Genomic DNA, 72,089 nt, shown 5'->3' with positions numbered 1-72,089 from the left:
TTTTCAGTGTTCAGTTTTTAAGTTCAGTTTTTTAAGTTTATATATTTTGGATAGTGTCCCTTTATCAGATACACCATTTGCAAACATCTTCTCCCATTCCAAAGGTTTCTTTTTAATCTTATTGATTATTCCTTCACTGAGCAGAAGCTGAATATAAGAAACAAAAGAGATGGACGTAGGTGAAAAAAAGAAAAAAAGAGGCAAATCATGAAACAGACTCTTAGCCATACAGAACAAACTGAGGGTTACTGGCAGGAAGGTGGGGAGGATGGGTTAAACAGATGGTGGGTATTAAGGAGGGCACTTGTTGTGAGACCACGGGGCGCTGTACATGAGTTATGAATCACTATACCCTACATCTGAAACTAATATTACACTGTATGCTAGATAACTGGAATTTAATAAAAACTTGAAAAAGAAAAAATAAAGATTACTTTTTAGTGCTGGCTATCAATAGTGATTATCTCTTTATAAGCAATGCTGACTAAAATTGGACTTTCAATTTATATAGGTTGTATTAATAATCAAAGGAAATAACCTGCTCAAATGGAGCTTGAGTTGACCAATGAAGTTCCATTCCCTATCACTATCTTCTGGAGACTTCTGCATTTCTTTGACCAATTAGGGAAAAGTTATCCTCAAAATAAATGTCACTTATCCTCTGCCCAACCTCACCTTTTTCCCCTGAGAATATGTACAGCTGTTTTTCTAGACCACACCCACCACACCCTACACACACACACACACACACACACACACACACAGCAATCAACAACAATGTCAAAACAATCACATACTCTTTTCTGAAATTTAAGAGTATTTTGGAAACAAGCTGCTCTTTGTCTTGTTTTTATTTCTTTGATGTGATTTTACATTTTGGAATATATAGGTGAAAATTATGCAATCAAAATGAAATACTAATACTAATGAACCAACACCAGAAATTGACTTCTATTTTTAAGGCCCTACTATATGTCAAGTGTTATGGTAGATGTTCTCACATACATTTTCCCTCTCAATTCCTTATTAATCCTGAAAAACACAATTAGACTAGAGCTTAAGAAAATACATTTTATATGAACATACACTTACACACATTCACAATAGGTGTATAAAATTCTAGAAAGCTCCTATTCATGGATCATAATACTATGACCTTAGCAGCTAAACCTGTGGCTCCCAATAATCTCTTTCTTTGTACTTTCCTATCACCTCCTTTTTGCCCAGTGCTAGGATATTTAATGTGGTTTTAAATTTCAAATAGGCTCAAAAATTAAAATTGTTTTTATTATTGCATCTTTATATTTTAGAATGTGTTTTACCTATAATTGTTCTATGCTTGTTCTGAATCTGATTTCATGCTTCTCCCCTCAGATTTAACTTCTATGTTCTGCTATTTCTTCAAGCTTGAGATATCCTTCCTTCCTTCTTATCAATCATGTCTCCTTCATGACATGAGGCGAGTGCAAGAAATTTGGTGCATGACATATGGTGAATGCAAGAACATAAAACAATAGGAGTGATTAACTGGTAAAAAAAAGTCAGATTTTGGGGATCCCTCAGTGGCTCAGCGATTTAGCGCCTGCCTTTGGCCCAGGGCGCGATCCTGGAATCCGGGGTTGAGTCCCATGTCAAGCTCCTGGCATAGAGCCTGCTTCTCCCTCCTCCTGTGTCTCTGCTTCTCTCTCTCTCTCTCTATCATAAATAAATAAATAAATAAATAAATAAATAAATAAATTTTTTAAAAAGTCACATTTTATATTATACAGTTTACACTCTATCTCTTGACATTCCTTTCCACCTACTAAGAAGAAAACAATCTATGCTCTTTAGGATATATTATTTTTAGCATGAAGACTAGAATAAATTGTATCCAGCAATGCTATTCTCTTATTTTGTATTAGTTATTATGTGCGGTAGAATACACATTTTTGTATTAGGCATGCTGTGCTTTCAAAGCCCTGGATACTCTGTGTATAGTCCATAAGCTATGGCTTATAGTGAGGGTCAATTTTCCTTTTTGGAAAAAGACACAAGGTTACATCTTAGACCTGGGAGCTTTACTCCCTGTGCTCTGACTTCTTGCTGACTGGCAGTCTCTTTGATTTGAAAAGGTCTGTCTTCTATGTTCCTGGGCTCTCTAAGACCATATACAAAGAAATAGGAAGTGAAATGGAAAAATTGGAGAGGAGGAGGGAGAGGGAGAAATCATACTTCTATACATTCAATTCTTCACCACAAGTCCTCTTAAAAGAAAGGGAAAGGATTGTCTGGGTAGCTTAGTGGACTGAGCATCTGACTATGGGTTTTGGCTCAGGTCATGATCTCAGGGTCCTGAGACTGAGCCTTGCATCTGGCTCTAAGCTCTGCAGGAGTCTGCTTGAGATTTTCTTTCTCTCTGCCTCTTACCCTACTTGCACATGTGTGCTCTAAACTAATTAATTAATTAATTAATTAATTAACTGGGTTATTTGTTCCATATTTAATCATGATTAAAACTCATGATTAATTAATTAATTAATTAAATTTAAAAAAGAAAAAAAGGAGTAAAAGATCACAGAGGTCATCCATCACACAATTGTTTTCACTTAGGTTTTAATACTCCATTCTACACTCCTAAACTTTAAAGGTAAGCTTCTGAATTCACTATGAGATACTTGTGGTAAACCTCCATATACAGCTATGAAGAATACAGAAAATAAGTTAGTCATTATGATAAATATATTATGATAAATGTATTAAGTCTCACTGTCTAGGTGCATCTAAGGTTTTTTTTTTTTTTATGGAAGAATGATTTTCTCATTTTTTTTTTCAGAATCTCATAATTCTGTACCTAGGAGGGGTCAAGGGGGGGGCGAATATAGGATGCAGGGGTAAGAGCAAAACTTTCCCATTAAAAAAATAAATAAATAAAGATGAAACCTATTGAGAAAAAGCCAAGTGACAGTAACAGCGAGGATGAGGGGCAGGTATCATGAAGTGCATAAACACTGGCACTTTTCTTAAGAAAAATCCATTCAGAAAGCTGCCATGTCCTTCCATTAGAACATCAGAGCACCAACAGGGCTGAGCTGACACATGCAGGGCAGCAGCAGCTCTGAGCTCTCCTCTGCCTGGGGAGCTGCGGTGCCTGGGAGCAGAGTGCTGGACAAGGAGGAGGCTGAGGGGCTCTCTTCACTCCTCAATTTTCAGGCAGGTCCCACAGTGGGACAGTTAGGTCTCTGAGAGGAAAGCGAGGTGACATTGATTCACACGTGGAGACGCAGCTCTGGGGATGTGCACCCCTATAGTTTCCTCCCCTGCCTCACTGAGTCTCCAGGAGGCACCACAGGTCTCCCACTGAAATGTGCTGGAAATAGGACTGCCTCCTTCCCAGAAACAACTGTGAACATCCACGTCTGTCAGTGAGAAGAAAACTGTCCTCTTGCTTTAGCCCATGCAGTTGAGTAAACTCACTCAGTATTCTTCACTTCTACCATCTTAGAAGTCAAGTGAAAGGACAAGACATAGAACACAGATAATTGTTTTCTAAGAGATTGTTTTTTTTTTTTTACAGCAGATTTCTTTTTAATAGATAAATCTTGAGTATTATTTCAATAACTCACTTTTACATATTCCAGAGATGTAGATATAAGAAAATATTAAATGTGCAAAATGCTCTTTCATATGTACATTTGAAAATACGATGTAATAATAGCTTTAGACTTGTATGAAAAGTCATTGGGGGGGGGAAAGTCTTCAATGTCAGAAAATCCGGTTAGATTAGAGCTTTTGCTTGAGGAATTGTAAACAAACTTTTTAAAATGCTGAGAGTTTTCTCAGTTCTTTCCAACCAAGACACTCTCGAACACATCAAGTCCTGCTTTGAAGTAAACCTGAGCTGAATTAATGCTGTTCAACACCTCTGACAGGGCTTCTTGAAGGGTCTCATTTGATGCGAGTTCACATCTGGCATGTAATCTGACAGTTTATTCATTGAGTATTTTGGGGGTTTAATTATATTCCACTCCTCAAATTCATAAGTTGAAATCCTCACCCCTAGTACCTAGAATGTGATCTTATTTGAAAATGAGATCATTGCAGAGGTAACTAGTTAAGATAAAGGTATACTGGAACAAGTAGGGTCCCTATTCCAATAGGACTGCTGTCCTTATAAAAAGGATAAACTTGGACATCGATATGCACACACAGGGAGAACACCATGTGAAGATAAAGGCAGCTACTGAGTGTAATGCATCTGCAAGACAAATATTTCCAACAAATGACCAGAAATTAGAAGAGAGGCTTGGAATGAATTCTTCCTCATAGCCCTTAGAAGGAACCAGTCTGGTAACACGTTGATCTCAGACTTCTATGGACTCTGGAACTCTGGAGTTGATAAATTTCTGTTGTGTAAGCCACCTAGTCTGTGCTATTATATGATAGCAACCTTAGCAAAACAATGTATAAATCTATTTATTTAATGTTATTAACAAAGCTTCCCATTTGGGGAAAATTTATCCTAAACTCATCCTACTGTCTCATGTGATCCATAATTGCTGAAGACTTCCATTGTTTGTAACCCTGAAGTCCATATACAACCGTATCTATCAAAACAATTTTCCATGAGGAATGTCAATACCAGGAGGAAATTTGACATGACATGGAGTCATTACCGAGTATGTGTGTGTATGTGTGTTAGTCTGGATCCCCCTGGAAACAGATGGCATACTCAAATTGGGCAGTTCAGTGTAAATTTAGTAAGATGATTTCCAAAGTTACAAGCAATATTTGGGGGAAATTAACAAGGAATAATGAAGCATCTGAAACTGCTACTATCCTATTTCTAAAGGGACAAAGAAAGGAAGAAAAATTTAGAGCCTGTAGACAGGAGCTGGAGAGAAAGGACATCCTGGCAGGAGCTGAGGCGTGGCAAAGAGGGATCAAGACAAATAACTACATTAAGTTCTTCTTGCCTTCAGAGTTCATGTTAGTGCCTTTCAATATCCAAACCTAGAAAGAAGCTTGAGATCAAAGGAATCTATTGATTATAAAATTGCATACAAGTTAACCTCTTAGGGTAAAGAGCACAGTGAAGAATGGTGCAAATTGGATCTGGGAGTAAGTAGAAAGTTTCTAACCCAACATTTATATAGGTAAGAAAAATATAATAAAGATTTTATATCATAATTAAAATTTTGCTACATCTAAAACTTTTCATGTTCCTTCTTTTTCTTCCCCCACCCTTAATATCTCTCTTCCTTTTCTTGGTAAATTTTCTTCTCATTTCACACTCATCCTAAAATGAAAATAAAATATGAGACTGCATATGGAATTTCCTTCTGTCCTAATCCTTCACGTACTTCATCAATTCATTTTGTCTCTTATCCAGCATGATGCATCATTTCAATCAATGATGACCATGATCAAATCCTTGAGCTTTTTTCCTGCCACATCAGTCCTCCTACTCAACTTCAACTCACATTTCTCCACTTATTACTCAGATTGTTGGGTGCTGCTGGGGAAAATCATACAGCCTTACATTCTGGTGCCAACATAAATGTGTATTCTCCAAACTCAACTGGGCATGTGGTACCTTCCTGAATATCTCCTTCATATCTTCATATCAGTTGTTATAACAGAACTTTTAAACCTCCATACTTAATTTATTCTAATGTCATGGACCACCTAACATCTAAAAAAGTCCTGCTCTCAGAATAAAAAAAGGTAGGTCCTTTGAAAAGCTGTGTCACAGAATCTTGTTTTCATTTTTGTCTTTACTTGGACTCTATGTGAAGTGGCATAATATTATTTGAAGGTAGGTTGTGAAATTTACAGACGTGTATGTAAACCCATTAGTAACTAACAAATAGTATAGATTATAAAAAGATTTGCAGACAATGTGGTGCTCTGGAGGAGACTGAATAGTCCAAATATCTATATTAGGGGAAAAAAAGAGTACTCATAAAGTTTTGTTTTCAGCAAGAGAATAGGGAGAAAAAAACTCTGAATGAGTAGTCTGGCTCCTCACCAAAATCCTATGTGGGATCTTTGGGCCCAACCATAAGCAATTCCAAGGTTTTGCCTGACAGACCCCATAGGGAAAGCTCCCACCATCACGGGCATCACGGGCAGGTGGCTGTGCTTAGAGGCTTATCTGCTTCCACTCCCAGACTTGTTTAGAGGCCTCTGTCTGAAAGGCCTTGTCTGAGATTTTTTCTCCACTTTTCTTTCTTTTTTTTTTTTAAAGATTTTATTTATTCATTCATGAGAGACACACAGAGAGGCGCAGAGACATAGATAGTGGGAGAAGCAGGCTCCCGGGGATCCCTGGGTGGCTCAACGGTTCAGTGCCTGCCTTTGGCCCAGGGCATGATCCTGGAGTCCCGGGTTGGGCTCCCAGCGTGGAGCCTGCTTCTCCCTCTGCCTGTGTCTCTGCCTCTCTCTCTCTCTCTCTCTCTCTCTCTCTCTTTCTCTCTCTATTTCTATCATGAATAAATAATAAATAAAATCTTAAAAAAAAAAGAAGCAGGCTTTCCAAGAGAAGCCTGATACAAGACTTGATCCCAAGACTCCAGCATCACAAACTGAGCCAAAGGCAGAAACTCAACCACTGAGCCACTCAGGTGCCCCCTTTCTCCATCTTTCTAATGCTACCCCTTCCTTGTCTCCCTACCCTTAGCCCATGGTCTACGAAAAGGCAAGAGACTTTTCTTCAGGTCTCTCCTTAGCAGTAAGAGAGTTACTCCTTTCTGTGCCGCATCCATTAGACCCTTGCCTAGGACCATCCATGGGGAAAAATGGAACATTAGGGAACCAGAGCTTCGAACGACATCTTGCTCTCACTGTCACAGTAAATGAAGATAGGCTTGATTAATACGTCAGTCTTGTTGTCCTGATTTCCCACCTCAACATGATTAACTCAATTGCTGCAGCAATAAGCACTTGAAAAATTCAACATCATTCATGATTAAAACTCAGTAAAGTTGGAACAAAAGGGAATTCCTCATTAAAAATAATATTGCTGGAGGAGGGGCAAGAGGGCGGAAGAGCAGGGTCCCCAAGTCACCTGTCCCCACCAAATTGCCTAGATAACCTTCAAATCATCCTGAAAATCTACGAATTCGGCCTGAGATTTAAAGAGAGACCAGCTGGAACGCTACAGTGAGAAGAGTTCACGCTTCTATCAAGGAAGGAAGACGGGGAAAAAGAAATAAAGAAACAAAAGGCCTCCAAGGGGGAGGGGCCCCGCGAGGAGCCGGGCTGAGGCCGGGGCGAGTGTCCCCAGGACAGGAGAGCCCCGTCCCGGAGGAGCAGGAGCTGCACAAACCTTCCCCGCGGAAAGGCCTCGCAGGGAGTTAGAGCAGGACCCAGGAGGGCGGGGATGCCCTCGGGCTCCCGGGGACACTAACAGGAACCTGCGGCACATGCAGGAGAGTGCGCCGAGCTCCCTAAGGGCTGCAGCTGGCCCCGTGGGACCCGGAGCAGCTCGGAGGGGCTCGGGCGGCGGCTCCGCGGAGGGGGCTGCGGGGCGGGAGCGCGAATCCAACAGCGCAGGCCCCGGAGCACAGGGCGCCGGGACACAGCCCAGGATCCGGCCTCCCCCGGGACAGGCAGAGGCCGGGAGGGCCCAGGACAGCAAGGACACTCCTGCCACGAGCTGAGCAGATCAGCGGCCCCGCCCCGGAGCCTCCAGGCCCTGCAGATGGAGAGCCCCAGAGTTACTGCGGGGGCTGACTCCAGGGCTGCAGAGCTGGCCCCGCCACTGTGGCTTCCTCCCGGGGCCTCACGGGGTAAACAACCCCCACTGAGCCCTGCACCAGGAAGGGGCAGAGCAGCTCCCCAAGTGCTAACACCTGAAAATCAGCACAACAGGCCCCTCCCCCAGAAGACCAGCTAGACGGACCAGTTCCAGGGGAAGTCAAGGGACTTAAAGTATAGAGAATCAGAAGATTCCCCCATGGTGGGTTTTTTTTTTTTTTTGCTTTTTGATTTGTTTCCTTATCCCACCCTTTTTCTTCCTTTCTTTCTTTTTCTTTCTCTTTTTCTTCCCTTTTTTTCTTCTTTTCTTCCTTTTTTCCTTTTTCTTTTTCTCTTTTCTTTCCTTCTTTCTCTCCTTTCTCTTTCTCCTTTTTCCAATACAACTTGCTTTTGGCCACTCTGCACTGAGCAAAATGACTAGAAGGAAAACCTCACCTCAAAAGAAAGAATCAGAAACAGTCCTATCTCCCACAGAGTTACAAAATTTGGATTACAATTCCTTGTCAGAAAGCCAATTCAGAAGCACTATTATACAGCTACTGGTGGCTCTAGAAAAAATCATAAAGGACTCAAGAGACTTCATGACTGCATAATTTAGAGCTAATCAGGCAGAAATTAAAAATCAATTGAATGGATGCAATCCAAACTCGAAGTCCTAACGACGAGGGGTAACGAGGTAGAAGAACGAGTGAGTGACATAGAAGACAAGTTGATGGCAAAGAGGGAAACTGAGGAAAAAAGAGACAAACAATTAAAAGACCATGAAGATAGATTAAGGGAAATAAACGACAGCCTGAGGAAGAAAAACCTACGTTTAATTGGGGTTCCCGAGGGCGCCAAAAGGGCCAGAGGGCCAGAATATGTATTTGAACAAATCCTAGCTGAAAATTTTCCGAATCTGGGAAGGGAAACAGGCATTCAGATCCAGGAAATAGATCCCCCCCTAAAATCAATAAAAACCATTCAACACCCCCACGTTTAATAGTGAAGCTTGCAAATTCCAAAGATAAGGAGAAGATCCTTAAAGCAGCAAGAGACAAGAAGTCCCTGACTTTTATGGGGAAGAGTATTAGGGTAACAGCAGACCTCTCCACAGAGACCTGACAGGCCAGAAAGGGCTGCCAGGATATATTCAGGGTCCTAAATGAGAACATGCAACCAAGAATATCCAGCAAGGCTCTCATTCAAAATGGAAGGAGAGATAAAGAGCTTCCAAGACAGGCAGGAACTGAAAGAATATGTGACCTCCAAACCAGCTCTGCAAGAAATTTTAAGGGGGACTCTTAAAATTCCCCTTTAAGAAGAAGTTCAGTTGAACAATTCACAAAAACAAGGACTGAATAGATATCATGGTGACACTAAACTCATATCTCTCAATAATAACTCTGAACGTGAACGGGCTTAATGACCCCATCGAAAGGTGCAGGATTTCAGACTGGATAAAAAAGCAGGACCCATCTATTTGCTGTCTACAAGAGACTCATTTTAGACAGAAGGACACCTACAACCTGAAAATAAAAGGTTGGAGAACCATTTACCATTCAAATGGTCCTCAAAAGAAAGCAGGGGTAGCCATCCTTATATCAGATAAACTAAAATTTACCCCGAAGACTATAGTGAGAGATGAAGAGGGACACTATCTCATACTCAAAGGATCTATCCAACAAGAGGACTTAACAATCCTCAATATATATGCCCCAAATGTGGGAGCTGCCAAATATTTAAACCAATTAATAACCAGAGTGAAGAAATACTTAGATAATAATACACTTATACTTGGTGACTTCAATCTAGCTCTTTCTACCCTCGATAGGTCTTCTAAGCACAACATCTCCAAAGAAACGAGAGCTTTAAATGATACACTGGACCAGATGGATTTCACAGATATCTACAGAACTTTACATCCAAACTCAACTGAATACACATTCTTCTCAAGTGCACATTGAACTTTCTCCAGAATAGACCACATATTGGGTCACAAATAGGGTCTGAACCGATACCAAAAGATTGGGATTGTCCCCTGCATATTCTCAGACCATAATGCCTTGAAATTAGAACTAAATCACAACAAGAAGTATGGAAGGACCACAAACACGTGGAGGTTAAGGACCATCCCGCTAAAAGATGAAAGGGTCAACCAGGAAATTAAGGAAGAATTAAAAAGATTCATGGAAACTAATGAGAATGAATATACAACTGTTCAAAATCTTTGGGATGCAGCAAAAGCAGTCCTGAGGGGGAAATACATAGCAATACAAGCATCCATTCAAAAACTGGAAAGAACTCAAATACAAAAGCTAACCTTACACATAAAGGAGCTAGAGAAAAAACAGCAAATAGATCCTACACCAAGCAAAAGAGGAGAGTTAATAAAGATTCGAGCAGAACTCAACGAAACCAAGACCAGAAGAACTGTGGATCAGATCAACAGAACCAGGAGTTGGTTCTTTGAAAGAATTAATAAGATAGATAAACCATTAGCTTGCCTTATTAAAAAGAAGAGAGAGAAGACTCAAATTAATAAAATCATGAATGAGAAAGGAGAGATCACTACCAACACCAAGGAAATACAAATGATTTTAAAAACATATTATGAACAGCTATACGCCAATAAATTAGGCAATCTAGAAGAAATGGACGCATTCGTGGAAAGCCACAAACTACCAAAACTGGAACAGGAAGAAATAGAAAACCTGAACCGGCCAATAACCAGGGAGGAAATTGAAGCAGTCATCAAAAACCTCCCAAGACACAAAAGTCCAGGACCAGGTGGCTTCCCAGGGGAATTCTATCAAACGTTTAAAGAAGAAACCATGCCTATTCTACTAAAGCTGATTGGAAAATAGAAAGAGATGGAGTACTTCCAAATTCGTTCTATGAGGCCAGCATCACCTTAATTCCAAAACCAGACAAACACCCCACCAAAAAGGAGAATTACAGACCAATATCCCTGATGAACATGGATGCAAAAATTCTCAACAAGATACTAGCCAATAGGATCCAACAGTACATTAAGAAAATTATTCACCATGACCAAGTAGGATTTATCCCCGGGACACACGGAGGTTCAACACTCGTAAAACAATCAGTGTGATTCATCATATCAGCAAGAGAAAAACCAAGAACCATATGATCCTCTCATTAGATGCAGAGAAAGCATTTGACAAAATACAGCATCCATTCCTGATCAAAACTCTTCAGAGTGTAGGGATAGAGGGAACATTCCTCAACCTCTTAAAAGCCATCTACAAAAAGCCCACAGCAAATATCATTCTCAATGGGGAAGCACTGGGAGCCTTTCCCCTAAGATCAGGAACAAAACAGGGATGTCCACTCTCACCACTGCTATTCAACATAGTACTGGAAGTCCTAGCCTCAGCAATCAGACAACAAAAAGACATTAAAGGCATTCAAATTGGCAAAGAAGAAGTTAAACTCTCCCTCTTCCCTGATGACATGATACTCTACATAGAAAACCCAAAAGCCTCCACCCCAAGATTGCTAGAACTCATACAGCAATTTGGCAGTGTGGCAGGATACAACATCAATGCCTAGAAATCAGTGGCCTTTCTATACACTAACAATGAGACTGAAGAGGGAGAAATTAAGGAGTCAATCCCATTTACAATTGCACCCAAAAGCATAAGATACCTAGGAATAAACTAACCAAAGAGGTAAAGGATCTATACCCTAAAAACTATAGAACACTTCTGAAAGAAATTGAGGAAGACACAAAGAGATGGAAAAGTATTCCATGCTCATGGATTGGCAGAATTAATATTGGGAAAATGTCAATGTTACCCAGGGCAATTTACATGTTTAATGCAATCCCTATCAAAATACCATGGACTTTCTTCAGAGAGTTAGAAAAAATTACTTTAAGATTTGTGTGGAATTGACCCTGAATAGCCAGGGGAATTTTAAAAAAGAAAACCATAGCTGGGGCCATCACAATGCCAGATTTCAGGTTGTACTACAAAACTGTGGTCATCAAGATAGTGTGGTACTGGCACAAAAACAGACACATAGATCAATGGAACAGAATAGAGAACCCAGAAGTGGACCCTGAACTTTCTGGTCAACTAATATTCGATAAAGGAGGAAAGACTATCCATTGGAAGAAAGACAGTCTCTTCAATAAATGGTGCTGGGAAAAGTGGACATCCACATGCAGAAGAATGAAACTGAACCATTCTCTTACACCATACACAAAGATAAACTCAAAATGGATGAGAGATCTAAATGTGAGACAAGATTCCATCAAAATCCTAGAGGAGAACACAGGCAACACCCTTTTTGAACTCGGCCACAGTAACTTCTTGCAAGATACATCCACAAAGGCAAAAGAAACAAAAGCAAAAATGAACTATTGGGACTTCATTAAGATAAGAAGCTTTTGCACAGCAAAGGATACAGTCAACAAAACTAAAAGACAACCTACAGAATGGGAGAAGATATTTGCAAATGATGTATCAGATAAAGGGCTAGTTTCCAAGATCTATAAAGGACTTATTAACCTCAACACCAAAGAAACAAACAATCCAATCATGAAATGGGCAAAAGACATGAACAGAAATCTCACAGAGGAAGACATAGACGTTGCCAACACGCACATGAGAAAATGCTCTGCATCACTTGCCATCAGGGAAATACAAATCAAAACCACAATGAGATACCACCTCACACCAGTGAGAATGGGGAAAATTAACCAGGCAGGAAACAACAAATGTTGGAGAGGATGCGGAGAAAAGGGAAGCCTCTTACACTGTTGGTGGGAATGTGAACTGGTGCAGCCACTCTGGAAAACTGTGTGGAGGTTCCTCAAAGAGTTAAAAATAGATCTGCCCTGTGACCCAGCAATTGCACTGTTGGGGATTTACCCCAAAGATTCAGATGCAATGAAATGCCGGAACACCTGCACCCGGATGTTTCTAGCAGCAATGTCCACAGTAGCCAAACTGTGGAAGGAGCCTCGTGTCCATTGAAAGATCAATGGATAAAGAAGATGTGGTTTATGTATACAATGGAATATTACTCAGGGATTAGAAACGACAAATACCCACCATTTGCTTCAACGTGGATGGAACTGGAAGGTATTGTGCTGAGTGAAGTAAGTCAATCGGAGAAGGACAAACAGTGTATGTTGTCATTCATTTGGGGAATATAAATAATAGTGAAAGGGAATATAAGGGAAGGGAGAAGAAATGTGTGGGAAATATCAGAAATGGAGACAGAACATAAAGACTCCTAACTCTGGGAAATGAACTAGGGGTGGTGGAAGGGGAGGAGGGCGGGGGGTGGGGGTGAATGGGTGACGGGCACTGAGGGGGACACTTGACCCGATGAGCACTGGATGTTATTCTGTATGTTGGTAAATTGAACACCAATAAAAAATTAATTTATTAAAAAAATAAAATAAATAGTATTGCTAATATCATACTTAATGAAAACTTTCCTGGTCGATTTGTAAGATGAAAGAGAGCTAATTATGCCCACTTCTTTTCAACCTTGCATTGGGCCTAGTCAGTGCGATATAAACACACAAACAGAAAATAGCAGGTATACCGATGGGATAGGAAGAATTAAAATTGTCCTGCAATTTTACAGAAAAATTCTACAAAATTTACCAAGAATTTATTAGAACAGGTAAGGATAGTAAGTTTCCAGAATGCAAAAATCAACAGATAATGAAGACTAAAATTTTGCCAAAATTCATATGCTTAAAACAGTTATGTTTTAGTATATAAAATTTATATATTATTAAAATTGATTTTTAAATTTAAAAAATAGATATCAACTTCACTAATAAAACTAGAAAGTTTCTCACAGTTTTAGAAAGTTCCAGGATTTCCTTACATTAAAGTAGTAGAATATAAAAATTGAGGGCTTCTGAGAAAGGGGGATCATACTTCTATATCCTAAAATGACCTTAACTATAAAATGCTCCATTGACTTTCTATTGAAATAAAAAATACACATATTGTAACATTTACTTTCATCTAGGAAAGTTTAAAAAATGAAAAAAATGCAGTCTACAGGCAAAGCGTTTGATTAAACATTTAACTGTTCTTGTGAATTTCTGCAGTTTCAAGCCTATTAGTCGGTAAGAGAACAGAAAAAAATGTATGATAAATAATGTGAGAGAAATAAATGAATAATGTAAGAAACAAAAGATTTAGCAGCCAGGACAGATTGGGGCATATGGGGCATATTAAAAAGGTCAATCTCATGGAGGACCTGAACTCCACTTTCATCTACCCTCGATAATAAGATCCATTGCTGACCCAGGGACTCTCAGAATTATTGTAATTCTCCTACTCTGAAATATTTCTCATACAGTTTTTGTGAAAATTAGTTTTCTTTCTTTGCCTCTAAATGATATGTTCAAGCATCTTTAATATTCAAAATTTTTTGAGCAGTTTTCTCACAAATACCAAATACCATTTTCACTTCCTTTTAACCTCAAATAAAATACAGCTCACATTATTATCACTTATTTCTTTGTTCACTTAATACATGAACTGATGTTGTTTCTGAGCATATTTGAATTCTCTGGCTCAAAGTCAGAAAGAACAAAAAGCTCAACATTGTCTTACCAAATCTATTATAGGAAAGTCAACTACAGTCCAGAAGGACTTGAGTCCTTAGGAATTTAAGGACTTAGGAATTTAAAACAACCCTAATTGGTTGTTGTTCATGCAAGATCATACTCATTTTCCTCCCAGAACTCCAGCATAGTAAGGTGTACAGAGTTATATATTAGTGGCCAGCTAATATATCACCTTACAAGTGACAATATTTGACTTGGGACCACTCTTTCTAAAATTTCATTGACTGATTCAGACAGAAAACATCCCAAATCCTGTATCTCAAAGGTGAAGAAAAAAAAAGTATGAAATGATTTAATCAAACAAATCTTTGATTATAATGACCATTAAACATATACTACTGCCCAAACTTAGTTGTTTTTACTCATCCTAATCTTCTAATTCAAGTAGTGCATTTTGGCAAAACAACCTGTTAGTTTTTGATTCTACAGTCTCTGAAAACCCATTCCCAGGGAAAGCTCAATGACCAGACTAGATCTTTCTTTGCAATTAAGGATCCAACACATTTATATCCTAAAGTATAATACAGAAACATCTGACTGTGCATTTCTAGTCTTCAGCAATTGTTAGAGTACTTCACTTGTTTAATTGTTTTAAGTAGGTTAAACCAAGAAAGTCTTAGTTTCAATTTCAAAAACTGTATCATTTAATTTATTGAGGGAAATATTTGTTCAAATAGGCATAATAATTAAGTCCACAGAAACTGGGAACATTTCTAAACTATCAAATGTTTATAAATTTTAAAATATATTTAATTATTCACTTAGAATATTGCCATGGTAACACTTGGCATGAGCAGTCAGAGTGGTTTTGTTGTTTTTGTTTTTTGGGGGGTTTGTGCTTTCTTTTTCTCTTTCTCTGTTTTTTTTTTTTTTTTTTTTTTTTTTTTTCCTGGCATTGACCTCATTATGGAAACTGAGAAAATACATTGGGGTGTGACATTCTGTGATTTCAAACATTCAAAACTGAATTATCAACCTTTATATATTTTAATATGACATGTTTTCTTATTACTTGAAAATGTACAAAGTTTAGAGATAATAAACATCACCTATTGTACAACAGCCTTTCCAAAACAAAGCAAACAACACTATTATGCTATAGTAGATTCCCTTCAAATTCCTTTGCACAAATTCATTGCACAAAATTCATTTGTTTGACCGAGTTGAGATTTTACAATATCTTCAGTTGTGTCTGTTTTTCACTTCATCTTATAATAGGAGCATGTCTTCTTGTCACTAAAAAAAATATATAAATATTTAAAAATAATCTTTATATATAAGGACAGTTTTAGATTTGCAGAATTACTGCAAATTAGGACACAGGCCCCAACTATTCCTCTACTATTAACATCTTACATTAGAATGGTATATTTGTTACAATAATGAAATTATTGATATTATTAACTAATGTCCATGCTTTCTTCAGATTTGCTTAATTTTCTCCTGCCATAATTTTTTTTGTTTCAGTATTCCATCTGGGATACTACATTATACTTAGTCATCATGACCCCTCAGGATCCTTTTAGTTATGAGTTTCTCAGATTTTTTTCAAGGACTTAATAGTGTGAGAAATACTGGTCAGGCATTTTGTAGAGTGTTCCTGAAGGGAAATCTTCCTGATATTCTCCTTACTGTTAAACTGGGGTAATGTGATTTTGGGACTACAGCAGATGCCATATTCACCATATCATATCAGGGGTACATAGTATCAGCATGACTTATAATTGTTGATGTTAACCTTGATCATCTGAGTTGTGTTTATCAAGTTTTTCCACTGTAGAATTATTTCCTTTCTCCTTTCTTTCTTTCTTTCTTTCTTTCTTTCTTTCTTTCTTTCTTTCTTCTTTTTTCTTTCTTTCTTCCTTCCTTTCTTCTTTCTTTCTTTCTTTCTTTCTTTCTTTCTTTCTTTCTTTCTTTCTTTCTTTCTTTCTTTCTTTCTTCTTTTTCTTTCTTTTCTTTCTTTCTTTCAGATTTTATTTATTTATTCATGAGAGACAGAGAGGGAGAGACACCGGCAGAGGGAGAAACAAGCTCCCCACTGGGAGCCTGACGTGAGACTTGATTCCAGACCTGGATCAAGCACTGAGCCGATGGCAGACACCCAACCACTGAGCCATGCAGGCGTCCCAAGTTATTCCCTTTTATCCCCTTTCCAAACTGTACTCTTTGGAAGGAAGTCACTTCATGAAGCCACCATTTCAGTTCTGAAAATTTATGTTCCATTTCCCCAGGGGAGTACTGTATGTGATCCTATGATTTTACTTTTTAATACTACTAATGTGGTTGGTAATGATGTGTAATTCTTTTTATGCATTGTTGGATTCAATTTGCTAATGTATTATTGAGGATTTTTATATCTATGTCCAGAAGACATTTTTTTCCCCTGTGGTTTTCCTTTCTTGTAATGGCTAGATATGCTTTTAATGGTACTAGGTACTAGGCTAATGGTATTAGGATAATACTGGCCTCATAGGGTGAGTTAGGAAGTGTTTTCTCTGCTTCTACTTTCTGAAACAGATTGTGGAGAGTGGATATCACTTCTTCCTTAAATGCTTGGTACAATCCAGCAGCAAACCATCTGAGCCTGGTGCTTTCTCTCTTGTAAGGTTATTAAGCATTGATTTCACTTCTTCAATAGATCTATATAGGGAAATTCAGGTCACATATTTCTACTTGTGTAATTTTTGGTGGTTCATATCTTTGAAAGAATTGACACTTTATGTCTAATTACCAAACTTATAGGCAGTTGTATTTCTTTATTATTATTTTAATGACAGTGAAATCAGCAGAGTTGACCCTTTTCATTTCTGATATTGGTCAGGTTGTATCTTTCTTAGGTAAACTGCCTTGATGTTTATCAGTTGTATCTTTTCCAAGACTAGTTTTTTATTTTGTTGATTTCCTTTATTGATTTCTTGTTTTTAATTTTGTTGATTTTTGCTCTACTTTTATTATTTATTTTCTTCTGCTTGATTTCCTTTAATTTCTTTCTTTTGACTTGATTCTTCTAGTTTCCTAAAAGATTTTCCAAGGTGGAAGCTTAAGATTGTTTTTAAGATAATTCTTTTTTCCCAATATTCTCTAAATGCTATAAATTTCCTTTTAGGCACTGCTTATACTGCATTACACACACTGTGCTAAGTTGTAGTTTAATTTTCATTTAATTAAAAATATTTATTTCTTTTGAGATTTTTCCCCCACATGTTATTTAGAAGTGTGTTAATTTTCAAGTAATTGGATATTTTTTCAGCTATTTTTTCTGTTATTGATTTCAACATCATTCCATTTTGATCTGAGAACATACTTTATATGACTTCTGTTTTTTAAATATGTTAAACACATTTAACCGTGTCATAGCTCAGGAGCATCCATGTTTCTTAAGGACAGTGCATATTTTGCTGTTGGATTAAGTATTTTATAAATGTCAATGAAATCAAGTTGAATTATGATACTGGTCAGGTCGGTTATATCTTTACTAATTTTCTACATGATGAATCAACTGGTAACAACATGATAAGGGTTTTAACACTTAAGTATTTCAGTCAACATTTCTTGCTATTATGGTTTCAGATGAACAATTTTTTTCAATTTAATTCCTATTCTCATCCTCTTACTTTTTTCAAGATTCTTCCTTTGGGACACTCTAGTTTTCATGTTACACCTTTTGAAATTGTCCCATAATTCTTGGATATTGTGTTCTATTTTGTTTTTTGGTCATTTTTTTTTCTCTTTGTGTTTAAGTCTGGAAAGTTTCTATTGGCCTATCTCAAGCTTCCGGATTCTTTCTTCAGTTGTGTCCAGTCTACCAATGAGCTTATCAAAAACCTTTTCATTTCTATGAGGCTTTTTATTTCTAGCATTTGATTGTTGTTGTTGTGGTGGTGGTGGTGGTTGTAATGATGGAGTGACTTTCTTTGGGCTAAAACTGCCTCATAAATATTTTTAATGGTCAAAACAGTTTATCTAAAGCTTGTTTCACTTCTTTTTTTTAAAAAAATATTCTACTTATCTGTTTGAGAGAAAAAGCAGAGTGAGAGAGAGAGAGAACATTTGTGGTGGGGAAGGGCAGAGGGAGAGGGAAAAGCAGATTCCCCACTGATCAGGGAGCCCAAGGCAGGGCTACATCACAGGACTCTGGGATCATGACCTGAGCCACAGGCAGATGCTTACACCCAGGTGCCCTGTTTCACTTATTTCTTGTTAGGCATTTTGTTTTGTTTTTCACTAATAGATGTAAAGCAGAGATAAACAGAATTTTTTATACAATGACTTATATCCTTGAAACTTAAATTACTGAGTTCAAGTTTACACATATTATTGCTTTGATATCTAAAACAATATTTCCTTTCCCAAAACTTCCTGTAATCTGCCCTTTTATTATTGTACTTTTTGAACACTGCATCTTATCATTTTAAATTGACATTTCCAAGGGAAATATTTTTAATTGCATTTTTTTATTAGAAACATATTGAAGAATGTGTATACATTAGCTATTTATGTATCTTTTTTCTTGACTAATTATGTCTTGACCCATCAATATATTGAGATCTTAAAAAGCTAACAATTTATAAGCATTTTCTATGCATTAAGAATATTAATCCATTGTCATATTTATTGAAAGTATTTTATGTAGCATATTATGTGCCTTTAATTTTGATATTATGTTTACCTTGAAATATTTTATTTTTGAGTATTGTATATTTAAATGTGCCAATACCTCGGTTTGTAATTTCTTCTATTAAAGTTCAAATGGTTCTTCCCAATTTAGATTAATAGTTGTTTAACAATACTTGTGATACATATATCTGTGAACTTCCTGACTGTTGTCCACATTTCAACAATATTATGCCACTGGAATTTCAATGGGGACAGTTTGCTAGTATTTTCATTCTCCTTAAATATCCTTCCTATTAACACCATTTGATACTAGTCTTGGTGATATGATTTGCCTTTAACAGTACCATGAGATTTATCTTTATATCCTAAATTATAATCATTGGTATTTACCTTGTAACTATTATATGAAAAATAAGAGTCAACACATAGGATCACAGTGTGTGGGGTTTTATTCTCTCATATAACAAATGACATAATCTTCTCTGGAATTCCTTCCTAATCTGCAACTGACTCAGAGAGCACACAAGACGAAATCTTATTTTTGGTGATCATTTTTTCATGTCCTATTGTCTTTTCCTATAGAAATAGTTTAATTACTAGATGCGAAGATTCTGTATTCTATAGCAAAAATATTTTAATTATTTATTCCCATGACACATTGATGTAATGAAAATTATGTGTGACTCTAAAATAATAGGCCTCCTGCAACTATCATTTTTATTACCAGATAATGATAGAGAAAGTTCCAAATTCTGAGCATTGAAAAGAGCCAAATGTGTGTTGCATTCTATCTCTCAATGTATTAAAAATGTATACCAAATATTTGTACATGTGAAGGCTACATTTTTTCTACATTTTGGGAAATCTTCCTTACCTAGGTTCACTTCCTACAAGAGAAAAGAGTGAAGATATTTCTAATTCTTCCTTCATCAAGCTGGATCAGCTGGAGATGTGAAGTTTTCACAGTTGAGTCAAAGGCATAGAACAATTGAGAAATCATTCACATCTGAAGTGTGTCAGTGGCAATAATACAGAGTGGTGGTGGAGTATGTTTATTTTCTAGACCTGATTAGCTAGTCTTCATGTGTTTCTGTGAGACTTGATATTCTTATGAACTATTTCTTTTATGCTAAAGCAAGTCAAGTCAATTTCTGATAATTGCAAAAACAGCAATCTGTTTATATAGAAAGATACATTGATATCTACTTGATTGCTTGTGTCAGAAATAGCACTACAAAGGAGAATAAAATCTTGTATTGTTTTTTAAATTAATTATTTAATTAAATTGAGAGAGATAGAGAGTGCATAGGTGGGGAGAGGGGCAGAGGGAGAAGCAGTCCCCTCGCTGAGCTGAGAGCCCAGTGTGGTGCTTAATCCCAGGTCCCCAGGATCATGACCTGATCTGAGCCAAAAGCAGACACCTGACTGAGCCACCCAGGCACCCTTTGCTTCTTTAATATCAAAGAGAAAGATGACTTCTTAACACTAAAGATATTAAAAATTATTTTCATGCCTATACATCAAGAAAAAAACTTGCTGTGAACCTCTGCTGTTTTGGATGATATATATTTCCCTTTTGTTAGACACTATATTATATACATGTCTTTCCAAGCCCTCAAATTATTAACTTTCAGTTTATAAAAGAAAAAATTCAACCTACAACAGTAAAAATACATTTATCGGCCAGCACTGTTAGAATCACATCTATCTTTGCTCAGAAAAAGATAATCTATAATGACATTTTGAACTGAAGCATTTTTGCAGAATATTTGCTACAGTTTCTTTTATTTGACCAAAACATATGCCATGAAAGATTATTATAGGATTACTTTGCACATTTATTTTAAGAACCTACGCAAAACTGAGATTTTTCCTTGGGATTCAGTATGTGCACGTATCCCAAGAACATATGGAGATTAATTTGTGGTTTTGCCAAGTTTCTTCAAAATCAAAATTTCACAGTATTGAGAGCCAGTGAAGAACTCTACATTTAAAGCATAAATGTGAAATTATATTATTTTCTTAATCACTTTAAAATATTTACTGTTATTTTTCCTTGGAGATAAATGCACGATATGGTCCATACCATCAAGGAGCACAACATAGTAGGACAGAATTTTCAGAAACTGAGAATTATCAGTAAATGTTTCACTGAGGAGGTGGACTTGCACTCAATCCTGTGACATGATTTCTGAGGGAAAGATAGGAGTCCAAGCTCAGAGAAAGACAGTAATTAGCAAAGACATGAAAATATGAAAGAACAGGGGCCCTGGGTGGCTCAGTTGGTTAAGCATCTGCCTTCGGCTCAGTGTCCTGGTATTGAGCCCCACCTCTGGCTCCCTGCTCAGTGAGGAGTCTGCTCCTCGCCCTCCCTCTGCCTCTCGACCTGCTTATGCATGCACATGATCTTTCTCTTCATCAATCAATAAATAAAATCTTTTAAAAAAAAAGAAAAGAAAATATTAAAGAACAAAATATCTTCAAGGAATTGCCCATATCATGAAAGAGGGTAAAGGGATGGGAATAAGAGTAAGAAATCATGCTATATGGCAGTGGGCTTTAAGTTTTTTTTTGGATATTAGATTCCATCAATAATCTGAGGGAAGCTGTCTTGGGAAATGACCACACGCTATTTTGCTCAGGTATTTTTGGTGATAATATGTCTATCTGGGAATTCAGGATTGAAGATACAGGGCTTCTTATGTTATGCTGTGATGTTTACTTTTTAGCCTATATGCACTAAAAGATACAAGTGATTTAAATGGATGGGAGCAGGGACTTATATGATGTCATCATGCATCCAACATCAGTGGCTCAAGCATTTGCCAACATTATTTCCTGGGTTACTGCTTCTTGTGAGACTTCATGTGCCTTGCTACTATTTCTGTTATAGACCACCTTTGCCCAATTGCAATTCCCAAGTTGGATTGACTTCTTTGGTTGATCATTTCCTCCCTAGTCTTTGGACAAGGACAATTCTCTTTCCTTTACATTATCGATCTTGGATTTCTAGCCTCCAGAACTGTGATAAAATAGATTTCTGTTGTTTAAGTCACCCAGTATGTGATATTTTTGTGGTGCCTATAACTGGCTAATATAGGCAACTTGAAATTTCCAGCTCCAATAGAAACCATGTAGAGCAGATGACTACCCACTTGTGCCATGCAAAGATGGCAGAGTAATGAGAAAAATAATTATATTTGTGTTAAGATCCTAAATTTTGGGGTGGTTTCTTATGCTGAAACATAAGGTGACTGAAACAAAGTAAAACCTACACCAATCCATAAGGGTGTTTATCTATAAAATGACACTGACAAGAATTTCTTGTTCATGGATAGTCACCAAGATCTTATTTCATTTAGTGTTATACCTGCTAGATCTATCCATGTTGTTACAAATGGCAAACTTACACTCTTTTTCATGACTGAGTAATATTCTGCTATCTCTATATACTACACTTTTTTATCCATTCATCTGTGGATGGACACTTGGGTTGCATCCATATCTTGGTCTTTGTAAATAATGCTGAAACAAACCTAGGGCTGCATATATATTTTCAAATAAGTCTTTTCATTTTCTTTGGGTAAATACCAAGTAGTAGAATAACTGTCTTATATGGTATCTCTATTTTCTAATTTTTTGAGGATCCACTGTATTATTTCCACAGTGGCTGTGCTGACTTGCATTACCACCAACAGTATACAAGCATTGCTTTTTGTCCATGACCTTGCTAGCACTTCTTATTTTTTGTATTTTTTATCTTAGCCATTCTAACAGGTGTAAGGTAATATCTTGTTGTGGTTTTGATTTATATTTCCCTGATGATTGGTGAGGTCAACCATATTTTCATCTGTTAGCCATCTGGATGTCTTCTTTGGAAAAATATCTATGTATGTCCTGTGCCCATTTTTTAATCATTTTTTTTATGTTCAGTTGTATAAATTCTGTATATATTTTGGATATTAACCCCTTATTGTATGTATCATATGCAAATATCTTCTCCCTTTCAGTAGGTTGCTGTTTTGCTTTGTTAATTATTTCCTTCACTTTGCAAAAGGTGTTATTTTGGTGTAGTCCCGATAATTTAATTTTGCTTTTATTTCCCTTGCTAGAGGAGACATATCTAGAAAAATGTTTCAGAAAGAAAGAAGAAAGAAAGAAAGAAAGAAAGAAAGAAAGAAAGAAAGAAAGGAAAGAAAGAAAGAAAGATGTTTCTATGGTTGATGTTAAAGAAATTCCTGCCTATGTTTTGTTTTTTTTAAATTGTTTTTTAATGAATTCTATGGTTTCAGATATCACATTTAGATCTTGAATTCATTTTGAGTTTATTTTTGTATATGATGTAAGAAAGTGATCCAGTTTCATTCTTTTGCTTGCAGCTGTCTGGTTTCCTAAAGCTGTTTGTTAAAGAGACTTTTTCCCATTGCCTTTTTTGTCATAAATTAATTTACCATATAACTGTAGTTTTATTTCTGGGCTCACTATTCTGTTCCATTAATCTATATATCTATTTTTATGCCAGTACCACACTGTTTTTATTACTGCAGCTATGCAGCATATTTAGAAATCTGGAATTGTGATACCTCCAGTTTTCTTTTCTTTCTTTCTTTTTTTTTTTTTCATGATTGCTTTGGGTATTTGGAATCTTTTGTGGTTCCATACATATTTTGTTTTTTTTTTTCTAGTTCTATGAGACATGCTATTGGTATTTTGATAGAAATTGCATTAACTCCACAGATTGTCTTGGTAATATGAACATTTTAACATTATTGGTTGTCCTAATCAATGAGCATAGAGTACCTTTCTATTTTCTTGTGTCATGTTCAATTTCTTTCATCATATTTTATAGTTTTGGATTGCAGATCTTACACTACCTTGGTTAATTTTATTCCTAGGTATTTTATTCTTTTTGGTGCAGTTGTAAATTGCATGTTTTTAATTTTCTTCTTTCTATTGCTTTATTATTATTATATAGAAATGCAATAGATTTATGTTTATTAATTTTATGACTTTACTAAATTATGATGTTACAGAGTTCATTTATGAGTCCTAGTACTTTTTTGGTGAAGTTTTTAGGGCTTTATGTATCTAGTATCATGTCATCTGTAAATAACAAAAGTTTTAGTTCTTACTAGTTTGAATGCCTTTTATTTCTTTCTCTTGTCTGATTGCTGTGCCCAGGACTTCCAGTACTACATTGAATGAAAATGGTGAGAGTGGGCATCCTCGATCTTAGAGAAAAAAAACGTCAGTTTTTTACCTGTAAGTATGATGTTAGCTGTGGGTTTTTCATATAAGGTCCTTATTCTGTCAATGTATGTTCCCTCTAAATACACTTGCTGAGAATTTTTATCATGAATGGATATTGTAGTTGAGAATTTTTATCATGAATGGATATTATAATCTGTCAAATGTTTTTCTGCATCCATTGAAAGGATCCTATATTTTTTATACTTTCTCAGGTAAATCTAATGTAAAATGTTGATTGATTTCTAAATATTGAACTACCCTTGCATCTTAGGAATAAATCCCACTTGACTGTGGTGAATAATTTTTTAATGCATTACTGGATTCAGTTTGCAAATATTTTGTTGAGGATTTTTGTATCTACATTCATCAGAATATTGGCCTGTAATTTTCATTTTTTAATGTCTTTATGTGGTTTTGGTATCAAAGAATGAATTTGGAGGCTTTTTTCCTCTTCCATTTTTTGCAAGGGTTTGAAAAGATAGATGTGAACTCTTCCTTAAATGTTTGGTAAAATTCACCTATGAAGTCATCTGGTCCTGGACTTCTGTTTGTTGACAGTTTTTTGATTACTGATAAAATGTCATTACTAGTAATTGGTCTGTTTGAATTTTCTATTTCTTCTTGATTCAGTTTTGGAATGTTATGTTTCTAGGTATTCATTTCCTTCATTTTGTCAAATGTTAGCATGTACTTTTCATGTCATAATCCTTTGTATTTCTGTGATGTTGGTTCTTATTTCACCTCTTTCATATCTGATTTTATTTATTTGAGTTCTCTTTCTTTCTCTGTCTCTGTTTCTCTGTATTTGTTTCTTTCTTTTGATGAGGCTGGCTACAAGTTTATTAATTTTGGTTTTTATCTTTTCAAAGAAACAAGTTCTGGCCTCTTTGATCTGTTCTATTGTTTTTTTTTAGTCTCTATTTCATTTATTTCTGCTCTAATCTTTATTTCCTTCCTTCTACTGGCTTTGGACTTTGTTAATTCTTCTTTTCCTATTCCTTTAAGCATAAAATTAGATTATCCATTATTTATTTGAAATCTTTCTTGCTTCTTGAGGTAGGCTTGTATTGCTATGATCTTCCTTCTTGCTACAGTTCTTGCTGCACCCAATTATTTTAGACCATTGTGTTTTCATTTTCATTTGTCTGCTGTATTTTTTTAATTTCCTCTTTGATTTGTTGGCTGACCTATTCATTGTTTAGTAGCATGTTATTTAGCCTCCATGTATTTGTTTTCTCTCCAGATTTTTTTTCTTGTGCTTGATTTCTAGTTTTATATTTTTGTGGTTGGAAAAGATGCATGCTATGGTTTCAATTTTCTTGAATTTGCAGAGACTTATTCTGTGGCCTGACACGGGATTTAATCTGGAGAATGTTTCATTTGCATTTGAGAAGAATGTTTATTTCACTGATCTTAGATGGAATATTCTGAATATATTTGTTAGGTCCATATCTAGTCTAATGTGCCATTCAAAGCCACTGTTTCCTTGTTAATTTTATGCGTAGATGTCTAGATGATCTGCTGATCCATTGATGTAAGTGAGGTGTTATAGTCCTCCACAATTATTACATTAACATCAATTTCTTCCTTTTTGTCTATTAATTGTTTTTTTTTAATGTATTTTGGTTGACTTCTGACTGTATCCCCACCTCTCCTGCCCTTTCTTCTATGTCCTGTTCTCCAGAACTAATTGCAGAAAGTCTGTTCTCCCAGACTGTAGGTCATTTACTAGATTTGATGATTTGGTGTGGCTGTTATTTAGGTGTATCTATGGGATTAGGTGAGCCTAGGATCCTCCTATTCTACCGTCTTCTTAGAAGTTCTCTAATTAACTTTCCACTGAATTTGATATATATTTTACATTTTTTGAGTTGATAATAGTAATATTTATTTTACCAGAAATATTTATTTCACATTGGAATAATTAATTGACATAAATAATGTGGGCTATTGTCTTTGGTTCTCATAATCCTTGCAGTATTTCTATTTACTCTGTTTTTTCCCCAACTCTTTAAAGGAGTAATTGACAAATATAATTAAATACATTTAAAATGCACAATGTGATAGTTTGATATATATGTGCATTGTGGAATAATCACCAAGATCAAGATAATTATACATCCATCACCTCACATGGTTAACTCTTAATTTTTTTTTTACAGTGAAAGTGTTTAAGATTTACTCTTCAAAACTTTTATGTAGCCAATATTGTATCATTAACTATAATCACTATACTGTATATTAGGTCCTCAGAACTTATTCTCTTTAAAACTGAAAGTTGTACCCTCTATTCTCTGTCTCTATAAATTGTATGTGTGTGTGTGTGTGTGTGTGTGTGTATGCATTTTAAATTCTACATTTGAGTAAAATCATATGGTATTTGTCTTTCCCTGTATGACTTATTTCACTTGGCATAATGCCCTCTAGGTTTAGTAAGCTTTCCCTTTTTCATGACTGAGTATTTCATTGTGTTTGTATGTATGCATGTATGTCTCTGTGTATGTGCATGTGTGAGTGTGTGTTACATCTTCTTTAACCATCAAAGGACATGTAGGTTATTTTTGTACCTTGGCTATTGTGAATAATGCTGCAATGAACATGGGAATGATAATCACACTGTATATAAGATTTGAAGTCAGCTATTCTTCCAAAGATTTTGATTTTCCAGGACAACCTCTACTACTAAGCGGAGTAAAATTAATTGTCAAAGCAGGGCTGTTCCTAACTGCCATCCAAGCGAGTTGTCATTTGAGGTATATTTTATTTGTAAGGATTTAAAATTTCTCATTTCTGTAAAATGCCAAATGTCCTTACCTTAAAACACCTTAAACTGTAAAATGCAGTATGCTGGGACTTGGAGGTTAAAGTGAACTTTTCACCATGCAGGGCATCAACTAATCTGCAAAGAAAATGCTTCAATGAATCAGAGTTAGTTCTTGGAATGATGTCTCATGATAAAAGTTAGTGTCACAAAATTACTCTTGCTTTGTGTTCACTTACCCTAAATCTCATTAATTTTTTTTAAAAAAATGTTTTAGAAGTTCCTGACTCCAACATGTTTATAATCCATCCTCTTAGCAAACAAAATGTGATTTTTATATAACATACAAAAGAAAAATGATAAGAGAATATATACTCTTCAAAGTAAGAAACATTAAATCCAAATATTATTATGCAAGTTTACCAAACAAGATCAAAGTGTAAGAGTCAGGGAGATGGAAAGGGAAAATAATTCAAATCTTGAAGAATTATTAACCTGTAGAAAAAGTTTAGATACTGGAATAAAATAGAACATGTGTAGAATTTTACCATTTATCAGTAACCTGACTTTGAGTGAATTATTAAATTTGGTTTCTACATTTATAAAATTGGGATAGTAATACCTATCCTCCAGGATTATTGGGATATTTGTTTAAATTATGTATGTACATTGATATTTTGTTCTATCTAAGTAAAAAAAAATGGAAAAATTTTCAGAGAACTGAAAGCAAGGCAGATACAATTGGTTTTAAGGTGGAAAATTTAGTAGGAGAGACTTATCTTCACTAACCAGATGCGAACATGACTTAATGTCAAATTAGCTAAATATCTCAAAGAAAAATACTGAAAACATACTAAAAATCCTTTGCTTCCCCAGTAAGAAATCTCCTGATATGCTTTCCAATTATGTAATGGTAATAAAGAATAATGAAATAAAGATAAAATTCAGGTGAGGTATCTGGTGATAGGGAAATAGTGAATATGGAAGTAGAGCAGTAAAACATCAGAAGAAAAGATGGAAGCAGGAATGGGGAAGAGACTAAGTATCTCTAGTCTCCATACAACAGATCCCCTCAGAGAATGGAATACACCCTGCGTGAATCTGGTCTATCGGCTCTTCTGAAAGCAAAGTGTCACCAATGAAGTTAACCTGGAGGTGGTTCATATCCATAAATTATCATGTGACTAGAATTCCCTAATACTGAGTGGTGTACAACCTCTGGAAATATATGCAGGTGTCTTGACTTCTGGGGGATAACTGGGAAGTAATCTTCATTATTGTGAATCTTGATTTGCTGCTAATGATTTGAGATCTTGAGGTTTCCAGTATTGCTTGGTTAGGTATTGATGCCTAAGGTTTGGGTTATTAGTAGGTGCCGAAACAATATTTTTTTCTCACTCTTTTACCAATTACTGGTGACCTAAAATCTGCAGCTTGACAAACTAATTTAGTGGAAATAATTAAGACAAATCCTAAGAAATATCTCTTAGGTATTTGGCCATAAATATTAAGGACTAGGTCAGCTTAAAATAGGACTAGGACTAATGATTACTCATAAATTATAGGAAAATATTAATATGAGTATTTTTCATATGTATGAATATATATACATATGTAGGTGTACACACATACACATCCACATACTCACAAACACACAAACACATAGCAATCCCAATCATCATTTATTAGCTAAGAATGTAAAAAGGTAAACACTATTGATCAAGATCATTAAATTGTTCATCTTCTATTAAAAAAAGGAAGGAGCTTATAATTATGGAATACCTGAAGCACAAGTTGATTATATATATATATATATATATATATATATATATATATATGAGTCATTGGAAAGAGCTTGTTTTCATAAATGGGAATCAAAACTCTGATGAATATGACTCAAGTTAAAAAGGAAGTAACATATGGTTTAACTGATATATTGAAAAAACTTGCTCAAGTATTGAGTGTGGAATGTGGAATTTTACAAAAGTAAAAGGTTTCTGCTTTGCCACACTAATTGGCCCAAGCTCAGCAGTCCCCAAATTCCAAATTAAACAAATACTTTCTGCATGTTCACTGTAGCAGTAAATTACATAATGCATTATAAATTATAGTTAAAAAGACAGTTTTTCTTCTGAAAGTATGTTACAAAGCCAGAAAGGATAAGAGAGGCAATCGGTATCCTACTGTTTCCTCTTTGCAGAAGAAATGTGTTTAGAACAGTCAGTAAGCCATAAGTGAAGTGGAGTTGCTGTGCTAACATCAGACAAAAAAATACTGTAAAACTAATAAATGTTACTGCAGATAACAAGGGGCATTTGATAATGATAAATGGGTTAATATATCAGGAATAGATAACAAATGCAAACATTATATACAATCTTTATAATTATGAACATTGTAAAAATAATTGTAAATAATAAATTAAGCAAGCACCTATATCAACAGAGGCCTAAGATGCATGAAGCAAATATTGACAAAGTAGAGGTGAAGATCATATAATTTAATAATGATAACTCAAGATTTCAATACCTTGCTTTCAATAATAGACAGAACAGCTTCATAGAAAGGAAATAGGGTACTGGAACAGCATTGTAAACCAACTGAACCTAGCATATTTAAACAACAGTCAACATAGTAACAGCATAATCTAAATTTTTCCTAAGGGCACATGGCACATTTTCCAGGATAGATTGTATACTAGGACATACAATTCTTTAAAAATAAGAATGAAATTTAAAATAATTGAAATCATCTAAAATATGTTCTTTGATCACCATGGAATGAAACTAGAGGTCAGTGACAGAAAGATCTTAGGGAAATTTGCAAATATGTGGAGAGCAAAAACATATTGCCAAATGACAAGTGACTCAAGAAAAAAATCACAAAACACATTAGAAAATACTTTGAGATGAATGAGAAAGAAGATAAACCTAGTAAATATATGAAGCTAAAGCAGTGTCTAGAGGGGAATATGTAGGTATAAATGCCTATGTTAAAAAGAAAAAAGATTCCAAATCAACCATATAATCTTCCACTTTAAAACATTGGAAGGAGAAGAAGAAATTTAAAATAGCAGAAAAGATGGAATAATAAACATTGAAATGGAAATTAATTAGAATGGAAAAACAATAGAGAAAAAAACAATGGAATTAAAAATTAGATCTTTGAAAATTAATAAGCTTTTAGCTAGACTAACCTAGAGAAAAAGAGAGAAGGCTTAATTTACTAATGCTGGAAATGAAAGACATCACTACCAACCTTACAAATATAGAAAAATCAGAAGGGAATACTATGAACAACTGTGTGCCAAAACATAGATGATTTAGATGAAAAAAATTTCTACAAAGACAAAATACTTAAATGGACTCAAAAAAGAAAGTGAAACTCTGAATAATCTACATCAAGGAAAGGGATTGAATTTATAATGAAACTTTCTACAAATAAAAGATCAGGACCAAATAGCTTCATTGACAAAATCTACAAAATATTTAAATGAATTTATAAATTGTTCTTGCAAATTTCTATAGAAAATAAAATAGGAAGAAGCACCAATTTATTCTCTGTAGCCAGTATAATCCTTGTATTAAAACCATAAATTACATCATGAGGGAAAAAAAAGACTATATACCAGTATCTCATGAATATAGACATAAAAATCCTCACAAAATACTGAACCAAGCAACATATGATCAGAATTCTACATCATGAGTCATTGAGATTCATCCAAGTACACGAGGTTGTTTTAACATATGAGCTGAGTGTAATAAACCATATCAGAAGATTAATGTACAAAAACCACATGATCATTCAATTCATAAAGAATAGCATTTGACAAGGCCTAACACAGTTTTAGGACAAAAACACTGAATGCATTAGGAATAGACAGCATGTTTTTATATCTGATTGAGGCCATCAATGTGACAAAGGGCATTTATGAAAAGAAAACAGCTAATATTACACTTAATTGTGAATGAACAAATGTTTCTCTTGGCAATCAAGAATAAGACAAGAATGTATGTTTTTACCACTGTTCACCACTTCTAGTCCATGTTATACTGGAGGATCTAGGCAGAGCCATTAGGCAAGAAAAGCAAATAAAAGGGATATAGAATGGATCAAAAGAAGTAAAACAATTTCTTTTTGCAGGTTATATTATATTGCATATAGAAAATTCTGAGGAATTCACTAAAATCTCTTAGGAAAAGAAAGTGAGTTCAGCATATTTCAGAGTGCAAGATTGGTACCCAAAAATTAATTGTAATTCTATACACTAGCCATGAACAATCAAAAAATAAAATTAAAACAATTCAATTTAAATAGCATCACATATATCAAAATATTTAGGTATAATAAGATAAATGTTTTTACTGTAAACTACAAAATATTGTTGAAAGAAATTAAAGATCAAACTAAATGGAAAGATCCATGGATTAGATTACTTAATATTGTTAAATGGAAATACTTCTGATTTGATTCACAGGTTGAACATAATTGTTTTCAAAATTTCATCTGTCTTTCTTTCACAAATTGACAAGCTAGTAATAAAATTCATGTGGAATTGCAAAGGATCCTGAATAACCAAAGCAACATTGGTGGAAAAAAAAAAAGTTGGAGAACTAAATGTCCTCATTTTAAAACTTCTTGCAAAACTACATAAGCAAAATAGTTTGGCATTGACATACATTTATCAATTGAATAAAAAACGATTGTCAAGAAATAAATCTGTATTTCTATTGTCATTTGATTTTCAACAAGGGTGCCACAACCATTTGATGAAAGACTAGCCTTTTCAACAAATGGTCTAGGATAATAAAATGTACATATGTGAAAGAATACATTTGGACCTCCAATCTCATTATATACAAAAATCAATTTTTTTTAATCTTTTTTTTTAATTTTTATTTATTTATGATAGGCACACAGTGAGAGAGAGAGAGAGGCAGAGACATAGGCAGAGGGAGAAGCGGCTCCATGCACCGGGAGCCCGATGTGGGATTCGATCCTGAGTCTCCAGGATCGCGCCCTGGGCCAAAGGCAGGCGCCAAACCGCTGCGCCACCCAGGGATCCCCAAAAATCAATTTAAAATGGAATTTTAGGGGCGCCTGGGTGGCTCAGTTAGTTTAGTAGCTACATTTGGTTCAGGTCATGATCCTAGGTTCCTGGGATAAGCCCCGCATCCAGCTCCCTGCTCAGTGGGGAGTCTGCTTCTCCCTTTTCTCTCTCTCTGCTCCTCCTCCTGGCTTATGTTCTTTCTCGATCTCACTTGCTTTCTCTCAAATAAATGAAGAAAGTCTTTAAAAAATAAAAAGGAGTTTTAAGGTAATATAATTTTATCTTTTCTTTGGAAGCAATTGTTTTCCATATTTTAAATTTTAGAGAAAGAAATAAGGGCATTTCAGATCTGAATTTAATACAGATTAGATTTTTCAGTGTATAAATAGCAAGTCTACAATTAAAATTATTTACAATAGCAAATTGCAGTTTTTGTTTGACTAATAACATTATTCCTTATTTCCTAAACACATGACACATGCCATCCTTTTTATCCTTCTGGCCAGCTGACATGCGTGTGACAATTTACAATAATTTCAGTGTTGTTCTATTTTGAATATTTATTTTTCATCATATTTTAAAATTAAACTTTAATGATGAGATGAGCACTGGGTGTTATATGTTGGCAAATTGGATTTAAATTTTAAAAAATTAATTAATTAAAAAACTAAAATTAAATTAACATTTAAAGGAATGCTACAGACTACCTGGTTGGAACTCAAGAGTCATTTGGAAAATAAGAAGAAAAATAAGAAGGGAGCCAAAATGTCTCATATGAATTTGGCAGAAATCCATCTTTCTTTAATCTATAATGGTGAAAATAGTTAAATTACTGAAAATATATATGCAAGAAATAATTCTCCCAGTAGGCTACTGTTAAATCCTGATTTCAGTAATTCTTAGAAAAATAATTATCATAGATTCTGTGTAAACATGAATCTACACAATGGAGGTGGAAATAGGACCAAATACTAAAATATTATGGGGCCAAAGAGTGTGGAACAGTTTTAAAACTAATAGAATAGGTTAGTTATTATTATTAAATCACTCCCTATATATAACTGAACTTATTTATGTGCATTATAAAAATATGAAAATATAAAATTTTAAATATTGAGATACAATAATTTGAAATATCTCAGTTAATTGTTATTGTGTCATATTTTCAACAGATAAACCCTTGAAACATTATACATAATTACAGCAAGTAAGTTAATGTTATTGGATAAATAATACATATTTCAAATGGTTTATTTATAACTTTTATTTTATTTGGGATACACATTTGAGCTCTGTAAGGCTAAAAAAATATTATGACACTCAGGAACTATATATTTTATTTATAAACTTCAATCTTTTCATTTCCTTTCTCTGAATCTGCTGTTTAGGGCCAAGTAAGCCTATGCTGTTTTAATGGCCAAAGCCGTATTCTGGCCCTGATTATCTAGGGAAATGATACATTTTTAATTTAGAGCATGGTCTTTATACTCACATGAGGAAATTATGACTTTTATTGGAGGATCCAAGGGCAGGGTAGAGGAAATATTTGGATTGTGAATGGCTCTGTCAATAAGCTTTTTATGCTATGATCTAGAAGCTTGTCACTTATACCTGCAACTTCACATTTTGTTTAAAAATATTGTATTTCTTTTTTTAAATATTGTATTTCTATAAGAGCTGTAGCACCATTCAGGTTTTCTGTAAAAAACAAATATTATTCAAAGATTTTTAGATAATAATGTTATTAGAATTATCTTTCTGACATCTTTTGTTATGTAAAATAAAGTTGGTAGAAACTATACAAAGACATAGAAACAAAAAAAAAAAGAAAAGAAAAAAAGAAATAGAAACCTTTCCTTAAGAAGTTAGAAGTTAAAAAAAAAAAAAAAGAAGAAGTTAGAAGTTAGTGTATTGGGCACCTGGGTGGCTCACTTGGTTAAGTTCTGAATCTTGCTTTCGGCTCATGGTATGATCTCAGAGTCCTGAGTTCAGCCCCATGTTGGGCTCTGCACTCAGCAGGAGTCTGCTTACGATTTTCTCTCTCCCTCTCCCTTTGCCCCTCTTTCCATTTGTGTGCTCTCTCTATATAACAAATCAATAAATCTTTTATTTTTCAAAGGAGAGATTATGGTGTATAAAACTTACTTGTCCTGGTATACACTTGCTTAGCTTTTCAAAATTCACACCCATGTTTTTCTAGGTCTGTTGAATAAAATCATTAACAGAGATACCTTGAAATTCCTAGTAAGCTTTAAGAAATACCCATATAAATTTACTATTATGCTAAATGTTCACATAGCTGTGTTATCAAGATTTCCTAAATGTTAAAAGAGTGTTGTACCCATCTAGTTATTTTAGCAAGTCAACAATTATCCGATTGCTGTAGACAGTGGGAATAAATAAATCAGTATTCCAAAATAAAAAATAGCAGCAATCATATGGTTGGGATTACATTAAATATTTCTATGTTTTTCTACCTGTTCATGGATTTATATAATATAAAATAATACAATTTTTTAGTAATTTTTATTTTGTAGACATAATAAACTACATTCTAATCTTTAAACTGCTATACAATGAGAGCTAAAGACTAGTAAATAATCCAGACTTTAGAATATGAATAAATTTGAGGCTATGTTACAATTATTTTGGCAGGGCCATCAAGCAGACATGGATAATGGAAGGGAGGAGATTTGCCTTTATAGAATGCATGATCCTGATGTCAACGATCTTGGAAAAAACATAAGGGACAGAAAATAAGACCTTCTAAAAGCAAGTCTCAAACTTGTGCTTAAAATAAAGATCTTGCTTTTCACCATCTCATCACACACATTGTCTTCCCCCCCTCCCCACCCGCCACCCCACGGTGTGTATGATATTTGTGAGAGATACAGCAGTCACTTCAAAGACAGCTTGGAGCAGCAAGGTGGTAACATCTCAAGGACTCTGTGTTGCAGGGTCAATATTATGAAGGCGGAAAGTCAAGAATCAGAGGCCTTCCTCTGGGTAATTCAGATATAGTCAGAGAACCCATTAATGGGGGCAAGCTTCCAGAAGTTTTGTTGGTCAAAGATTTTAACATAAATGTTCAAGTTTAAATTTTTTAAACTATGTTTTCAGTACATACTATAGGATGAACTAAACCTGTGAGTTTTGCTAATGTAATAGCTACAAATAATGACATGAATTTAAGCACTATAAGTAGATATTTCTATTCACCTTTAGTGAACTGTTTCACAGTTCAAAGACTTTACTATATAAGTTGCTTTTATTTACTAGATCTCACATATAGAAGAAAATTCAGGGCTACTCAATACATGTGATTTTTTTTTAGTTCTTTCTTAGCCTTGTCAGTTTTATCTAGTTTCTTTTTCTTATTTATTCTTTGAATGGAGAGACAAATTATGAGAAAAGAGAGTTCAGTCATTTCAAAACATAGATATGCAAGATTTGAGTGAATTTATTTAATAGAACAAAACCCTAAAAATAGGCATATGAAGCACATCTTTTAAAAAGGAATTCAAATGAACTCATGTTCTATAGAAAAACATATTCATTTGAAAAGAAAGAGCAGGTGTTTGGGGAGAGGTTTTACACTGAGCTGTTTCAATCATTTGGATCTAACCAAAGCACTTTCTCTGGTCACACACTAGTTTTCAGCCTCAACTCTACAAATAGGAGCCAACTCCCTTTTTCACCTCACATAAGTGAAAGATGAATTGGAAGAGAAGAGGTTAACTTGTGTTTCCAGTGCCACAAAGACAGGTAGCAGTAGGCAGGCAAATTTCCAGTGTCTCCTAAATCATTTTAATTCCCCGTACTTCCATATGTTTATTAGGTTCAGTAAGATAGTAGAAAAATAACTGCAGTTTACAACTTTCTCAATTGTACTTTTAACTTGTATGTCAAGTCGGTGTGTGATAAAAGATTATTTCCAAATTGCAATGTTCAAAGAAAGAATTTTAATTTTCTTTTTCTACATAGCCCATCTACAAGCACAAGGTAATAGATATGCTAGCTGTGACTTCTCAGGGTTTCAGAGATCACTGATTCTCCATTGAATCATACGGGAGAAGAATTTTTTTTTCCCTGAACGTCACCTCCGGCAGGAAAGGCTAGGAAATTTTTATTACACCAGTTGAGTATACTAGACATTTTGTCATAATACTCAGTGCAGTTTATTAGCATTAACACACTGCTAGAAATTGGCATAGTAGAAAAATAGATAGACACTATGTGAAATATACCAAAATAAATTATTTACAAAGACCTAAGGACCACGTAATCCTCCGGTGCAAAAGCAGAGTGGCTTGTTTCTTCCTATTGATAACTCAAATGTCATTTTCCTTAAGGTCCTCTCAGTGTTATTATAAATATGTGAAAAATAATGCTGCATCTAGTACAATAAGAAATGTAGCTGTGGTTCAAAAATCTACGTGTAATCTTATAGAATTTATAGAGTTATAATATTTGCTTCTCCATATCTATTATTTTAATTTTCCATTATAAATATCCCAGATTGTTCTTGGATACACTGACAACTAAGTAATATAATGGACACACACACACACAAACACCCATACTCTACAAACAACATATAAACATATTGTATATGTTTAATTTATTTGGTTAAAAATTAATTTTCGTTTGATCTACACTTGTTCTCTATAAATCCAAATATCCATTTCAGACAGATATTTAGGAAATTATTTCATATATCATCTAATATTAGCTGTGATTTCAAATTCAATAATGTAAGGAATACAATTCTGATCCCTTAAAATACAATTATTCTTTTTATGGACCATTTTATATAGCTCATGCTTGAACAAAAATAAAAGAAAAAAATAAAAGTGGTCAAGGAAGAAAAATCTTAATTTTTTTGTACATTTTTTATTGGAGTTCAATTTCCCAACATGTAACACCCAGTGCTCATTCCGCCAAGTGCCCCCATAAGTGCCCGTCACCCAGTCACCCCAACCCCCCCATCTCCCTTTCCACTACCCCTTGTTCTTTTCCCAGAGTTATGAGTCTCTCATGTTCTGTCACCCTCTCTGATTTTTCCCACTCATTTTCTCTCCTTTCTCCTATAATACCTTTCACTATTTTTTATATTCCCCATATGAGTGAAACCATATAACGTTTGTCCTTCTCCAATTGACTTACTTCACTCCCTCCAGTTCCATCCACATTGAAGCAAATGGTGGGTATCTGTCATTTCTAATTGCTGAGCAATATTCCATTGTATACATATACCCCATCTTTTTATACATCCATCTTCTGATGGAAACTGAGGCTCCTTCCACAGTTTGACTATTGTGGACATTGCTGTTATAAACATTGGGGTGCAGGTGTCTCGGTCTTTCAATACATTTGTATTTTGGGGGTAAATCCCCAGAAGTGCAATTGCTGGATCATAGGGTAGCTCTATTTTTTAACTCTTTGAGGAACTTCCACACAGTTTTCCAGAGTGGCTGCACCAGTTCACATTCCCACCAACAGTGCAAGAGGATTCCCCTTTCTCCACATCCTCTCCAACATTTGTTGTTTCCTGTCTTGTTAATTTCATCATTCTCCCTGATGTGAGGTGGTATCTCATTGTGGTTTTGATTTGCATTTCCCTGATGGCAAGTGATGCGGAGCATTTTCTCATCTGTTTGTTGGCCATGTGTAAGTCTTCTTTGGTGAAGTTTCTGTTCATGTCTTTTGCCCATTTCATGATTGGATTGTTTGTTTCTTTGCTGTTGAGTTTAATAAGTTCTTCATTGATCTTGGATACTAGCCCTTTATCTGATAGGTCATTTGCAAATATCTTCTCCCATTCTATAGGTTGTCTTTTAGTTTTGTTGACTGTTTCTTTTGCTGTGCAGAAGATTTTATCTTGATTAAGTCCTAATAGTTTATTTTTGCTTTGGTTTCTCTTGCCTTCATAGATGTATCTTGCAAGAAGTTGCTGTGGCGAAATTCAAAAAGGGTGTTGCCTGTGTTCTCCTCTAGGATTTTAATGGATTCTTCTCTCATATTTAGATCTTTCATCCATTTTGAGTTTATCTTTGTGTATGGTGGAAGAGAATGGCCTAGTTTCATTCTTCTGCATATGCCTGTCCAATTTTCCCAGGAGCATTTATTGAAGAGACTGTCTTTTTTCCAGTGGATAGTCTTTCCTGCTTTGTCAAATATTAGTTGACCATATCGTTGAGGGTCCATTTCTGGATTCTCTATTCTGTTCCATTGATCTATGTGTCTGTTTTTGTGTCGGTACCACACTGTCTTGATGATCACAGCTTTGTAGCACAACCTGAAATCCAGCATTGTGATGCTTCCAGCTTTGGTTTTCTTTTTCCTTATTCCCCTGGCTATATGGGCTCTTTTCTGATTCCACACAAATCTTAAGATTACTTGTTCCAACTCTCTGAAGAAAGTTCATGGTATTTTGGTAGGGATTGAATCAAATGTGTAAATTGTGCTGGATAGCATTGACATTTCACTATATTAATTCTTCCAATACATGAGCATGGACTATTTTTCCATCTCTTTATGTCTTCCCAATTTCTTTCCGAAGTGTTCTGTAGTTTTCAGGGCATAGATCCTTTACCTCTTTGGTTAGGTTTATTCCTAGGTATCACATGCCTCTGTGTGCAATTGTAAATGGGATTGATTCCTTAATTTATCTTTCTTCAGTCTCATTGTTAGTGTATAGAAATGCCACTGATTTGTGGGCATTGATTTTGAATCCTGCCACACTGCCAGATTTGCTGTATGAGTTCTAACAATCTTGGGGTGGAGTCTTTTGGGTTTTCTACGTACAGTATCATGTCATCTGCAAAGCGGGTGAGTTTGACTTCTTCTTGGCCAATTTGAATGCCTTTTATTTCTCTTTGTTGCCTGATTGCTGAGGCTAGGACTTCTAGGACTATGTTGAGTAGCAGTGGTGAGAGTGGACATCCCTGTCTTGGTCCTGATCTTAGAGTAAAGGCTCTCAGTTTTTCCCTCTATCCCTACACTCTGAAGAGTTTTGTTTTTTTTTTTTTTTAAGATTTATTTATTTATTTATTCAGAGAGAGCGAGAGAGGCAGAGACACAGGCAGAGGGAGAAGCAGGCTCCATGCAGGAAGCTCGACGTGGGACTCGATCCCGAGGCTCCAGGATCACACCCTGGGCTGCAGGTGGCGCTAGACCGCTGCGCCACCCGGGCCTCCCACTCTGAAGAGTTTTGATCAGTAAAGGATGCTGTATTTTGTCAAATGGTTTCTCTGCATCTATTGAGAAGATCATATGGTTCTTGTTTTATTTCTTGTTGATATGATCTATCACATTGATTGTTTTATGAGTGTTGAACCAGCCTTGTATCCTGGGGATAAATCCCACTTGTTTATGGTGAATAATTTTCTTAATGTACTGTTGGGTCCTATTGACTAGTATCTTGTTGAGAATTTTTGCATCTGTGTTCATCAGGGGTATTGGCCTATAATTTTCCTTTTTGGTAGGGTCTTTGTCTGGCTTTGGAATTAAAGTGATTTTAGCCTCATAAAATGAGTTTGGAATTATTCCATCCCTTTCTATCTTTCCGAACAGCTTTAGTAGAATTGGTATTGTTTCTTCTTTAAATGTCTGATAGAATTCCCTGGGAAGCCATCTGGCCCTGGACTTTTGTGTCTTGGGAGGTTTTTGATGACTGTTTCAATTTCCTCCCTGGTTAACGGCCTGTTCAGGTTTTCTATTTCTTCCTGTTCCAGTTTTGGTAATTTGTGGTTTTCCAGAAATGCATCCATTTCTTCTAGATTGCCTAATTTATTGGCATATAGCTGCTCCTAATACGTTTTTAAAATTGTTTGTTTCCTTACTATTGGTTGTGATTTCTCATCTTTCATTCATGATTTTATTAATTTGAGTCTTTTCTCTCTTCTTTTTAACAAGGCTAATAGTTTACCTCTCTTATTAATTCTTTCAAAGAACCAGAACTCCTGGTTTTGTTGATCTGTTCTACAGTTCTTCTGGTCTCTATTTCATTAAGTTCTACTCAAATCTTTATTATTTCTCTTCTTCTGCTTGGTGTAGGTTTGATTTGTTGTTCTTTCTCCAGTACCTTTAGGTGTGAGGTTAACTTGTATATTTGAGTTTTTTTCCAATTTTTTGAGGGATGCTTGTATTGTGATATAGTTCCCTCTTAGGACTGCTCTTGCTGGAGGTGTCCTTAGGTCTAAAATGAGTCTCTGCAGACAGCAAATAAATGGGTCTTGTTTTTTTGTCCAGTCTGAAACTCTCCATCTTTTGATGGGATCATTTAGCCCATTCATGTTCAGAGTAACTATTTAAAGATATGAATTTAGTGTCATCATAATACCTATTCAGTCCCTGTTTTTGTGGATTATTTCTTTGGGCTTCCTCTTTCACTTACAGGGTCCCCCTTAATATATCTTGCAGAGCTGGTTTGGTGGTCACATATTCTTTCAGTTTCGGCCTATCTTGGAAGCTTTTTATCTCTCCTATTCTGAATGAGTGCCTTGCTGGATGTAGTATTCTTGGCTGCATGTTCTTCTGATTTACTAATCTGAATATATCCTGCCAGCCCTTTCTGGCCTGCCAAGTCTGTGGAAATGTCTGATGTTGATCTAATATTTCTCCTCATATAAATTAGGAATCTCTTGTCTCTCACTGCTTTAAAGATTTTCTCTTTAGCTTTGGAATTTGCAAGTTTCACTATTAAATGTCAAGGTGTTGAACAGTTTTTTATTGATTTTAGGGGGGACCTCTCCATCTCCTGGATCTGAATGCCTGTTTCCTTCCCCAAGTTTGGAAAGTTCTCAGCTATGATTTATTCAAATGTGGTTTCAGGCCCTCTGTCCCTCTTGGCACTCTCTGGAACCCCAATTGTATGTAGATTTTTCCTTCTGAGGCTATCGTTTATTTCCCTTAACCTATCCTCATGGTCCTTTAATTGCTTTTTCTCTTTTTTCCTCAGCTTTCTTCCTTGCCATCAACTTGTCTTCTATGTTGCTTACTCTTTCTTCCACCTCATTAACCCTGGTCATTAGGACCTCCCATTTGGATTGCATCTCATTTAATTGATTTTTAATTTTGGCCTGATTAGATCTAAATTCTGCAGTCATGAAGTCTCTTGAATCCTTTATGCTTTTTTTCCAGAGCCACCAGTAGTTTTATCATTGTGCTGCTGAATTGCCTTTCTGACATTGAATTGTAACTCAAATTCTGTAACTCTGTGGCAGAGAGTACTCTTTCTGATTCTTTCTTTTGTGGTGAGTCCTCCTTCTAGTCATTCTGTTCAGTGCATAATGGCTGTATGAGCAGGCTGAGTCAAGAATATCAACCACGACTTAAGTAAATTTCACCCTAGATGATTCTGACAAGGTCAGAGACCAAAAAATGGAAACAAATATCAGAACGAAATAAAACAAGAGAACCACTAAAGTGAAAAACAAATTTTAAAACAAAGTAGTAAAAAATAAAAGGCCAAATCCCAAGGAAGAAGAAAAAGAAAAGAGGAAAAAAGAGAGAAAAAAAGCAAAAGTAAAGAGGGAAAAAAGGAGAAGAAAAAAAGAGGGGGGGGACTGAGAGATAGTGATGGTGATGATGACGAAGTTAGTAGAGGGAGAATGTAGTGTACCTGAGGGGTCCTAGAGGTTGATCCTCTTGGTTCTGAATATATTAAGTTCTGTATGTTAGTAGATGCTCAGTCCCAAATTTATATAAACCACAAATATTTGTAGAGAGCCAAAGCATTGACCAACCAAACACAAATGAGATAAAAGAGGGGGGCAGAATGGGAATGAAGAGAGAATATAATCTCACAGAATGAATCAGCATGGTATTCCATTGGTTCTGGGTGCATGCTGGTCATGTTTTAGAAGTTATTAACTTTTTACCATTGCAGAACAAAATGAGGCAAAGAAAACAAAAAACATAAAACAAAAAGTTATATAGCTCATATATCTCCCAAAACTAAGTTGAGTATGTTGAAAGGAATCTAGAAGTGGAAAATACATCTAAAATTTGTAATTGTAGAAATATGAAAGTCAAAAGAAAAGGTTTTCTTGCTAGAAGCAAAAACCCTTGTCTCTGTAGCATTCTTGCTATTGTCTCCTTAAATCTCATCTCAAATTTATAGGTGTTCAGGATGATTTGAAAGTTATCTAGGTAAGTTGGTGGGTCCAGGTGAGTTGAGGAATCCTACTCTCTGCCATCTTGCCCCACCTCCTCAAAAACTGAAAAATCTTAATATTTTTGAAAAGCATACAGATAAAGATGGATCTTTCTATATTTGATATAAACTAGGTAAAAATTGTGAAGTGTGGAAACTGTGATGAAATAATAGCATGTGGAAATCAAGAGTATTTTTAAAGATGATCCTAGAAAGCAGGGTTTACCCAAATATGCAAGCGATGTTGGGATAAATGTTAATAAATATCTAATTCTTAAATTATGATAAAATAGGGGATCCCTGGGTGGCTCAGGAGTTTAGCGCCTGCTTTTGGCCCAGGGCACGATCCCAGAGTCCCGGGATCGAGTCTCACGTTGGGCTCCTGGCATGGAGCCTGCTTCTCCCTCCTCCTGTGTCTCTGCCTCTCTCTCTCTCTCTTTATGTCTATCATAAATAAATAAATACATAAATAAATAAATAAATAATAAATAAATCTTAAAAAAAGAATAAGAACATAAAATTGTGATAAAATTAAATTTTCATATCATATGATGATGAGAGAAACCAGACTTCAACATTTTAGTGTGCTAAAATACATGTATTTGCAACAAAAGACATCAGCACATGCCATTTCAGTAACATTTTTATTAGTACATTTGTTCACCTTTCTCTACTTCTTTGATCCTACAAATACGCATTGATAACACTACTGTGTATTAGAATCTATTTTAAGTTCTAATTGTTCTTGCTCTTGTATTTTGCTGGGGAGAGAAATATTATAGTAAGAGCTATGAAGAAAATAAAAGCGAGTGATAGGTCAGAGAGTGAGTGGGCAGATTTATGGCCAAAGAAGTCTATGAAATTCTGTTTCAGGAATTGAAATTTAGGTAAGGATCCGGATAATGAGAAGATACTGAAGAGTGGAGCATCTTAAGTGAAGATGCTTATAGGTGAAATTTTAGAGTAGGTTGACATCAGTTCAAGTAACATTTTCAGAAGATAAATAAATGGTAAATAAGATTCCCATTGGTAATTTCATACCGGGGTGAGCCCTCTGTCCAGTGAAACACAAACAATAATGTTATCAGTATTACAAATTTATCCATTCAAAAATGTATCAGAGTTCCAATACACAAGATCAATTCCAATTGGAACAAATGGATAAATAAGCTCAGTCTTTAAAGAAAATATCCTCAGCTTTCCATTTCAGAGGTAGGATGACTAAACACTCATGCAACAGCTGGACTTGGCTTCTTTACTTTCACAAGAGGACACAGGCTATGCTATTCTTCCAAAGAGTTCGTAAAGTCTATAAATCCCCTGAGATAAACAACATAAAAGTAGACCAAAGGTCATGACTTCAAAATGTTTGATGGTAACTTTTGTTACAGATCAAACTGAAAGAATGTTTTTATAAGGTGGCCTGTAATTCACAATTGAACCACTTCATATCTTCTTGTTATTTTCTCAAACCCAGCCAAATGACTAGAGAGGAGCTAGTGGCTAGTCAGCCACTTTATTTTGCCTCCCCCTCCAAATGGTAACAAAGACCTCTGTTACCTATAATTTAGCTCAACCAAGTTGACCAATGTTGGAGGTGGCTGTAAAAAGGAAACATAACAATGGTCTGTAAACCTCTTATTCTGTTTATTGAATGAAAATAGCTGCTAACAGTTTTCACATCATCAATTTTTCCTCCATTATGAGATGCACATTTAAAATTTCTTCCTTAACAAAAGCCTAGAAAATGACTCTTTTCCTGAAAAATCAGTTTGTGTGGGTGTGATGGATGAAGTGAATCATAGCTGCAAGTTTATCTATTTTATTTAAGCAAGATTTTCAGTTCAACTGTAATTCTGTAGAACTTTGATGTACTATGCACAGACCTCATTTTGGACATTTCTTCTTTTTGTATTTTTATGACCCTGATTTTTATCAAATCTTTTCTGAGAAATTACTTTAATCCATTCTCTCATGGGAAAATGCACATAAATATTATGAAGACAATATTTCTAGCAGCAAAGCTACTTTTGAAGATCCTGAATATTGTGTAGAATTTAAGTATCACTTTCTGGAGAAGGACCTTGAAATATATATAGGATACACATGCAGTATCCAGTTAGCTTAGAAATTGACATGCTTAACAATGTTTCTCTAGAAAGATGAGATAATCTTTCCTCCCTTTGAAATGTTCACAATCCATGCTCTTACTAACATTTTGCTGGTGAAACATGTAATATTCTTACAACAGGAAGAGTAAGCTTAGGACTATGAACCTTGCACTTTACTTATTAATATTTTGCAGGGTTCTCAGTCTGCATCAGCGTTAGATACTACTTCTCGGTGCTTAATTGCTCCTTCTGTCCAGCATCCTGACTAGTGAAATCATGACATGACTAGTAAAATGTCATAATTTCTGCATATTTAACTATTCTCAGATGTTGAGTGGTAGCACTTAATAAGTAAGAAATGCTGAATTATATGTAATTAGCAGTGATATTTAAAAATCGTAGAGCGCAATAATGAAGAAACATTGACCAAGGGGGTTTTGACTGCTAACTTGTGGCTCCAGTAATGGGTCCAGATTAGTTCCTTAATTTGGGTTGAAGCCACTCTTAGACAAATTTTAACTCTTGTTAATCAGTGGATTTAAGTCAATTCTATTAAGAAACTCAGTAAAATTTGTTTTGGAACTTCAAAGTACTCTGAAGCATATCAGGAAAAATAAGCAGACAAGACTAGTAGAAAAGAATTCTATTATAGAAGGGCAATGAGAGGGCACTAGCCATCCCAGACTCCACCTTAACAGTACAGAAGTTCACATAAAATTAGAGGAACAGAGCACTAAGACAGAGTTGACTAGGAAATAATACTAGTTACACATCAGTCTATTTTAACATAAAAGAAAAAGTACAAATCAAGGAGGAAGGTAATTTATGTTAAATAGTGTTGAGACAATTGGTTAACTACTTGGAAAAATAATACAGATAGAGTCTTATCTTACAACACATAACAAAGTATTCTAAATGAATAAAAATGGAATTACTTTGGGTAGATTAATTTTTATCCAAACACTGGAAGATATAATTAACCAGAAGGTGGACAAATTTAAACTTTATAAAAAATTAAAATTTGCATACATGAAATTCTCACTAAAATACATATGTCAAAAATGGAGAATACATTTGTTTATATACTTAGATTTTATTAAATAAAGACCATGTACAGAGCAATAAGGTGCAAACACTGTAACTTGAATTATAAAGTAAAGGTAATGGACTGAGAATTCCTTAAGCATAGGAGTAGCTAGAAGATATCAAAATTAGAAAAAAAATACCTAATCTGATAAGTATTCATATGACCTTTTGAGAGTGGTACATAGATTTATCTTTCTTATATAGCAGTTTGTCAACATATATTCATACATTAAGGCACTTTAAAATGTTTCTTTGTCTATCCAAGTTGACATTTTACAGGTATTTGTTCTAGAAATAATTATTAGCTAGGAACATATATATATACACAGAAATCTTAAATGTAGTGGTTTGTAATAGTAGGATTTGGAAATAGTGTACATGGCCAAACTCAGGGGAAAGGCTATGTAAATGGTGATGAATCCACTTAATACAAGTGTTCAGCCACTAACCTTGTTTATTGAAATTAGGTTATATTACACAGTGCATCAGGAAAATGCTTATTAGTTGAAGACATTAGGAGAAAAAAACAGAACCAAAATCATATGTAATATTTCAATTGTTTAAATATCACTATAAAAAGAAAACTTGAAAAAAAAAAAAAAAGAAAACTTGAAGGGATTACATACATCATGGAGAGTGGTCAGGCTGAACATTTACACTTCAGATAGAATAGCTTTTTTTACATTTGTGTTTATCTTTTAATAAATATTATAATGAATAATTTACTTGAGGTGTTATATATATATATATATATAATCTACAGCATTTCTACATTATCTCTGATTATTTTGCTAAAGCAATAATATATTTTTCAGAATGTCACCTTTCGTTGCTGCTCAAATGTTTGTTATTCAGTTACAGACATCGGTGGGTTTATTTCATACAAGACATGTTTTTAATTCTTTGAAAAGTGCCAAGCTATCCTGAACATATTATTATAAAGATGATATGCCATAGCAATCAGGAACACCAATTAGTGTCAATTATAACCTATCTTACCTGTCACCCTGCATCTTTATGAAAATAGCTACAGAACTTTGCTACTTTTTATGCCCTGGGATTGAGGGATTTCATTGTTATTTATGTTTGAACCCAGTCATTGAATGAACATAAAGGTTAAATTAAGGCTAAACAAATTAAGACTTGCAACAGATCTTGATGTTTTCTAAAATTCCTTTTGCCACTAACTTCAGTGTGTGACATTGCAAAGTATATATGTGAGATTACATTTATGAGCACCTGTAAAAGTTTAGAAATGTGCCAAATCGTATGGAAAGTGTAATTTAATGATTTTTGGGTGTTGTTCTTTTAATAGTATTTCTATAAAATGGTTTCTGTGTTTATACAATTTCCTATAATGTATTTCCATTTGAACTAATGCTTCTTTGAGGGGAAAAAATGGACAAAGTCACTTTTCAGTGCAAAGATACCATTTTTCATAATAATAACTTCTGGGATGCCTGGGTGGCTTAGCAGTTAAACATTTGCCTTTGTCTCAGGACGTGATCCCGGAGTTCCAGGATTGAGTCCCACATCTGGCTCCTGCGTGGAGCCTGTTTCTCCCTCTGCCTGTGTCTCTGCCTCTCATGAATAAATAAATAAATAATCTTTTTTTTTTAAAAAAAAAAGAATTTTAACTTCTTTTTCTCAAGGCAATAGTCGTCATTTACTTTGAATTATGATATGATATTGGTGTATTCCTGATATAATTTGCTTTATTGAGACATTATTTTTCTTTTAATGCTTTTATTTTTGAAATTAGGGATAAATGAGTGAATACTGTAGGTATATACACGTTCGAGAGGGAAGAAATTAATTTCTTCAAGTCTAAAACATAAAAGAAAGTTAGACATATCTATTAAATCAAACTAAATAGTAATGACACCATCTGTGTATCCAGTTTATACTCTCACACTATGTGTCAAAACCATTCTGTGTATATGCATATCAGTGACCAAGGCTCTTAAACATTATTTTCTTTCTATTTCCATCACATTTGGCAATGATGATATTTCCTATTTCCCAAAATTCTCTTTTCCAAAATTATTGGACAGCATCTTCTCTGGATGTTGTTCTGTTTGTCTGACATGCATTACCTGAGATGCAGGGCACTCAGATTGAAGCAAGGAGTAAGCCAGTAGTCATTCCCTGAGAGCCATAAGCAAATCTGCAAGAAAGCAACAGTGAAAACAACACAATATGGAGTTAAGCTCACAGAGCTAACAGGTATAAAAATTACCCAGCTCTAACCTTCCTGTCTTACTTAAGATGTGAAGAAGAGGAGAAAGAGAGGGAGGGAGAAAGACACACACACACACACACACACACACACACACACACATTCAGAGGGAGACAGAGAGAGAGAGAGAGACAGAGACACACACGATACAGAGAAAGAGAGAGAAGTACTTGTGGAGGAGGGAAAAAAGGACTAAGTAAACTTGTGAAGGTCACAGCCTTTGGAAAGAGGCCTTCTAAAAGGCTAATATTTACTCATAACACTATAGAACACTTTTCCTATACCATTCTTTAACACCTCTGATGAGTGCTCAGAGAGAAATTTATAGTTATAAATGTCTACATTAAAAAAGAAGACAGATGTCAAATCAATAATTTAGTTTTATACCTTAAATAACTAGAAAAAAGAAAAACAAGATAAACTAAAGCTAGCAGAAAGAAGGATGTAATAGAGATTATAGTGAAGATAAATGAAATAGAGAATTAAAAAGGATAGAATCAATGAAACCAAAATCTGGTTCTTTGGAAAGACCAACAAAATTGACAAAATATTTAGGTAGGCAGACTCTAAGAGAAGAAGTAAGACAGAAATACTGACATCAAAATCTGAAATCAAAGATATGACTAATGATCCTACAAAAGGAAAGAATTATAAGAAAATACCATCAAGAATTGTACGCTAATTAGAAAACCTAGATAAAATAAACAAATTTCTACAAACATACAGATACTAAAATGAACTTAAGAATAAATAGAAATCCTTCACTTATAAAAATATTGATTCATTAATTTTAAAAAAAGAAAGAAAGAGAAGAAAAGACCAGGACCAGATTACTTCACTGGTGAATTCTACCAGAGGTTGAAACAAAACAAAACAAACTTAACATCAATGCTTCTTGAATTCTTCCAACAAATGGAAAATTATTCTATGAGCTCAACATGGCCTGATACCAAACCAGACAAAGATATCACAAGAAAAGTAGACAATAGACATACAACAATATATGAAAATATCCTCACCAAAACAGTAGCTAATAAACTTCAAAGCATTCTAGAAAGACTCACCATGACTAACTGGGATTTATGACAATTGCAAGACTATTTTAACATGTGAAAATCAAGATAATATGCCATATGAGCACAATGAAGGGAAAACTGACGTAATTGTCTCAATTGACAAAGTAAAAAATTTGACAAAATCATTATTCTGCTTGTAGTCTCATCAACAGTGTAGGAGGGTTCTCCACATCCTCACCACTATCTGTCATTTCCTGAATTGTTAATTTTAGCCATTCTGCCTGGCGTGAGGTGGTATCTCACTGTTTTTTTGATTTGTATTTCCCTGATGCCGAGTGATGTTGACCATTTTTTCATGTGTCTGTTGGACATTTGTATGTCTTCTTTGAAGAAATGTCTGTTCATGTCTTCTGCCTATTTCTTGAATGTATTATTTGTTCTTTGGGTGTTGAGTTTCATAAGTTCTTTATACATTTTGGATACTACCTCTTTATCTGAAGTGTCATTTGTAAATATCTTTGCCCATTCTATACGTTGTCATTAGGTTTTGTTGACTGTTTGCTTTGCTGTGCAAAAGCTTTTCATCTCGATGAAGTCCTGTAGTTCATTTTTGCTTCTGTTTCCCTTGCCTTTGAGGATGTGTCTAGTAAGAAGTTGCTGCAGCCAAGGTCACAGAGATTACTGCTTGTGTTCTCTTCTAGGATTTTGATGGACTCCTGCCTCACATTTAGGTCTTTCATCCATTTTCAGTCTATTTTTGTGTATGGTAAAAGAGAATGGTCCAGCTTCATTCTTCTGCATGTGGATGTTCAATTTTCCAAACACCATTTGTTGGAAAGACTTTTTTTTTTTCCATTGGATATTCTTTCCTGTTTTGTCATAGATTAGTTGACCATAGCATTGAGGGTCCATTTCTGGATTCCCTATCCTATTCCATTGATCTATGTGCCTGTTTTTGTGCCAGTACTATACTGTCCTGATGATTATACCTTTGTGGTACAGCTGGAAGTCCAGAAGTATGATGCCACCAGTTTTTGGTTTTCTTTTTCAACATTCCTTTGGCTTTTCAGGGTCTTTTCTGGTTTTATACAAATTTTAGGGAGATTCCTCAAAAAGTAAAAAATAAAGCTACCTTACAACCCAGCAATTGCACTACTGTGTATTTACCCCAAAGATACAAATGTAGTGATCTGAAAGGGCATCTGCACCCCAATGTTAATAGCAACAATGTCTGCAATGGCCAAACTATGGAAAGAGCCCTGATGTCCATTGACAGATGAGTGCATAGAAAAGATGTGGTGTATATATATATACAATGGAATACGAATCAGCCATAATAATTAAAGAGGTCTTGCCATTTGCAATGACATGGATGGAACTAGAAAATAGTATGCTAAGTGAAATAAGTGAATCAGAGAAAGACAATTATCATATGATCTCCACTCATATGTGGAATTTAAGAAACAAAACAGAGGATCATGGGAAAAGAGGGGAAAATATAAAACAAGACAAAATCAGAGAAAGAGACAAACAATAAGAGACTCTTAATCATAGGAAACAAACTGGAGTGGCTGGAGGGGAGAGGGTAGGGAATGAAGTAACTGAGTGATGGACATTAAGAAGGGTATGTGATATAATGAGCACTGAGTGGTATAGAAGACTGATGAATCACTGACTTACTTTTTTTTTTTTAGATTTTATTTATTTATTCTCAAGAGATACAGAGAGAGAGAGGCAGAGACACAGGCAGAGGGAGAAGCAGGCTCCATGCAGGGAGCCCGACGTGGGACTCAATCCTGGGTCTCCAGGATCACGTCCTGGGCTGAAGGCTGTGCTAAACCGCTGAGCCACCCGGACTTCGCTGAATCACTGACTTCTACCTCTGAAACCAATAGTACATTATGCATTAATTAATTGAATTGAAATAAAAATTTAAAAATATAAAAAAATACAGTATCCTTTCATGATAAATACAGAGCAAATTATTTTACTACAAACAAACAAACACCCAAAAGCAAAATAAACAAAATCAGGCAAAGGATTACAATAATCCACGTTTTCCCAGAAGAAAATGATATGTGCTCAATCATGGAGGAAACTTTCTAATGTCAAAAACCTATAGGAAGTAAATCAAGCTGTAAATACTAAGCTTGGTCAATACCACAGCATTTTGTTCTATGAACACTGTATATAGCTTTGCTCTCTCCAATTCTTACTTTTTGGCCATGTTAAGTCTTTTGAGAAAAATGTATCTCCTATGAACTAGTTTTTATTGCCTGGCCTGTGAAATAGCTCCATGAGAGAAAGGAAATTAGCTTGGAAAAAATAAAGGACAAGGTTATCATCATGCTTCCTGCAACCTTAGACGTTACTGATTTAACTCCAGTACTTCTCACTTACTTCAGGTCTTCTTTCTACCTTGAGGTCTATGTGGGGATATTTCAAGAAGTCATTTAGAGTATATAGACTTGAGGCTGATAATATTGACCAAGACATTTTTAAAACCCTGATAAAGCCACAAAAGATCCCTGGCTTATTGTCCAATAAATTGCTAAGGTTGGATTCATCATATAACTTGCCAGTGGCTGGATGGATAGTGTGAAAAAAATTAAATATTTTTTAAAGATTATTTATTTATTTTTGAGAGACAGAGGGAGAGAGTGGGGTGAGGGACAGAGGGAGAGAATCTTCAAGCAGACTCCCTGTTGCAAGCCTGAGGCAGAGCTCTATCCAACAAACCATGAGATCATGACCTGAGCTGAAATCAAGAGTCAACTCAACCAAGTGAGCCACCCAGATGCCCTACAAATCAAATATTTAAAAAATAAATTACTGGGTCGCCTGGGTGGCTCAGCGGTTGAGTGTTTGCCGAATCTCATATGGGGCTCTCTGCATGGATCCTGCTTCTCCTCCCTCTTCCTATATTTCTGCCTCTCTGAGTCTCCCACGAATAAATAAATAAATTCTTAAAAATAAATAAATACATACATAAAAAATAAACAAATTCTGCAATTGTGATGATATCTAAAACAGATTTACCTAAGCAGATTCTGTTGTTTCATTCTGAAGTCAGTGTTCTTTTAGGCAAATTCCAAGACATAAAAACTATATTACTATTAAAATCACCAAGATGGGGATGCCTGGGTGGCTCAGTGATTGAGTGTCTACCTTTGGCTCAGGGCATGATCCTGGAGTTTAGGGATCAAGTCCCACATCGGGCTTCCTGCATGGAGCCTGCTTCTCCCTCTGCCTGTGTCTCTGCCTCTCTCTGTGTGTCTTTCATGAATAAATAAATAAAATATTTTAAAAAAATAAAATCACCAACATTTTTCGTTTTCTATACCTCAGGATATTGTTCAGTTATCATCTTAAGATTTATTTATTTGACAGAGAGAGAGGGAGGGAGGGAGCACATGCACAAGTAGAGGAAGAGACAGAGTGAAAGAATCTTCAAGCAAATTTTCACTAAGCATGGAGTCCATGTGGGGCTCGATCTCATGACCCATGAGATCACAACCTGAGCCTAGACCAAGAGTCTGAAGCTCAACCAACTGAGCCATCGTTCAGTTATTATCTTTAATCTCTTTTATGGTATTTACATTTATTCTAATTTCCTTGTTCTACATCCCATATTAATAATGTTTGTAGACTATAAAGGAACTATAATTTATATCATCTACAAAGACCTTCAAAAAACAAAGAATGCTATGTTAATGTATTTGCTTTTTCCTTGAGATAAGTAATTTATTAAATATCTCCTATTGTTAATTTTTAACATAAACAACAATACATATTTTTGAAGTTGCTAGTCATAGGCAATGCCTGCTATAGAGTAGCCTGAGTAAAGATTTAATGCTTGTGTGTAAATTTGTGTCTTAAGTGGACATGTTACACATGGCATTATTACACATGTGGTATGTTATTATGTATGATTGATTAAATGTGTCTACAATATCATAGGGAGTTATCTCCTGAGAACCCTAAATATAATAAAAGAAAGAAAGAAATTGATTTTAGGGGCATCTCATTGAGATAATAGTAACAACATTTTCTAAGAGTGTCATCCTGCTTTTATTTACAATGTAGTCAAGCAAAGAAGTGAATAAAAATTTTGTTTCCTTCAAATTAAGATTGTCTCTGGGGAACCTGGGTGGCTCAGTTTGTTAAGCCTCATACTTACGATTTTGGCTCACGTCATGATCTCAGGGACATGAATTGAGCCCCGTGTGGGGCTCTGCACTGGTCTCTCTCCTTCTCTCTCTTAAAAAAAAAAAAAAAAAAGATTCTTTTTTTGAATTGTGGTAACTGAATGTTGCCAGAACTCTGTATGGCCACTCCAGTGCTCTATTCCATTGCATTTCAAACTTTAATGGGGGCAGAATCACCAAGAGTCTTTGGAGGCCCCTCACCTCCAAAGAGTCTGAATTAGTAAATCTGAGATGAAGCTTGAAACCTTTATAACAAATTCCCAGATGAGATTTAATTATTCTATTTGAGATAATTTCACACAGGTCATGAGAGGAGTCCTTCACTTAGGTTCTGCTCCTGTGAAGACCAGCTTTGTGCCTTCACTCTCAGGGCTTAGTCCTTCTACTTTCCCATGAAAATTTATCTGAGTTCCATTATCTCTTTCTTCTTTGCCCCCATAACCCTCTCCATTTACTAATCTATATGGCACTAATCTATGGCACTTAAGTGAAACCCATCTTTTAAAAAAATTCCTTTGTCCCACATACTCTCAATATATTTTCCTCTAGTTACTGTCTTTTCTATTTCTTCCCCTTTTTAAACTCTTTTAACTATTCAGTTGTCTGTTTGTTCATTGTCTCCAGTTTCTCACATCAACATAGTCTCAACATACCTCTCTGGCTTCATATTTGATTATTCCACTAAAAGTTCCCAAGATTAATTTTTAAACAACTTTTACTGCAATTCAGCACCATTTGATTAACAAAAAAATCCTCTTGAGCTTTCTTTTTCTGATTTCTATACCACCATAATCTCAGTGTTTTCTTCTACTTCTTTCACAACTTCTTTTTAATCTGTTTTGCTTATTCGTCTTTCTTTGTATAGCAATCAAATGTTTGAAGTTCTGAATTCTCTAATTTCAATAATGTTCTTCTCTCACTCTATACCATCTTGAAATGAATTCATTCACTCCAGCGATTTCCATTTTCAGCTATATGCAGACAATTAACAAGTTTTTAACTTCAGCTCTGATTAATTTTTGAGTACCAGACCCACCGTTAAACTGCATATTAGGTACCTCATGCCTAATGTACATGAAGCAAAGTGCATAATATTCCCATAAAATGGTTTCTCACTCCAACATTCCCTGTATCATTGAGGGATGCCATCATTTACCCACTCAGTCCAGAAATGCCTACATCATCCTCAACATCCTATTTCCTTTCACCTAGTGACATACAATTATTCACCGAACTGTGTCAATTTTAACTCTCCTATCCTCAGCTTCTCCACCCACTAGTGATCCCAGGCAAACTCCATTCAATGTTATTTCTAACTAAAGCCATTGCCTTCTTTAATTTCATCTCCCCACTCCAGAAAGAATCATGATTGAACAATGCAATCTAATCATGCTACATTTTCCCTTCTTAAGACATATCTGTCACTTTACATTATCCTTAGGATAAAGCCCAGGATTTCTAGCATGACTCACAGGACTCTGTAATATCTGATATTTTACCAGATTTGTTTACATTTTAAACATATTGGACTACATGTATATTAAACCTTCTGTAGTTGAACTTTGTGATTCTATTAATTGTTAATTCTATAGAAATAATCAAATTTGTTTTACAGTCTTGAATAACTATAGCTATTATTTTAAAGAGTTGCATATCTTAATGTTGCCTATGGCTATTTCTGAATCTCTCTATTCAGCCGTATTCACTCTTAGATTGACAGTTTTGCAAATGAATTGATAGCTTGGTATATTTGACATACAATGTTCACAGATGAAACATTCATATTTTCCCTTCCCAAATAAGAATCTTTAAGTTAAACTTATTTAAACCTGACAATACTTCATATTTCATGCATGAACCTGTCAGAGGTCCTCATAGAAGAAGAAATGGTAATGACAGCAGTGCTTATGTAAATGTTCTGGCCCAAGAAATAAGAAGTATGTTTAGAAAATATTTTGGAAACCTATCATCAAAGATTCTAGGCCATCAAAGTTAGGATTTAGCAAGTCATGCTTCTACTTTTGCTATGTTCTCTTATGTATGCTTTTGGTCTCATGCAAATAAAAAAAAATTGCCCATGAACAGTATAATTTCTATATTCTACCTGTTCAGAAAGGAAAAAAATCAGCTATATATTCAATTTCTTTTTGTCTTTTTTGTTTCAGGCTTAGTAAAAAAGCTCATTGACACAAAATTATCTTAACCCTCACCATTTAAAAAATATATATCTTATTTATTTATTTGAGAGATAGAGAGAGTGAGCAGAAGGAAGAGGGGGACAGAATCTGCTGCAGGCTTTATGCTGAGCCCAGAGCAGGACACAGGGTTAGATCGAATGACTGGTAGATCATGACCTGAGCAGAAACCAAAGACTGGGTGGTTAAGTGACTGGGCCACCCAGGTGCCCCTCATCATTTTTAATTTTAAAATTACCTCATGTATGAAATGAGTTTCACATATACATTGTATACCAACAGTGAATTTGACAATATTAGTCTTGGAGAACACATATTTAAATACTAAAATTTATAATTGCTATGCTTACTTCATCTCAGTTAACATTGTTGACTACGTGCTTAGATCTTATGATAAATAAGAATAAGCTTCCAAATTTAAACATCATCTTCATACGATTTATTCACTTTATGTTAAGTGACCGTACGATAATGAACGAAACGATATAAAAAGGCATAACTAGTCATCAGTAGCAATTAAACCAAAATTACTTTTTCATATGTAAGAATATATAATTAAATAATATAGGACTCAATGAACATGAGTGACTGAGTAACCACCAAAAATTTAGTCTGGGAATATGAAATAACAACCACGTGTTGTATGTATTATTCCACAAAGGGAAGTCTGCAAATATGGAGTGGTTAGCAAAAAAGGAGTAATGTGAATTTCTCTAATATTTGATTTCATAATTGTTGGGGAAATAATTCTGTGAGGGGAGAAATTACCATCAAAGTGACATTTTTAATATTTACCTATAGATAAATGGAAGATGAGACAGACACAAAACAGTATTAATGTGATCTAAGAAAGTCTTCTTCGAGATTTCCATTGTTCACAAAATTTTGCCTATGCCAATGACACAATTTACTTGATACACAGCATTAATATGCATGAATAAATAGACTGTCTGAATATTGGAATAAGCAAGGCTACTGTGATAACATCCAAATACAAACATAAAATAATTAGCGCTAGGTAAACCATTTGAAAAGTAGATTCATCAAGAACTAGCATATTTATGTAATTATTTTCCTTAAATCTACAAGGGAATTCAATTGTTTTTCAATCGAAGATTAAGAAAAAATTCTGACAGAATTTAGGCTTTGGAAGTCAAAAAATGCTTCTTTTGAATAAAATCTTATTTCAGAGTTTGAACTAATATTCTTTTTACTTTATTTGGTTCTGTTTCATTGTCAATTATTAATCAGAGATTATCTTGGCTCCCACCAATTATCTTTGAATGACATTAATTATTTTTCAGGTTTCAACAGATTTTTGCCACTGTTTATCTGATGAATTAGCACAATACATTTAAATTTTTAAAATAGCCATATGATTATTTGCTACTAATTTCCATTCATAACACAAACTTAGACCTTATTAACTTTTCTTAATTATTAACAAGGAAAACCAAATATGTAAGAATAAATTTAAAAGGAAAATAAGGAAGAAAAAGGAAGTAAAAAAATTTAAAAGCACAATGAAAATAGGAGAAAATATTTTCATTGTGGGTGAATCCATATTGCAGCTGATGTATTATAAGAATAAAGATAGTACAATGTTGTATTACATCAGGAAGACTTTTATTTATTTGTTTTGGTCATATATGCCTCTTCATTAATTAATACATCTTTCCTGATTATGCAATTGAGTTGCTGTGCATAAAGCTAGCATTCACTGTTCTGTCATTTTCAGGGAAGGAAATCTCTAACGAATAGTGTAGCCAAGTAATAAGAGAGATGAAAAGATTACTACAGAAACAAAATTGCTTTATACCTAGGGATTTGATCCTTGGGTTTGCCATTCCTAAAAATGGATTTTCTATCTCAGGAGCAAGCTGATACCAGCCCCAAATCAGGAGATTCACAAGAGACTGACATATAAACTACAAGTTCCATTTGTTGGTTACAAGGAGAAAAGTAATACTGACAAACAGGTTGGAATCCCCATGACAGCGAGGCTGATATCTCCCCATAGTCACATCTACTGGGGAAGAAAACAGACAAGGTTGCTTTCAGAAGATGGAATCAAGAGGGAAGGTGAGTAGGTTATATTTCATATTAGAATCATTCATCTATAATAGCCAATTCAGTCATTTCTGCCCAAGGTTACCCCTGCTCATGAAGAAAATTCTGTAGGTTTTTTTTTTTTTTGCATTTAGACAAAAAGCATATCTTAAAAAAGTTTCAAAGTGGTATCATGCAGAACATATTGAAATGGATTTAAAATGCCCATCCAATGCAATACTTAAGGTATTGAAAAAGATCAAATAGATATTCATAACATGGATAAATGTTTTTAAAAAAATGTTGAGTGAACAAAAACAAATCGTAATAATCCACTCAATGTAGTATTATTGGTGTAAAATTCAACACATATGAAATATGACTGTATCATATTTAAAAATACACTCATTTATAGTAAGGCTATTTTTAAAAGCAGAAGAGTGATAAGCACAAAATTGAGAAATTTAGTCAATATTCAAGGGAAGGCAGAAGGATTCAAATGACACTCAATTATTGATAGCTACTTGTGGTGTTCTACTTCTGCTGGGTTGTGATTCACATATGTTAGTCTTACACATATAAAGTTATTTGTGCATATACATAGGTAGATGATTCTTGATTGAGATTAGATAGATGAATTCAAAAGATGGCAAGTAAGAGTAGGATTCAGGTAACATCTGGCATTATATATTTCAATGAAGCCAGTTTTATTCAGTACAATAAACTACAAATTAGAAAACAAGAGTATTCATCTTTGATTTTATTTACTTCACAGTTTCATTTAAAAATGAGACTTTTTACATATTGAGGCATTTTTCATTCTTAATAATTTTCCTTGCCTTTTGTTTGTTTTCCTTCAGATAGAAAGATTGTTGGTCCAAGCAATGGAACATACTTTGCAAAAATTCAAAAAACAAAATGTATTGAGTGTAGCTTTTTTTTTTTTTTTTTTTTTTTTAGTTTGGGTTGAAACATTTTAATCAGATAGTAGCACATAATAATACTGTACAGGGAGCACTCTCAGCCCCAAGAGTTCCCCTCCAGATTATAAGAAAGTTCTTAAGTGTAACTGGATTTGCTAGAGTAAATCTAGCCCCCTCCCCATGAGAAGGAAAGAGAATGGAGCTGGCAAAGTGCTGAGGTCTGCTTTCTTGTCACTCATAGATCTAGTTCTGAGCAGAGCTCTAAGTAATCCACCAGCTCTTCAGGCTGAAACCACAAGCCAATCTCCTTCTTTGCACTTTCCATGAAATCCTTGCTGTGGCTAATGTTTCCACCAACTTGGATACAAAAGAACCCATGGATGGTCCCAGGCTTAGAGTCCACAGGGTAGGAGTCACTGAGCATCACTCGGCCTGTGTTCACCCCATTCAGCCCCTCCCAGTCCATAACAACCACAGATCCTGATTGCACCTCCTTCACAAAGGACAGATGGCTCTTCAGATCAACGTCGTGTTTTTTGAGAAGGTCTTTAGAAGACTAAATTAACTTTGTAGCAATGAGGTTTCTACCTCATTCTTCCCTTGTGCTGAAAAGGCTTGATGATCTCTCCCATGAAGCTGTGCTGGACCTCATCAGGCTTGATGGCAATGAAGGTGCGTGCCTTCACTGTTGGCCATGGTTCTCCTCCAGCTGCTCCAGTGGCAACTCTATGTGTAGCACCAACATGAGAATTACTAAATATTAGTTTTTGATGTCACATTCACTTCTCATATCTTCTAATGGGCATCAAAGTAGCTGAAAAAATGCAAGATCTAAAGTGGCCATGTAGTTAAGGCCAAAGGTCACAGCTTTGATCTGCCTGGGCATCCTACTTTGAGAAATGATGGGAACTTGGATGGCCCAGCTGATGCCCAAATAGGTAGTGATCATAAATGCCCCCTTTGTAATCCACTCCTCCCAGGAAAGTATGTTTGATCCCTAGGAAAGGGAATGTTGTGAGAGTGGATCCTTGGATACACAAAAATTAACTCTATTAACTTAGATTAAATTACTTTCTTCTGGTGGAGTAAAGGCTTAAACTCCAAATTAATTTCAGTTAATCAAAAAATTTTTTAAAAATAGTGAATATTTCTAAAAAACTTAGGTTTTGCTTAGGAAAATTTATGCCTAATAAAGATACTTGATGCATAGAATATTGGTTTGTTACACTTTTCATTTTTATAAACAAAGCCTGATAGTAATTTCCTCTTCATGTTTCCTTAGGTTGCTTTGAAGATTAATAAGAAAAACAAAATTCTAAGTGTTTGGACTAGCTAATGACTTCTACTTAATCCACACGGTGGCATTCATAGGGAGGATATGACTTTTGTTATAGGTTTTGCCATAATAAAATTGAGGGTGAGGAGTGTAAAGTAGCTAGTTTCTCCAAAACTCTTGTGCTGAGGTATTTTTTGAGCTTCTCTTGTCCCTGATTATTAAATGGGCATGCAGTCATGCCCAAACCCCATGGCATTTTTGTAATCAGCTTTTGACTCAGGGGCTTCAGTATTTATCTGTTTGTTTACAAAATTAATAGATCTTAAAATGATGCTGGCATCAGTTAGAAATAATTCTATTATTTTTTTCCCAGGTTCTAAATGCACTAAATGTGAAATACATTTGTAAGGTATTTTCTGATTAAAAAATGCTGAAAGAGCTAGCAGTGACTGGTTTATTCTTCTCCAAAGTACTAGTTGACATAAGCATGGAAACACTAAAAATAATATGAAATCTCAATGCATTTTGAATAGAAAGAAGTATAGTTTTGTATCTAGAACACAAGAAGGCTGGAGTGACTAGAGTAAACTGAGAGAAATGGAGAATTAGGTCCAAAAATGGGGCCAGGGTGAGGTGACCACATCCCACGAACATGTGTAATCCACAAATAGTTTAAAAGCTGCTAAACTCTGGTGGGTATTATGCTGAGTGAAATAAGACAATCGGAGAAGGACAAATAGTGTATGTTCTCATTCATTTGGGGAATATAAATAATAGTGAAAGGGAATATAAAGGAAGGGAAAAGAAATGTTGGGAATATCAGGAAGGGAGACAGAACATAGAGACTCCTAACTCTGGGAAACGAACTAGGGGTGGTGGAAGGGGAGGAGGGCGGGTGTTGGAGGGGAATGGGTGACGGGCACTGAGGCGGACACTTGACGGGATGAGCACTGGGTGTTTTTCTGTATGTTGGTAAATTGAACACCAATAAAAATTAATTTAAAAAAAATAAATTAAATTAAAAAAAAAAGCTGCTAAACTGAGAGATGTGATTGATTTATTCAAGGCTCACACTGACTGCTGGGTGGAGAATTGACAATGGAGGGCAGTGAATAAGCCAATGAGGATGCCATGACAATGGTCCAAGAAATTGATGATGTTACTAAATTTGTAGTGGTGAATAGTCTGAAAATCTAGAATCTTCTAGAAGAAGAATTGCAATTTATCTTACCAATATGTTAGAAAACATAGTATTGTTACAAAAATTGATACATGAGTTGATGATTTCAAAATGAATGGTGCAAGAATTGATTGAGCAGATAGTGGAAAAGAATGACACCCCAGAAATTGACCATTGTATATAAAATATATATGTACAAGTTTTCAAATACCCAAATTAAACAGAATAATAGTCAAATATTGCTGTAAGTTTATGAAATAATATAGAAAAAATGAAATTCTCATATCTAAACTTATAATTTAAAAAATATAAAGAAAAGAAAAAAAAGTGTCTGTGTATAGAATTTTGTAGAGGAAGATATTTCCTCAACATATTAAAATTCTTTTAAAGCCATAGATTTTTAAAGACTATAAAAACACTTTAGGTCAAAAATAAAATTAAATGATGTATGTATAATAGCAAAACACAGACATTTATGACAAAGAATCGGTATTGTTTTTTATAGAAAATTATCTTACCAAACACTAATGCAATTGCTAACCCATCTATAGAAAAAAGTCAAAGATCATCAAAAGATAGGAAAGCCATTTAGTAATAAAATATAAAACCTAAAAATATATATATATGTATATAAAACCTAAAATCATTGTTTATTACACATACACAGATAAAAAACAGCAATATTATATGATCATGCTTTGTCAAATTTCCAAAATGCTTGTTCTCTCATAAAAATTTAGTAAGAATATCATTGATACAGCATCTTTTGAGACCAATTAGAATATTTTAAAATTGTTTCTATTTTTTAATGTGATCAAATTTCTATAAATTATAAAATAAATTTAAAAAAAATTTAAATAAATAAAATTTTTTAAATAAATAAAAATTTATTTTTATAATTTATAGAAATTTTTATATCTATAAAAACAAAGGATATTTAAGGATGCCTCTAAAACAATTTTATTTTGAGACTTTGGAAATAATTAAGCTGTTTAAATAAAGTATGGAAGGACAGTATAAAATATTATGTAACCATTAATATGTATATTTTCAAAAGTTATAATGACACAGATTACTTCCCCAAATGCAATGTTACATGAACTGCAGCATATAATATGATTGCAACCACATTAAAATCATGCATGTGTTTAGATGAAGCATGTGGAGAGTCTTGTAGTTGTAGCATTAAGAACATTTGCTCTGCCTCAAATTACCAACGTCTGGATCCCAGTTCTGAAACGTGCCAGCTGTGTTACCTTGGGTAATTCACTCCCTGTGACTTTGGCCGGGTTAATATGTATCTAAGTTTGCCTTTATATACAATAGGATAATAGTAATACATGGCACTTTGTGAAAATTTATTTCATGACATTGTGAGGTAATGTTCAAGAAAAGAGAACCAATAGCAATGTTTTACATTTCATACATAATTTTCTTTTCATATATAAGAAACATTTCTGTTTCCACCAAATAAGTTAGAAAAATTAATATTTAGGGGATCCCTGGGTGGCACAGCAGTTTGGCGCCTGCCTTTGGCACAGGGCACGATCCTGGAGACCCAGGATCAAATCCCATGTCGGGCTCCCGGTGCATGGAGCCTGCTTCTCCCTCTGCCTGTGTCTCTGCCTCTCTCTCTCTCTCTCTCTGTGTGACTATCATAAATAAACAAAATTTTTAAAAAAGAAAAATGAATACTGTACTTTGGAAAACTTTTCTACCCACCATTCATCATATGCCTTGCAATTGCTCCCTAGGAGCAATTGCTCTCCTTAAATTTATGTTGAGCGCTCTTTTGAGTTATATTGTTTAGTACTGTCTGCTTTTGAACTTTATGTATTTGTGAACATATCATAAGGTTTCAAACTTAACTTGCTTCCTTTTCTTAATATTACACTTTTAGGATTCACCCCAGTTGACACATATGGCTTGGTGATTCATTTTCACTGTGCATACGATTCACTGAATGAATGTATGAATATTCATTTACTCAATCTAATACCGATAACATTTAGGTTGTTTCCACTTTTTTAGATAATACAAAAAAATGCAGCCATGAATATCCTGGTGCATGTCTTCAATGCACCTATGCTGGAGTGTCAATAGGTATCTACCTAGAATTGAAATTGCTGGGTTGACCACACCCCCCCCACCCCCCCACCCCACACACACTTTAAAGGAATGCTACAAAAACAATCCCAGATTCCTTACAGATATTCAAAACAGAGACAGTTTTGCAGAGATGGAACTCTGTCGGTAGTGCTGAGAACTTAAAATTAACACATCCCTACTAGACAATGGTATATTTTTACAGGGCTTTTTGTAGAACCCAAGTGTTTGATCAGGCTGACACATTTCATGATGTTACTGATGTGACAATATCTCTTCTCATGGGTACTATTTCCCACCCATATCCATGTTGTAGGCATTAAATAAATGATAGTATTTCTCAAAAGCAAATCTTTTAGGATAGCTCTCTTCTTTGTTTAAACATAACATCATCAATTCATTATCAGCATTATTGTTGATGATGTATACTCCATTAGTTTATAAAACCTAACCAACTATCAATAGCTCAACCACCATCAGCATTTCCTTGACTGCTTTATGGTATGGATGGAGTGTGCTGTGTATTAATTCCAGTTTTGTTTTAATGATACTGAGAGACGTGCTCGGGTTTTTAAATTACTGCAGCAATGCAGCTGGAAAAATTAAAGCAATTTTACCTTGAACCAAGGTAAACAAATCATTCTCACACCCCGTTTTCAGCTTTCATTCCTTCAAAAAAATGTAGGACAGCAGTCTTTCTTCGTGATAGATTAGAACATTAATTATTCTCTGAATAAAAAAAATAAGGAATAAAAAATAAAGTGCGCAAGGTTATTTTTAACTCAATTTGAACATAGATAATGAACAGGAGAGAAACAGTGTTTCTGCTCATAACTAATTTTTATTATGATTTCTTTTGTTGGGAAATGAGCAATACTTTAATTTCTCTCATTCTCTGAATGGCTTCCACCTATTCTTAAGCTAAGAGAAAAATCTGTGAAGCTTCCTAAAAATTACTTTCTTTGGACATGTGTTTTGTAAAAAGAAGAAAAAATCACATAAAAACAATTACACCTAAAAATAGCAATGCTATGTTGGTGTATCTGAATTATAGCCAGGAGAAAATTTTAGCAGAACAGATGAGAAGAATAGACAACATTCCAGACTCTATAAAAGAGATAGAGGAATATTCCTAATTGTAAACTGTAAAAATGTTTATATGAATTTACAAATCTTTGCTCAAAATAATACTTCTGAAATAAGTCTAGATTTGTCTTAAACATGTAGGAGGACAAACTCAAGTCATTCCCTCATTTACTAGAGGGACTTGACCCATGACTTGGAGTGAACGAAAGCAGTCTAAGGACACCCTGGATGAGAAAGCAGAGGGATAACAGATGATAATTGTGTTAACTAAATAATATAAATAAAACAAGACAATATATTCTTTCTATATTGAAAATAAACCTGTCGGGACGCCTGGGTGGCTCAGCAGTTGAGCATTTGCCTTTGGCTCAGGGCGTGATTCCGGATTCCAGGGATCAAGTCCCACATCAAGGCTCCCTGCATGGAGCCTGCTTCTCCCTCTGCCTGTGTCTCTGCCTCTCTCCCTGTGTCTCTCACGAATGAATAAATAAAATCTTTAAAAAAAAATTAAAAACAAAAAAATAAAAATAAACCTGTCTGTAACAGAAAATCTAAATAATGATCTTATCATTTTAATTTTAATTTTTCTAATGTAACAAGAACTGAAAAGTATTTAATCTGTGGCTGATATGGTGATTTGAGAATGTGGTCAGTGACATGTTTCTTTCAAAACTTCTGCTCAGTCATCTTCGGATTGTGGTTTGTATTTTCTGCCTTATCCCTTCGTGGTTACATAATAGTTGCTTTACCACCACCAGCTCATCTTCATTTTAGGTAGGAATAAGTGAAAGGACATGACAATGAAAGCCTCTTCTCTTATAAAGAACTTTCCTCGGTGACTTTCAAAGACTTCCATTTTCATCTTACTTTTCAAAAGATTATATCACAACATTCTTGTTCCCATCTTTTGAAAGAAGTACTATCATAATCATTAAACAAGATATACTGAAAATTGTTATTAAGTCATGTTGGAAAAGTATTTTTAAGAATAAAAAAATAAAACCAAACTCCTAGAAACAGAGAGTAGAAGGGTAATTGTCAGGACTGGGGTTCGAGGAAATGGGGAGATGTTGGTCAAAGAGTAAAACTTTTAGTTGTAAGATGGATAAATTTTAGGAATCTAATACACAGTATGGTGACAATAATTAAATAATACTGTATTGTATACTTAAAAGTTGCTACAAGAGTAAATCTTAAATATCTCACCATTAAAAAAAGATTATTCTGTGAGGTGATGCAAGGTGTCAGCTAATGCTACAGCTGTAATCATTTCACAATCTTTAAGTGCATCAATCCAACATATTGTACACCTTAACTTTATACAATTTTACATGTCAAATATATCTCAAAATGCTGGAAAAAAAAAAGGAAAACTACTAAAAAAATCAGAGAATAGTTGTGATGGTTAATTCTATTTGTCAACTTAGTAGGTGTTTTTTGGATGACATAATGTTTCAAATAGTGGACTTTGGATAAAGCAGATTGTTCTCTCTATATAGATGGGACTTATCTGAAGTCTTGCATGGAACAGAAAAGCCAACCTCCCAAGTGTGAAGAATTCTCCAGAAAACAGCCAATTGGCTTCATCTGCTCCTTGGTTCTCTTGGAACTCCAGGCTGCCAGCTCACAGTGCATATTTGTACTTGTCAACCTGTATAATCACGTGATCCAATTCCTTGTGATAAGTCTCCTGTTTAGGCACAATTTCTATTGTTTCTGTTTCTCTGGAGAACCTGAAGTAATATCATAGTAATATGTATTTTCCCACCCGTGGAGCTTTAGCTCCCTCTCCAAGCTCTTCCATTTCTATGATAATATATTTTTTTGTTCTTCTTTAGTATTTTATAGTCTTCTTCATATAGACTTTCAGCTTTTCTTAAGTTTACTCATAAGTACTTTAAAATGTCCTGTTTTCCATCCATCATAACTGCTGATTATTGTTTCTAATCATGAAGGTTGTTATTTTCAGTATATTAACTTTATCTAGCTACTTCACAAAATTATCTTACTTTTTGTACTGCTATTTTTACATATAATTATTTTTTTTAGAATTTTAGGCACACAAACATATCATTGAAAACTGATAATTTTATCTCAACTTCTAAAAGTGTTTATACATTATATTGCTTACTCTTTCTTAATTGCTTGCTTAATACCTTCAATAAAACATTATTCTTGTTTGTTCTTGACATTAGTAGAAATATTTCTCAAGTGTGATATAATATTTTATTTTTATTTTTATTTTTTTTAGATTTTTTTAAAATTTATTTATTCATGAGAGACACACACACACACAGAGGCAGAGACACAGGAAGAGGGAGAAGCAGGCTCCATGCAGGGAGCCTGATGTGGAACTCGATCCCGGGACTCCAGGATCACACCCTGGGCCGAAGGCAGGCACTAAACTGCTGAGCCACCCAGGGATCCCTTAATATAATATTTTAAAATAACAAATAAAATGGTAAGCTTCTGTAGGTTTAAGTCATGTTTGTCTTCATATTTTTACCCTGAAAAAATCACTACTGTGCGTACAAACATAATGGGTATATAAGTACAAAAATATAATTGTTAGTTAAATAAAAGTTAAAACCATGAGATCAATTTAGCAACCCCTTTCTACCATCATTCTTTATAATTGCATCAATATCCTCAAGGTATCTGACTGCCAGCTATCTTGCTTCAAAGTGGAAAGAATTTCCTCTATTTAGTGTTGTAGTTTTATAGAGGAAGTCTCAAAAGAGTACTTTTGTGCTCTATGATCAGAGAATTTCCAATTAAATCACTCTGTGATCATGCTATTTCTTAAATATTTGTCCAATGAATGGTGGAGGTATAGATTTTTCAATATACTGCTACTATTCTTAGAATCACAAATTCCATCTTCTTCAGCAACCAGTTATCCTAACTGGCCATATTGACGTGTCTGATTGTTTCTCCCTAAAGAACACATTCTTTCATCAGAGGCTCCAAACGCTTCATTGCAAGGAAGTTACTAGTGGATGTACTACTATATATTTTTCATACTTTTATATACTAAATTGTATCCCTCCAAAACTCATATGTTGAAGTCCTAATCTCCAATGTGATAGTATAGGATGTGGGGCCTTTGAGAAGTAATTAGATTTAGATGAGGTTATGAGGGTGGAGCCTTATAACAAGAGGAAGGAAAAAATACCAGAACTTCCTTTCTCCACCATGTGAAGATACAGGAGAAGGTGGCCATCTGCAATCCACAATCTAGAGAGGGCCTTCACCAAGAATTGAATCTACTGGTATCTAGACGTAGAATTTCCCAGGCTGGAAGTATGAGAAAAAATTGTGTATTGTTTAAGCCAATCAGTCTATGGTATTTTGATAACAGCAGCCCAAATTGACTACGACAAATATATTCTCAGCTTTTTCTGAAACCAAAGGTGAATTTAGGCTAGGAAATCTTGCTAAAATACATACAATATTTCATTTGTTATATTGTTGTTACACAGATGGCAGACAGAGGTTCAGGGATTAAGTAAACTCTGCAAAAATCAATCACATAGCTAAAAAGTGTTAGAGCTATGATTCATACCCAGATTTGTCTGAATCCAAAGCACTTGTAATTTCTAAGAGTACACTACATTTTTTTATAAAAAAATGGAATATAGCCAGAGAGATAAGTAATGTTGAAATTAAACTGTTTAAAATTATTAATGATGAAGCAAATTGTGCAACATTATTAATAATGAAGCAAATTGTATGTTATCATATAAAACTAGCAGTTGGCATTAAGGAGGGGAGTATTCTATCTCAAAAGAGAGACAATACTTTAAGAAATATTTTGGGAGGAGGGGCCTGGGTGGCTCAGTCAATCGAGTATCTGACTCCTGGTTTCACTCAGGTCATGATAATCTCATGGTCATGAGATCAAGCCTCATGTCAGGTTCCTCACTCAGCAGGAATCTGCTTGTCCCTCTTCCTCTCCCTCTGTTGTTCTATCTCGCTCGCTCTCTCATAAATAGATAGATAGATAGATAGATAGATAGATAGATAGATGAATAAATAAAATATTTTTTTAAAAAGAAGAAATATTTTGAGAAATTTCAAATACATATAAATAGAAGAAGAATATGATAGGATCCTTCATCTCAATGGACACAACATCCAGTTTCAATAATTATTATCCTATGGCCAAGAATGCCTCATCTCTACTTCTTTACCATCCCTTCTACTCCCTGGCAGGGTATTATGTTTAAGTAGACCCAGGCTTCCATTTCATTTCAACCATGAAGAGTTCAACATTATCTTTTAAAAAATTAGACTTTAACAAAAACATAAAGATTATACTATAATCATATCTTTAAAAAATAAACTGAACAATCATTGCTAACCCCAGTAATCAGTGAGGATTCAAGTTTCCCTGGCTTTCTAAAAAATGGGTTGTCTGAATCAGGATCTAAACAAGATCTTATCATTTTATTTAAGTATTTTTTAATCTCATTTTTTACTCCCCACCTTTTTGTTTTCCATGTGCCGTTTCTGTTGTCATTAAAGAAACTTGTTGCGTGAGGGGATGGGGTAACTATGTGATGGGCATTAAGGAGGGCATGTGATGTAATAAGCACTGGGTGTTATATGCAACTGCTGAATCACTGAACGATGACCTATGAAACTAATAATGCACCTTATGTTAATTAATTGAATTTAAATTAAAAAATGAAAAAAACATGTTGCTATATTATTTTGCTAAAATCATGATATATTAATTCAATCACTTTTCTTAATTTATTATGTGAAATTGCCCTGTAAAAAAAAAAATTTCTCCCTTAACTATTTGAATATTCTGAGGTAAGAGTTCATGCAACACAGATAGGAAAAAAATTGACTTATCCTCCCCTAATTACAGTTTTCCAGAAAATTAACAAATGAGTGTATTTTTGCCTATAAAACTATTATTAACTATATAGATTTGAATGTATTTGATATGATTCAGTCTAAGATTATTGTTTTCATTACTTCCCAAATACTCTTATTTTTGGCCAGTAATAATCTCTTTACTTTTTTTCCTGGATCCTTTTGAATTAACCTCTGTAGATTTTGATAACTATCTTGCATTATGATTCACCATGTCCCAGGCTTACCTTGCATGTTCCCTCCATTCTTGGAATTAGCCATTTTTTCAAAGATCCTTGTATTTTGGGGGGAAGTAGCATTCAGATACCACCGTCTGGTTTATGGGTATTCTTTGCTTCTGTTTGTAGGTTTTTGAGAAAATATATTCTAAATTCATATTTATATCTCTAGATTAAATTTAGGAGTATAAGGCTTTATATTCAATGTGTTTGTTTTGGTTACACTTATTTTCTCTAATGATGATAGTGGTGCACTCACTCACTAAATTTATGTTAAATAACACCAAAACAATTTATGATTTTAAGTAAATTGAATATTTAAAATTTGCTTATGTAAGAGGACATTAATATAGTGAAAGATAAAATTTATGTAAGAAGACATTAATGTAGTGAAAGATAAAGATTAAATGAAATGCCATTAAAATCTCAGCAGCAGTGTGTATGTGTGTGTGTGTGTGTGTGCACATGTGCAAGTGTAATAATTAAAACATTTCTTTGGAAGTGCAAATGGCTTAAAAGAGGCAAGTAAATGTTTAAGAAAAAAATACTTTTTTTTCAGTTGTTTGTCCCTATAATAGCTCCTAGTAAGTGTACAAACTATTACATTTTAAAATTATTTGAAATACTATTTTCTGTGGCTATCTACCATCTTGATACACAGAATAATCTATTCAATTTTGGTTTTAATTTTAAAAATCAATTAAATTTATGATATATATATCTTAATTTTTATATCTGTACTTGACTTTTTAAATTTTTTAAATTTTATTTATTCATGAGAGAGAGAGAGAAAGAGAGAGGCAGAGACACAGGCAGAGGGAGAAGCAGGCTCCAAGTAGGGAGCCTGATGTGGAGGACTCCATTCCGAGTCTCCAGGATCACCCCCTGGGCCGAAGACAGGTGGTAAACTGCTGAGCCACTCGGGCTGCCCTGTACTTGACATTTTTTTTAAGACTATTTATTTGAGATAGAGAAAGAGCAAGAGAGAGAGCATGAGCTGGGAGACAGAGGGAGAGGGAGAAGCAGGATCCCCGCTAAGCACGAAGCCCCATTGCAGGACTCTATCCCAGGACCCTGGGACCAGAACCCTGGGATCATGACCTGAGCCAAAGGCAGAGGCATAACCGACTAAATCACCCAGGTGCCCCTGAATTTGACTTTGAAATCATAAGTATTCTGTATAGTTTTATCTATGCATACATATAAGTACTTACAAGTTACAAAGTCAAATTCACAAATTAAGGTATATTTAGAGAAAATAGGCTATTTCTGGCTTCTACTCCCTTTTTTTCCCTTTCTTATGCAAGTTAATTTTTTTTAATTAACTTTTATTGGTGTTCAATTTACCAACATACAGAAAAACACCCAGTGCTCATCCCGTCAAGTGTCCACCTCAGTGCCCGTCACCCATTCCCCTCCAAGTTAATTTTTTTAAATTTTTATTATTTCTTATATTTTAAAATACAAGCTATAGTAACACATGATAAATAATTTTTCTATATATAAAAATATATATTTTTAATCTCACAGTATATCTTGGAGAATACTCCATAGAAGTTGGATAGCAGTGTATTCAGACTGTTCCTTATTGGTGAACACTTAGGCTGTTTTTGGTCTTTTGCTAGCACAGGGAAGCTACAGTGAAAGGGCTTCTGCAAAAGTCTTTTCCATTTTTGTGAGTATATCTACAGGAAAGATATCCTGCTTGTGAGATCACTGTATCAAAGCTTAAATGTATAGGTAATTTTACTAGGTGTTCCTAAATTTACATCCATAGGTCTTATGTGATTTTGTAATTCTCAAGCAATCTGCTAGAGTGTCTATTCTCCATAGCAACATAAATATGTTTTCAAATTTGGGGACTTCTGCCAATGTGATAGATGAGAAATTATATCTCAGCATAGTTTAATTTGAAATTCTTTTCTTTTTAAGGAAAGTTGAACATCTTTTATGTGATCAAGAGCTATTTCACATATTTATCTGTGACCACTCTGATTACATCTATATAAAATTTATATCTATAGGAAGTAGATGACAGGAAGTGATGAATGGAAAAGTGGATAGACAGAAAGGGATTAACCACTAAAAACAATTATTTTTTTAAATAGTTCTTATTTACTTTGCTTATGATGCCCCTGTCTGCAATGCTTGCTTGCTTTCCTTCTTTCTTTTCTTTTTTCTTTTCTTTTCTTTTCTTTTCTTTTCTTTTTTTTCTTTTCTTTTCTCTTTTCTTTCTTTTCTTTTTTTCTTTTCTTTTCTTTTCTTTCTTTTTTTCTTTTCTTTTCTTTTCTTTTCTTTTCTTTTCTTTTCTTTCTTTCTTTCTTCTTATCTTTCTTCTCTTCTTCTTCTTCTTTCTTCTTTTTCTTTTCTTCTTCTTCTTCTTTTTTTAGGTTTATTTATTTAAAGGATAGAGGGAGAAGGAGAGAGAAACTCAGGCAGACTCTGTGCTGAGCACAGGCCAACCTTGAGGTTTGATCTCACCACCCTCAGATTACCACATGAGCTGAAACTAAGATTCAGAGGCTTAACTGTACCACCCAGGCACCCTTACAAGGGAGCAGTGTTTTTGTTTTGTTTTTTTGTTTTGTTTTTGTTTTTTACAGTTTCATGAAGTTGAAATTACCAATTCTCTTTTTTTTATATGAATTTTAAATCATAGTTATAAAATTTTTCTTATGTCAGTTATATAACATTTAATCTACATTTTTCTCTAGTATCTGCATGGATATAATTTATACCTAGCAAATTACACAGTATTTTTTTCAAATCACACACTATTTTAAGTATAAAAACTGATGAGTTTTGACAAATGTAAATGTTTAACCACCACTCCACTTGATATTTATAACCTTTCCATCATTCCAGAAAGATGCATTGCACCACTTTACACTCAATCTCAATCATCCTCCACTGACCATATTTTATCTGGAATGATGTTTTTGATATGCAACAATGTTGAAAATATCTGGCATTTTTTCAATATATTGCTGATGATGAACATTTCTATTCCCAGCTAATGGTTGTGGTAAATAAAACATTAGTGAAATTCATGTAAAATATTTGTATGGAAACTATTTCTCTCTCTTGGGAAAACACTAGAAGTGAAATTGGTAGGTCACATGATAAATCACAATCTGCCAAACATCATTTCCAAAGTCTTTGTACCATTTTACAGTCTAAACGCTAATTCATGAGAGTCTCATTTGTTGCACAACTGCATCAAGACTTGGTATTGTCAATCTTCTTAAATTTAGCCAATCCAATAGGTTTCTAGTGACAATCAATGACAATGCAATGTATCAAATTTGCATTATGTTAA

General features: G+C 34.6%; 1 pseudogene; it reads right to left on the bottom strand.

Moving 5' to 3' along the window:
• Window positions 1-58,248: 58,248 nt before the first annotated feature.
• Window positions 58,249-65,300, bottom strand: LOC112910555 (nucleoside diphosphate kinase A pseudogene; annotated as a pseudogene).
• Window positions 65,301-72,089: the final 6,789 nt, after the last annotated feature.

The sequence above is a fragment of the Vulpes vulpes genome, chromosome 4 (assembly GCF_048418805.1).
Source record: "Vulpes vulpes isolate BD-2025 chromosome 4, VulVul3, whole genome shotgun sequence".
Lineage (NCBI taxonomy): Eukaryota > Metazoa > Chordata > Mammalia > Carnivora > Canidae > Vulpes > Vulpes vulpes.
Note: the sequence above shows the minus strand (reverse complement) of the source record. Positions and strands in the feature narration are given on the sequence as shown.